This window comes from Rattus norvegicus, chromosome 8, assembly GCF_036323735.1.
Source record: "Rattus norvegicus strain BN/NHsdMcwi chromosome 8, GRCr8, whole genome shotgun sequence".
NCBI lineage: Eukaryota > Metazoa > Chordata > Mammalia > Rodentia > Muridae > Rattus > Rattus norvegicus.
The window spans coordinates 46,651,868-46,723,956 of record NC_086026.1 but is presented as its reverse complement, the minus strand read 5'-3'; the positions used below and the strand labels follow the sequence as shown (position 1 = coordinate 46,723,956).

Genomic DNA, 72,089 nt, shown 5'->3' with positions numbered 1-72,089 from the left:
TTTGGAGGTTGAATTTATCATCTGACTTCTGAAAATACAGCAGTGAGGGTCCTGAAAGAAAGTTGTACCCTGTTAAGTTGATAACAATCCCGTAGAAGCCATCTCTGTGGTACATGGAGCATGGGTCAGCAGGCATAGGGAACACCCGGCATCTGACATCTCTTGGTCTCTATAGAGGGCTGGGAGACTTGACTTCCACTGAGGAGGTCTCTTAGGCAACAACAAACTCTTTGTGGTGACACTGTGGTCTACACATGCTCTCCTCCTGTTTGGGGCTTGCCATGGTCTATGCACACTCATCAGTTTCCCCAAAAATGTTCACTTGTGTTCTTCTACCTACAGATGATGGGAGACTGACATCATCCCCTGGCCCTGTGGTAATCAACAAGGAGGCCAACACGGAGAACACAGAAGAGCAGAGACTGATTAGACAGCTGCAGTCAGCTACTGAGGAGAGAAATGAGCTAAGAGATCTCCTGACTTACGTGACAGAGAGATACAGGAACAACAGGTATGCATTGCTCCAAACTGCCTTGTGTCACTCATGGACCTGCAATGTCACCTCCATCGTATTCTATTAAGGTGTTGGGGTCTAGAAAGCTGTGCCTCCCAAAATACTCGTCCTAAACCTCATTTCTGATATAGAGGAGATCAGAACCTGACCCTTGGTCAGGAGTGAGATGGGAAATGGTCTCATCTGCTGCCTCCAGCTGAAAATCTGAACTTGTGGCCTTAGTGAGGATTCAGGGATAACGTTACTGGAGCATGAGTTCCCAGTGTGCATTTGGAAAGCCCTTGACAGGTGGTAGCTTTGCAAGGTTCTAGGTGCCGTGAGTCTGGGTGTGTGCTAGGAAGGTGACTGAGTGCTGGACTCTTGTTGCAGTAGCCTGAGGTGACAGATCCCAAATTGTTCATCTCAATGTTTGACTAGACGGCCAGAGACACAGGGCTTTTCCTTCTTTTTTGTTTACCTCTGAACCAATAATGTGGCATGCATTTTTTCTGATTCTGATTGTGTTCTCCGTTTGCATATTTCGCTCCCTTTTTCATTCTCTTACTGTTTACTTTTCTTTTCCTGTGTGTGTGTCCCAGTTTCTGTGTCTCTGTGTGTACACACCTACATGCATATGCGCAATTTTTATGTTTATTTCCCCCCACAGTTGGAATCTAGGGGTCTATGTTTTTTCCTGAGTATATTCATGTATAACAATTTCATGGTGATGTGAGTGCATTTTTTTGGGAGCCCCTCTTTCAACTGCATACTTCTTTGCCAATGTGGTCACATTTGTCTGCATATTTGTGCCATTTGGTCAGATTATAATTTTGTGGCGATTTATGGTCTCAACTCCATAATTGTGTGAATTGTGTGTCTCTACAATATTAATTATTCAGGATGTAGAATTCCTGTTGTCAAAACAGGAAAATTGAAATCACAGTTTTCTAGGTCTTGGATGTGGGAGAGCTGTGGCCTAGGCCCTTGTTAGCATAACTAGCTTGACTGCAGATCCAGCCCTTCTGAGTGAAGAAAGGGAACTTGGGAACCCTTTATCTGGATGCAGAGCTTATGGGGTCCTGGGACCAGAATAACAAGTCTCTGAAGCTGAAGAAGCTCCCAATATGTAGAACTCAGAAATTGTACTCCCATGGCTGGGGTACTAGAAGACCCAGCCTGAGTTCATATATTCCTAAACACAGATGTTCATTGGGTTTTACTCTCCTAGGGCCAGCCGCTATGTCAGGTCAAATCCATTTTATGAAAAATTGAAGATAAAGGAGAGGGAGGTCATGTCATTACTGCACAACTTAGAGATGAGGAACATCGAGCATTGTGAGAAATTTCAGGAGCTCCAGAAGGAAATTAACTTCTATCGGTGAGCACTGGTCAGAGAGGCCATTAACTCTGCTTTGCCCACAGGTGCCATCCTTTGTTCTGATTGGAGGTCTAGCAGCTCTGGCTCCATGTCTTGTGCTCTTTAAACATCACTGTGTCCTGGGCCTTTTGGACTCAGTTTTTAGGTCCACAGGAGACTGTTACTCATACCCAGAGTGTCTAGGCATCTTCAGAAGGCTCTAGGTAGACCAGTACTTATTCAGCTCATCAAATGGCTAATAGGCTGAACTGGGCCTCTGCGGTCACACCAGGTTTAAAAAAACTCAGTGTGTGGACCACATGGATAACATGAACTTCCCTTAATTCTACTGACCTCCTTTGAGGGTATTTGCCCACTATTTATTAATGTTGCCCCCATGCCTTTTGCTTCTATGGATAGATGTATATCCCCTGTTGTTTTGGAGAGAAATGAACGCTTTTTGGTACTTGGGTCACAGAAACAATTTAGTCTTCCCTGTATTGGCTGTTTGATGTTTGTGCAGCAGCCTTGTGTGTATCAAGATGTATTCTATGAAGTTTTCACTGGTATCTGGGTCCAGAACGAGTATGTGGTACTTGGGAGTAGGAATGGGAGGAAGAGGGTGCAGGATCTAACTATGCAGTGTGTGTTTCCAGCAACCTGCCCAGCCGGATCCATATGGACAAGATATGTATGCAGAAGAAGTTGTTCCCATTCAGAAAGGAGAGCAAAGCAGAACAGCTTGATTCTGCACCGCTGCTACAGAAATTTTTGTTTGATTTGAACAAGAAAGATAAAGACGAACAGGAGAAAACCAGCAACCTCCAGACCAAGCAACATCTGGTAGGGCAAGCAGCTGTGTCAGCCTAAAATTATCTGATTCCATTTGCCAATTTGATACATGTTTGCTTTCCCTACCACCTTAATAATGTACACTCCAACAATACAACCACCTCATGCAATGGAATGTTCATTCCTCTGTGCACGAGTATTCTGGGAAGACAACCACTTTTCAGGAACTGACTTATTAACAACTATGCTTTGGTGATCTTTTTGAAGCTGCAGTCTGGAAATGGTGACAAATGAATAACCTATCATATTACTGCATGTCCCTGTGATAGAATGGATGCTATGTAGCGCTTTGAACAAGTTTTGTTCCTGTGATAAATGATATTCTGTGGTCATGTGACCTCCAAGTTGGGAAGCACCTTTCAGGGATAAGAACCGAGTGCAAATGGCAAATTATTCTTTGTCATTGGCTTTAATCTTGGTGACAGGTTGATTTCTCCTTTCATCCTGCAACCCAATGAGGTCTCTTCCCATTGCCCTGTTCTTGGTTTGCACTGCTTAAAGTCTGAGGCCCAGATGGGCAGCCCACATTACTGTCATGGTTACTGTAGACTTTGCCCTGCCCACAGACACACCACCAATGTTATCAGTTAACACATCAATGGTGACCTAAAATAGAGCTGAGTGGGTAGAAGGCAGCAACCTGACAGCTGGCATGCAAGTCCCCAACACATCAGTTTCTGAATAACTGCCTTCCTCTCCCTGGTCTCAGGAATTGCAAAAGAGCTGGAATGGGACACACAGCAGGAAGAGAGCCTCCTGAAGAATAGGTTGCTTTCTCAGGATTCCCCTGCTGACCGCCATCCTGAATAATACCAACCTTTTTTGGATGAATACTCTCCCTCATAGTTTAATTCATTTTTTGCTAAGAAACACTAAATTTATCTTTCACTAAGCCAGTCTGACTGATTGATATCTTATTCTCTTTCTGTTTAGGATAACACCACTTGAGAGACCACTTGGGAACTGCATTGCCATTTTGCCTGCTAGAGGAGAAACAGCAATATAACTGTGCTTCTAAATGTTCACTAAGAATATGCTGTTTAGAAATATTTTTGTTATGATCTTAAATGAAGTTTTTGTTTTGTTATTTCATAGTTATATGTTCGTGTTAATATTTTTCACATCTGAAAATACTTTTAGATATTTATATTAATATTCATTTTAATCATTTTTGTTTTAAATTGTATTCCTTATGAATAAAACTTGATTTGTAACTCTTGACTCTTGAGACCATCTTGCTTATTCAAGTGTTCTGTCCCCTCTTGTGCTCTTAGAACTGACAGCTAACGATGGATTCTGCATGGTCCAGAGTTCCTAGGCTAAATAGTAAATTCAAAGCCACCAATGGTTACCTAGAGTGATAGTGTGTTTTGTGTGGATAATGTGTTCTTTTCTTGGATGCACATTTTATGATGTGATCACTGCCATACTTTATCCATGCGGTCATGTTTTCTGCTAATCTTAATAAAGCAGTCTACAATACACGTTCATTATTGATCCTGTGTAGCACCTTTGACTAATATACACTCTTATTTGTAGAGCTGTAGAAAAATTGACATTTCCAAAGGTATATGGAAGTAATCCTAATGGAGAACCATATGCTTCAGTCTTTCTTGCAATACACTGTCAATATACCCCCACAGATAATGACCTCCAAAGTCATGTTGGGAAAAAGGTTTTGATAAATGCTGTTGTCCTAGACCATACATATGCTGTGTTTTTATTGTTGTGGATTAGGCGTAGAATGATCATTTATGTCAATGGGTCTTTTTCTCTACTGTATGTCTGTGGCCTGTCCTGGGTGAATTTCCCTCATAGTCCAAAAGAAGGAATCACATTCCCTGTTGTAGATGATTGTTGGGAACCATGTGCTTCTTCTGAGAGAGCAGCAGAGGTTCTAACCTGTGAGTCATCACCACAGATCCTGCAGGTTCTAACCTGTGAGGCATCACCACAGATCCTGCAGGTTCTAACCTGTGAGGCATCACCACAGATCCTGCAGGTGGCTTTTGTCTTTCCAGGGCATGTGCTCCTTTAGGTGGACAGGGTACCTCAAATTAAACAGAGAGATCTCAGGAAATGTGTATTCTTACTGAGCTGTGCAGGCTCAATGTGTTAGGCTACCAGGCATCCATACAGGGCTCAGGTGGCCCCACTGCTCATTGAGGATTCAGGATGTTCCTCCAGCATCACTTAGTTTCCATATTAGAGCAGATACTTCACCTAGTATCAATGATGACCATATCTACTATGCACATTTATAAAATACAGAATGGAAACTATCTTCCTGTAGGCCTGCTGCACATAATGAATTCTTTTGATAGATATTAAGAATATTATCTTAATCTAAGCCGTTTAGGGAGGAACCTCAAGAGCAACCATAGTGAATGCAGCCTACAGCTGGGAACACATATTTCTTTTGGATAGCAAGCCTGTGCAAACCCAGAACCTAGGTGGGCCAGTTCAAGCTGCCCTTTTTCCGTGGCAAATCTGGGTTCCTGTTGTAAAAGTATTTTTTTCCAGTTGACTGATTTCCAATTTATGGAATTGAACTGACTTACTCAGAGTCTGAGTTACTCAGAAAGTTAAAGTTCAGAAGGAATGATCCAGAATGTCCACAAACAGTTGCTGTGACACCAAGGCTATTAAGAGCTCAGCATCTAGAGAAGCAATGTATTGTTTGTTTATTCTCAAGCATAGGTCCTCTAGTCATTCATTAGAAGCTGACCATGCCACAGAAAGGGTCGTCTGAAAACTGAAGCTAGTGGTAACTAGATATCCACCACACTTTCACATTGCCACTGTATTTGAGGTTCTCCGTTACTATGAAAGGACCTGGAAGAGCTTGTGTCTTCCTATACATATTGCTAATTTATTAGCCTTCAAGACAAGGTGTGCTTTGTCTTGCTAATACTATCACTGGCATACAATACCTTGCATAATTTCTACTGACATCTGTGACAGGAGACAATAGTTCAAGTTATCCCTTACTTGAATAAACTGTTCTTAGAGTAAATTGTAGTCTGAGGGGCCTTCCATTCTCTCTGACATTGTAAACATTTCCAGTCTTCAGAAAAGTCTGTCACTGTCCAGTACAAATCTTAAGATGTCCACACTGTCAGCTCGGTGTCTTCATCCAGCTTGCCCTGTAATTTTGGGTAACATTAATAGTTTTCCAGCCTTAGGATTTAATTCAATGTTACAGTACTTGCCAAACATGCTGAAAACCCTGGTTTCCACCCTAGTCCTATGTGCTATGCAAAAAGAAAATAGGGAACCCCAATTGCATTTGAAGTTTAGCCTCCAGCAAAAGAAAAGCCTTCAAAGGACCTTTTAAGTAACTCTAAGCCCCAGCTTCACCACAGCTTCCTCCATTGATTTAATAATTAGTGTATTTTCATTAAAGCTCACCATATTTGTGGTGTGCAAAAAAATATGCACCATGTCAGTAAAGTATGGGCATGTGTGTGTGTGTGTGTGTGTGTGTGTGTGTGTACGTGGGTGTCTGTGATTGTTCATGTCTATGTTTGAGCCTGTTCTTCCATGAACTCACTATAAAATTTTATAAAATGAATTAGAAGTCTACAGTGAAAACTGTCGAGGTGCATGCAGACTTGGGTTACTACTCTCCCATGGTACCTTGCAGATAACACTGAAATTGTTGCCTACATTAATACAGCCTAAATCCAGGCTATACATGATTCTCAGTGAGATTTTGACATCGGCTCCACTACAGAGAGCGGCAAAACTTCATTTATTACATGCTCTTGTTACCAAGGTGAGGGAATACTTCACCCCATAGAGAGTCTGGTAGGTTGTGATGGCAGCAAATGAACTCGCTTTTCCCTGTCCTGCCTGACTTTGCCAGCAGAGTGGGCTTTCCTGCAGGAAAAACTTTCACATGCTTCTTTAAAAGCACCTGTTCCTCACATCTAGATAAACTTGAAAATAGGCTTCTCCAAGTCAGTCTGAGTGCTCCTACTCCCAGCTCAGAGCTCTAACACCATAGGATCATCCAGCCACACTGAAGGGTAGGTCCCATGGAGGAGTTAGAACAAAGTGTCTCTTCTGAGAAGTGACTTAAAACAGAAGGTTGAGAAGTGATACTCAACCCCCAAGTGCTTCTTCCTGGAGAAAGCAACCAGATCTCCCTGTTAAACAGTGTAAGCTCCCACATGACCCAGGTCTTTGCCTGGGGAAATTTTCTGGAGCTTATTTGCCCAGTCAGAATGGGGTTGCATTCTTGATCCATGTTCACTCCTACAACAAAAGTTCCTCCCCTAGAAGCCCATGAGTTGACCCAGGTCCTTCTAGCACCAACAGACAAGAGAGAACAGAGTGCATCCAAGGGGAGAGAAGAGGACAGAATTATTATAACCTGGAGAAATCCCCCAAATCGGCCACATAACAACTCTAGGGTTTGTGCATATAGTGGATTTCAGAATCTTAAGGACAGACTTTTCTATAACACCTGCTAGGTGAAGCTGAAGTCTACTGTGGGTGGGATTATCCCGGCAGGGAGGGGATCTGGGTCTCCAGGCCTGGCCAGCTTCTTCATTCTCCTGGAAGTAATTGTTGGTCAGCTCTAAATCTGAAGTGGGAGTTGGTTTTTGTCAACTCAAACAGGTGATATTTCAATTCTCATCCACTATGTGAGAGACACACATTTACCCACGGGGGATTTGAACTTACTGCTATACAAGTGACTGTGGGCCGAAAGAAGGAAACCATTCCTGCCTTTAGCACTCTGCCTTTATCAGAGACTACAGAGACTAGCTTCCTGGACAAACATGTCCAAGCAGACAGACGTAACGGAGAAAATTGAGGTAAGAAAAGTAATGGGGACCGTGATTTCACATTGTGCCTTTAGCCAGAAATCTCTGATGTCGATAATGCAAGCAGCCTTAAGCCTGCTAAAACTTGTCACTACTTCATGGTGTCTCTGCACTTAGGACTGCCTCAGGTCCTCCTCATAGGAAGGCCTTTCTTTGAAAAATAAATTGTATAAAGCACTGTTTATCAACCTGTGAGGCACAACCTCTCACACAGATTGCATATCAGATACCTTGATAACAGATACCTTGCATATTATGACTTATAAGAACAGAAATATTTATTATGAAGTAGCAATGAAACAATTTTATGGTTGGGGTCACCACAGCAAGAAGATCTGTATTAAAGAGTTGCAGCACTAGGAGTGTTGAGACCCACTGCCATAGAAGCTGACACATGGTAACAGACTGCTCAGATGAGGAGAGGCACATGGCAAGGGATACTGTGTCCCACCCTAGGACCCAGAGGCAGGATCTATCCCAGGAGTCTGTGTGCTCATCTTGTCTTCAGTTCTCCTAGGTTCAAGAATAGCATTGATCATCTCAGGAGAGTCAGCTTGCACAGCCAACATCAGGCCCAATGCTTCCCTTCACAGAGAAGGATGTGGGTCTAACTGACAGCCAGTGAGACTGAGTGTCTCTGATGACCATTGGCTCTGAGCTGTGGTTTCTTCACCTGAAAAATGGAGGTGTTTCTCCTGAATTGGGTTGTTGTGGATATGGACAGAGCATACACACTGATCATCGACTCCCTGGCATGGTTAATTGGAAATTTTCTCTGGTGATGCATTTAAAAGTAGAATCTCCAGCCACGTGGGGTTAGATGCTGGGCACATTAAAGATGGTATAAACATACTGTGACTGTAATGCTACCTCGAATTTACACCCTAGGCTCTTGTTTTAAATTTAAAAAGACGAATCAAGTATAAACTGCCAATGTGAAATAATCATGGTCAGAATTGAGCTAATTCCTGTGAAGTCATTTAGTTTTGCTTTTTCTGCATCTTTACTGAAGACATCTAGAGTAGCACTATTGAGATCCTAAAGCCCTCTATTATGGTGCTACCCATCCATTCCTCTCTCCTTGAGGACCTCTCAGGTGACTAAAGGAAACCTGATTTCTTTTCAGATTGTTCCCAGCTGGTGTGATCTCTCTGTCCATGAACCTTGCCAAAAGCTGCAGAGCCAATGTGCTGTTTCACAACACAAAATCTAGACATTAATTTTACCAATGAAATTCCCGGACTCAGATGCTGACGTCAAGTAAAGCTCCCAACTGTCCTTCCTAATTCACTGACCTCCCAGAAGAAGGGTATTCTTGTTCCTCTGAACACTTTCCTAAAAATCCTTCAACTCAAAGACTTTCCATTGCCTTAGCTACCTTCATTTGTTTTCAAGTCCTGCCTTGATCTGCTCTGGACCTAAGTGCACTGTTTACCTTTGCAAGAAAGGGTGTGATAGGTGATCCATACAGTAATAAAGTCCATGTTTACAGGAAACTAATGGCTCTTGCATAAATGTCTGTGCCCTGGCGATGCTATAACACAAAATAGTTTTTCATTAAATAATACATTCTTTGAGATCACAGTGTGATCAGATATTTTGTAACCTAACTTTCAAATGTTGTCTCTATTATATAAATCAAGTTCCCTCACGTGTATTCTGGTCTTTCTCTGTTATGTCTGATTGCATCATCGTAGGAATCCCAGGGAACACAAATCATGGGCTTTTGAAACTGTTGTATATGGCCAACCAGGAAGGAAACCTATCCAGGAGACTACTGATACTTGACACACAAATTCACCTCCCTATTTTCATATAGTTTATGGTAAGAGATCATCATTTCTGACCATGTCTCATTATCCAGCGGGATAATAAATGGAAGAATTGGGATCAAGGAGGTCACCACACAAAGCAAAAGAATCCATCTCAGATGAAAATGTATGGTGTATTGAATCCAAAATATCCATGAATTTCAGGACACAATTTAAGGCCAAATCTAAGGATAATAGATATAGAAGCGAATTGCAATGACCAAAAAAATACAAAAAGCCTACAGAACGCCAAATTAATTGTACCAGAAAAATTCCTCCCTTCACATAAAAATTAAAACACTAAATTCACAGATCCAAGAAAGAACATTAAAGGGGGTAGTACAAATATCCAGTACCAAATGAATTCAGACCTATTTGAATTACACCAGAGTTCTCAATAGAGACTCTAATAGCCAGAAAATCTTGGGCAGATGTAATGCAGACCCAAGCTCCTATACACTGTGTAATTCACAATCACCATAAATGAAGAAACCAAGATATTACATGACAAAACCAAATTTAAACAATATTTTTTCTCTAAGAAAGCACAACATAGGATAATAGGAGGTAAACTACAAGACAACGAACTAAATTTTACCCAAGAAAATCCAAGAAATTAATCATCTCACAATAATTTCAAGAAAGAGAAGCACACAAACATAATTTCCTCTATAACCAGAAAAAGAAGAGAAAGCAGCAATCATTGGTCTTTAATATCTAACCAGACCCTCTGTGACCAAACCCACAGCTCCTAGGGATTTAACTGCCAGCCAACATGTATACAAGTATGGGTCTATTGTCCTAGGTATTGTGTATGAGAGGATTGATTTATTTTGTACCAATGTGGTTGTAGGACCTTGACTCTGCTAGGCCTGTTGCCCCACCAAATGGAGATCCTAGAGGTGTGAGGTGGGAATGGATATGTGTGAGTTGGGGAGCACTGTTATATAGGGAAAGCTGAGAAGAAATGTGATGATAGGCTTCATTAGGGGATTTTGGAGAGAGGAACAATATTGGAAATGTAAATAAATAAAATAAACAATTAATAAGAGATAGCCAAAAATCAAATAAAAAGTAAAAAGGTAAAAGAAAAATTAAACCAACCAAAAAAAAAAAAAAAAAAAAGAAAAGAAATCCCTGTAGGGGACTGACCTAATTCCGCTTGTATTTTAAAGCTAATTGGTAAAATGTAAGACTGGTTAAAACTCCCAAAAAAGTGACTCTGCTCCCAGTTAATTGTGATTATGAAGAAGCACAGCAGAGAGATGGTGGAGGTGAGTTTTTGAGGGCTTTGCTAGAGAGGATCACTTGGAGGGAAGAAGGAAGAAGAAGCTGCCAAAGAAGAAAGGAAGAATGAATGTGATGCTGAGGAGGGAGGAAGCAGGACAGCAGCCATGAGTTAAGACAGAGGAAAGCCTGGTCCTGAGTGCTGTCCATGTGGCACAAAGAGCAGCCAAGATGCTGCATTGTAAGAAAGAGTTCAGAGTCATTATTTGGAAATTAGACATAATTCAATGCAAAACAGGCAGCTGCCCAGCTACTGTGCTGATTATGTGATATTATAAATAAATTAAAAACTACGTATAACCAGTAGCCAGCTCTATAGAGGATCCTAATAGGAATACTTTATTTGCAGGGAAGGATAAAAAACCAGAGGACACAGGAAAAAAATTTACACCACTAGGAGAGTCAATCAAAAGTAGCCTACAAAATCTTAAAAATTAACAAATTGACAATAGTTAACACAGAAGTTTAAATAATATTTACATATAAATAACCTCAATTCCCTAGTAAACAATCATATATTTCGCCTGAAACAGGATTGCCATCATGAGAGATATAGAGGGAATACTAGGGAAACAGAACAAAGAACCATGTCCCTTTAGCAATCCTATGCAGTTTCTCTATCTAGTTGACAGAATAGATTTCAAACTCATCCTGTCCAGAAGACATAAGGATATTCACTTCATACTTTTCAATTACTAAAACATACTACAATTCTAAATATATACATATTAACAAAGGCTTCCCAAATTTAAAAATATATATTATCAGATAGCTACAGATAGTTATGATAGTGAAACTACAGATTAGTTATAATAGTGGTTGTGATTTGTTTATTACTTCTCCATTCTGACAACTTAAGAGATCATATGCAAATAAACAAAATAGGAGAAGCAGAATTAAGTGACATGATCAGGCAAATGGAACTAAAATACTACAGTGAACTATACATATATTTTCTATCAGCCTGTGGACATTACTCTAAAATTGACCACAGATTAGGAAAAAAATAAGCCTCAGAAAATATAAGAAAGTTGAAGGAATGTTGTGCATTCTATCTGAGCCCAAAGGAATCAAACTGGTATCACACAATTAAAAGTACAGAAAATACACACACTCATGGAAAGTAAGTAACATATACACTACACTACTGAAGGATCAGGTGAGAAAAAAATAAGGAAATATTAAACTTCCTAGAAATGAGTGACATTGAAAACACAACCACCATCCACAGATCTATATGATACAATAAAAGTTTATGAATTATGTTACAATCACCAAAGTCAAAGGAGTGAACCCATATAATCTCTTCGTCTTCTGTCAGAGGTAGAGAATGTGGAGTGTGCGCTATTGGGATTATGCCTTGCATTGGCTTGCCACCTTCCCAATTTCCCTTTGCAATGATAACATATATGATTTGGCATTACACATTGGATGTGTGTAATTGGCCATTTGATTTCATAGAGGGAATAATTAAGGGACTGCCTACAATTTTATGAAGCTCTTTGTATAAACTGTGTAGACTGTGAAAGACTATAGGGCTTTTGGAAAGCGAGCTAAGTGCATTTTTCATTACGATATGTTTAAGATCCTATGGACAATTGGGAGTAGAATGTGGTCTTTTGAAGGATAGTGGCTCCCATAAACTCACATGTATGAATGTTTGTTGCTGATTAGAGGAAATGTGCGGGAAGAAGTAGGAGATATGTTTTTTTTTTTTTTGTAAGATTGTTATGGGATTGGGCTTTGAGGTTCCCAAATTCCATACCATTTATACTTAACTCTCACTTTCTCTGTGTCCACCTTGCAGATAAGATGTAAGATCTCATCTAGTTCTCTAGAAACATGGTGGCCTACCTGCTGCCATGTATCCCCACATACTGATCACAGACTCATGATCCTTGAAACAATAAGCCCCAATAAACTCTTTCTTCGAAAATTTCCCTTGCTCATGGTGTCTCTTCGAAGCCTAGAAAACAAAGATTGGAAGGAACACTTAAGTGAAAAATTTCTCAATAAAATCCTGCCAAATAAAATTCAGACATATCAGGTAGCATGATCAAGTTGGCTTGCCTCCAGAGAGCAAGAATGTTTCAACAAATACAAATGAATAAACAATACTCAACATGAAATCAAGAACAGGAAACACATGATCATTGCACTAGAGGCAGACAATTTCTTTGGCAAATTCTCATAGTGATACACGAAATAGTCCTGGAGAATCTGGGATATGGAGAAGATATACCTTAACATTATAAAGACAATATACACGGCCAACAGCATCCTAACTGGAGAAAATCTTAATGCATTTCCCTAAGATAAGGAATATGTCACAGATGTTCAATCTTTTTATCTAATCCAAGTAGTATGTGAAGTCTTCTCCAAACAATATGAAAACAGAAATATGTAAAGGCATGTCCATATGACGGAAAGCAGTCAGAGCATTCTCATTTGCAAGTGATATGATCCATATGTAAAGAACACTACGGTTCCACTAGAAATTTCTTATAGCTCATGGACCCACTCACTGAAATCACATTAAAATCAATAAAATTCCTGTATACCAACAATAAATATCAACAAACATACCAAGAAAACAAACACATTCAGAATAGCTTTAAAAATCTTGTAATAAATCTAAGAAAGTGAAGACATGTTACAGTGAAAACATTAAGAAAAATAACAAAAAATTGAACAAACCAGAAAATGAAAATACTTCTCATTTTCATGCGTCAGTAGGATTAATATTGTTATATCAAATCCTACCAGAATCATCTACATGCTTAAATCCATCCTGTCCTAATTCTGATGTAGGGCTTCAGGGAATGAAAAAAAGATCTCGGGGCTGGGGATTTAGCTCAGTGGTAGAGCGCTTACCTAGGAAGTGCAAGGCCCTGGGTTCGGTCCCCAGCTCCGAAAAAAAGAACCAAAAAAAAAAAAAAAAAAAGATCTCAACCAATGAAAGCACAAATGAGCAGGGCAGTGAGATACTACTACATAGTATACAGTACATCACTGCAGAACGCATCACTTTTAATAATTTCAAGTTCATTTTGGGGAATAGTAAAGAAGAAACCAAGCCTGTTGATATCATGAGAACAGACACAAAGTCTATAGGAATTATATAAAAGACCCAGATATTGGTGTATGTACTTATCAGCCTCTGGGTTTTGAAAAAGAGGCCAAACTAAGAAACAAAACAAAACAAAAAACCAACCACCACCACCACCACCTCCACACACAAAGTGCAATTTTCAACCCGTTGGGTCCAACTACTTCCTGGGGCAATCACATAGAGACATACTTTATACAGGATATTTACATCACCATTCAAAAGAGTAGTAACCTAAATTTATGACTTAGCAACGATATAATTTTGTAGTTGGGGGTTGGTTACCATAAGGTGAAAAACTGTATTCCTTGAGATGCTTTTGGTCATAGTATTTTTTTGCAGTAACAGAAATGTGACTGATATATAAACTGGTACCAGCACTAGTGGACTTGTTCTTGTGAGGAATCTCTCTCCCTTTTTTTTTTTTTTTTTTTGGAGGACGGTGTAAGACTTTGGATAGGGAAAATTCTGAAATATTTAAGCAGATCATAACACTCTCTATTAGTTTGCCACATGGGTGACATAAGTATTGTGAGTAGTGTGCAAAATAGAGCCTCTCTGATGAGACTTGAAAGGATGGAGGAATTCTATTGGTGACTGGCTTAGAGGCAATTAGCAATATTTTGGCAAACAATCTATATCCTTTCGGCCTGTATACTAACAAGATACCTGAATCTAAATAAAAAAGTAACGGACCAATAGTTTTGTGCAAATTCAAAGGTAGATAATGTGTGACCTTCCTCAAAAGGTGTGAATGTGTGTTCATATTTTCAATTGTTAATGTAGCCAGGACTTTAGTTAATCCCTCCACATTCAGTACCTGGAAGCACTTGAAAGTGCAAGATCTCACAGGATTTGGAAAATATCCCAATTATTGTAAGGTCCCCAAACTTGTTGTCACCCCACAAACATATGGATACAACTTTAATGAACATGACACCCAAACTCTCAAAGGAAGGATGGGTGGCTGCTTATTTGTCAGCAGTGGGTTATAGATGTTCATTGTCATTCAGGGGGTTGGTTGCAATTTTTACTGGTCATGGTCAGTGAGGAAACAGTAAAGGAGATTAGAATCAGGGATATCTTTCTTACTTGCTCTTTCTCTCCTCAAACCTTTTTCTCTGCTATCTATGGTTTTGGAAGCAGGAGAAAGGGGCTAACATGACAAAAAGCATAGATTATTCAATCTTTTTTTATACTAAGAAGCAACACCAAGTGCCAAATACTTTAGGATGACATGGAATTTGAATGATGATAGAATTTCATATTATACTTGAATAAATGATTAAACTCTTGTTTAAGATATAAGTATATGCATCTTATTCACAATACGGTGTAAAATTCTAATTGTATATAATTACTACTGTACACTGCCATGGATAATTAAGGAATGCAAATAGTACTATCCAACTATAAATAATAAGTGTTCTAGCGATGTTAGGTACTTGTTTAGTTAGGTACAGAAATAAGCTTTATTTAGCTTCTTGTATATGTATTCAAATTGAACAGTAAATCCTTTGAAAAAATTCCACATTTGTGCACTGAGATAGACTTTACATAAAAAGATGGTTCTCTAATTCTTTAGAGATCTGAAGAATCTGCCATTTCACATGTCCTAGTAGTCAAAGGCTTTTCACAGTGGGACAGACCTCAAGTCCGGGCAGTGTCCTCATGCTATTCTGAAGAAAATGATGGGCACTAATGAACCCTAACTGGCGTGTCCTTCAAATGTGGCAAAGTGGCCATGGGGTGAAATACTACCCACTTACCTCCACTGCTGCCAGAAAGCTGTCCAGACTGTAGAGAAGGGGATCATGGGGAAGTCTATTGTCCCAGGCTTTGGAGAGAAAGTGAGGATAGTCCTTCAAATGACCTACTTCAAAGGATTGTTGTCAGAGCCCCTGGCCCATTCAATTGACACTGGATGCCACAATGACACAAGAATATTTGCTGACTGTCTGTCATGGTAGCCAACAATTTCTGTCATTTCTTTAGAATTGGAAGCTATTTGCTCTGAATTTCCTGTTTCTTCAGGCAACATTTCTCCTTCTCAGGTCTCAAATGGAGTTGAAGACTAGATAGTTTACTGTTAAATTTTCTTGTCATGAGACACAGAAAAGAAAACGAGGTCACCATCACACAGGAATGTGACAACTAGGTACCTGACAGGACCAGGGGGGACATGGGAGGTCCAGAATGAGGGGCTCAACAGGCAACCCACTGCAGCATCAAAATGCCCGCCACAACCGCTCTGGCACCATAAATCCTGAACCCCTACGGGTTTGACACCAGAGTGTGCATGGCCTGACTGGTGCCCCGGACTTTTCAAAGCTTGTATCACCCCTGAGCACTTAGAAGAGCTTGAGCAGAGAGGGAGATGCCCAGAAGCTGCCGCTGTAGTAGGAGGCAGTTTCAGCTGTTGGAGGTGGAGATAGAGGCAGAGGTGGGATGGGAGGAGTTTCCCTGGAAGGACCAGAACAGACACTGTTCTTACCATGCCAGAACCCCACCCAAATACACTCCACCCCCACAAATACCCAGTCCACTGCCAAACCTCTCCATGCTAAGCTTTCACTTCTTTATCCCCAATGTGCACATTTTAATTTTTTTATACTTCTCATTTGTTCTTTGTGAATTTCGCATCATGCAGTTCAACTCCATTGATATCCACCACCCCCTCATATCTGAAGTCCACCCTTGCATCCTTCTCCATATCAAAGAAAAAATAATCTACCTGTGGAAGATGAAAAAAGAAAAGGATAAAAAATGTCAATATGTCCACAAAAGAGGTATAAAATTAAAAAGATGAAGGACATAGACCCTTAAATTGTTTACAATGAAAAAAAGTACTTTTTGATTCAGGGAAGTTATTATGGTTAATAAATGAAAGTTATGATTGACAAAGGATAAAAATGTTTAAGAACTGAGAGAAAGTGATTCAGGTATAAAATTTTACACTAATATAATTGAGTTAATGAAGTACCTTCTACAATTTTGCGAAATAGAAAGGGACTGAATATTGTGCCTGTCATTCTTATGTGATGCATCTCAAAATTTATCTTACTTTATCTAGCTTATCAATGTAAAGATAAAGGTATTTCCTGTTGTAAAAGAGGAAATGCTGAGGTGACGTCTCTTTGTACCATCGTGTGTTAACTTCAATTGTTAGTTCTTTACTGGCAGAGAGCTAAGTGATAGCAGGATTTCTTTCTAATCATTTTATGATCCATCATCAGGTTTGCTACTTTGTACATGTTTGTCCTTCTCACCAGCTCAACACAAGCTGAGAGTTCTATCAGGTCTTGTCTCACTGCCAATTGTACGTAATGAAGATCTTATGGCCAAGAGCTACCTCAGAAAGTATGTGGGCAGAACTCCAGGCAAACAGAGGAACATAGCGTGAGGCAAGCTGAAGCTGGAGATTCAGAATAGACATGGTAGGGAAGCGATATGGACCAAAACAGTACGTACTTGTAAAGAGATAATCACCAGTTTGGTCTTAAAACTAGAAGAATGGGGTTAAATTTACAGAAGGTGAGGGCATGCCAAGTGAAAGTCCTAAGATAAAAACTGGCAGATAGAATCTCATGGTAGAGCTTACAGAGGCCTGTGAGCAATGGTTCTTTGGTGAAATTGGTGCAAGGAGGAGAATCCAACAAGCAGCATGAGGGTGCCTTTATTGGTGGCTCCAACATTTCAGTTTTCCTTTGTCAATTGGACTCCACACTGTTCCTAGCACAATAATGATTTCAACTCTTTCTCCTAATGGATTTTATGGCAACTGTGGAATGCTAAGTACAAGGCTTCATGAGAGTTCCCATAAGACACACCCATGTCGCAACCTACCCTGCAGGCTATTTCTTGATGTGATCTCAAGCACATGTATATAACGAGACAAGAGAATCTTTTGACTGCATATTCAAACTGGTGTTATTTTTCAGGAATTTTTAATGGCTAATATTGCTGAATGAGGATAATTTGAGTTGAGACATTTTTGGGCAGGAATAGCAGGGAAATATTCATTAAAATGCATAGGAATTACTAAGCTTTTCATAATCAAGCCTTGAGGAATACTTGGCCTTGGAATCAGGAGTTGCTCAGTGTCTATGCCCTAGGAAAGTCTCCTGGAAAGGGCACCTCAGCTTATGCACTATACAGGGAGGTTAGTAGCAGGGAGGCAAATTCTGTTCACTATGATATCAGATGTCCCTTCTTGGAAATTCTATTGTGTCCTAGAGAGTTTTTGGCATCCTCTGTGATGTCACCAGGGTTGTAGTAACAACCAATGCCCTACTTTTTCTCAGTCCCTGCCTGGCAGATACATAGGAAGACATGTTTTCCCATCTTCCCAAGAATTTTGGGAGAGTGAATGGCGATTTTTGACAGAGTAGTGTGAGGCAATCTGGCCTTTCATCAACAAAAAATGGACAAAAGAAACAAGTCTGGGGAATGTGGAGTTAAGTTCTGTGAATTGTATTCTGAGCTTTCTGTCAGATGGAGTATGGGCTTAGGGTGTCCCTTCTGGCAATGGGCCACAACAACTGGAGATTCTGCAACAGAATTGAATTTCTATGAAATCACAATTCCTGAGAGTCAATGATTTCAGAACATTAGTTTTCCCATCCCCAAAGGGAGGATATGGTAAGGCTAATGCTATTATTCTGTGAACTTCTGGCCTTTACTTTTAAAGAGCATATGTTACATATGTTATGTTACATTGATATAATAACACCATCAGGAGACATTCAGGCTCCAACATTTCTGAATTTAGACATGGCATCAATCTACCTCGCTCTCATTGCTTCTTTAAATACAGTAGATATCTGACTTTAGCTTGCCCTGTAATTTTGTAGAACATTAATAGTGTTCCAGCCTTAGGATTTCATTCAGTGTTACAGTACTTGCAAACCTGCTGAAAACCCTACTTTCCACCCTAGTCCGGTGTGCTATGGAGAAAGAAAATATCGAACCCCAATTGCACTTGAAGTTTACCCACCAACAAAAGGAGAGCCTGCAAAGGACCTTTTGAGTAACTATAAGCCACAGTCTCTACACAGCTTCCTCCATTTATTCAATTATTAGTATATTTTAATTAATGCTCACCTTATTTTTGGTGTACAAAGAACATGCACCATGTCAGTAAATTAAATGTGTGTGTGTGTGTGTGTGTTTGTGTGTATGTTCCTGTCTATGTTTGAGCCTATTCTTCCATGAACTCACTATAAAATTTTATAAAATGTCTTAGAAGACTGTAGTGAAAACTGTCCAGGCTCATGCAAACATGCGTTACTACTGTCCCATGGTACCTTGCTGATAGCACTGATACTGTGGCCTACTTTAATACAGCCTAACTCTGGGCTCTGCATGGTGCTCATTGACATTTTGACATCGGAACCACGACAGAAATCAGCAAAAGGTTCATTTATTACATGCTGTTGTTACTAAGGTGAGGCAAAGCCTTTTCCCATAAGAGACTGGTAGGATGTGATGGCAGTACATAAACTCGCTTTTCCCTGTCCTGTGTATCTTTGCCTGCAGAGGTCTCTCCTGCAGGAAATACTTTCACATGCTTCTTTAAAAGCACCTGTTCCTCACATCTAGATCAGCTGTGAAAGGAGGCTTCTCCAAGTCAGTCTGAGTGTTCCCACTCCCACCTCAGAGCTGCAACACCATAGGATCCTCCAGCCACACTGAAGGGTAGGTCCCATTGAGGAGTTAGACGAAAGTGCCCCTTCTCAGAAGTGACTTAGAACAGAAGGTTGAGAAGTGAGAGTCAACACCCAAGTGCTTCTTCCTGGAGAAAGCAACCAGATCTCCCTGTTAAACAGTGTAGTCTATCACAGGACCCAGTTCTTTGCCTGCAGAAGATTTTTCTGGAGATTAGTTGCCCAGGCAGAATGGGGTTACATTCTTGATCCATGCTCACTCCCACAACAAAAGCTCCTCCCCTAGAAGTCCTTGAGTTGACCCAAGTCCTTTTAGAACCAACAGACAAGAGAACAGAGTGCATCCAAGGGAAGAGAAGAGGCCAGAATGATTATAACCTGGAGAGATCCCCCAAATCGGCCACCTAACAACTCTAGGGTTTGTGCATATTGTGCATTTCAGAATCCTAAGGTCAGATTTTTCTGATAACACCTGCTAGGTGAAGCTGAAGTCTACTGGAGGTGGGATTATCCCAGGCAGGGAGGGGATCTGGGTCTTCAGGCCTGGCCAGCTTCTTCATTCTCCTGAAAGTAATTGTTGGTCAGCTCTAAATCTGAAGTGGGAGTTGGTTTTTCTCAACTCAAAGAGATATTTCAATTCTCATACACTATGTGAGAGACACACAGTTACCCACGGGGGATTTGAACTTACTTCTATACAAGTGTCTGTGGGCCAAAAGAGGGAACCCATTCCTGCCTTTAGCATTCTGTCTTTTTCAGAGACTACAGGGACTAGCTTCCTGGACAGACATGTCCAAGCAGACAGACATTGTAAGGGGGAAAATTGAGGTAAGAAATGTCATCGGGCCAGTGATTTCAGATTGTACCTTTAGCCAGAAAATCTCTGTTGGCATTAAGGCAAGCAGCCTTAGGCCTGCAAAAACTTGTCACTACTTCACGGTGTCTCTGCCTTTATGTCTGCTGCGGGTCCTCCTTATATGAAGGCCTTTCTTTTAAAAAAATTATATAAAGCAATGTTTCTCAGACTGTGAGGCACAACTTCACACACAGATTGCATATCAGATACCTTGCATATTATGACTTATAAGTACTGCAAACTTCATTAGGAAGTAGCAATGAAACAATTTTATACTTGGGGTCACCACAGCATGAAGAGCTGTATTACAGAGTTGCAGCACTAGGAGTGTTCAGACCCACTGCCATAGAAGCTGACACATGGGAACAGACTCCTCAGATGAGGAGAGGCACATGGCAAGGGATACTCTGTCCCACCCTAGGACCCATAGGCAGGATCTATCCCAGGAGTCGGTGTGCTAATCTTGTCTTCAGTTCTCCCAGGTTCAAGAAGAGCATTGATCATCTCAGGAGAGTCAGCTTGCACAGCCCACATCAGGCCCAATGCTTCCCTTCACAGAGAAGGATGTGGGTGTAAGTGACAGCCAGTGAGACTGATGGATCTAATGATAATTGGTTCTGAGCTGTGATTTCTTCACCTGTAAACTGGAGGTGTTTCTGCTGAATTGGGTTGTCGTGGCGATGGACAAAGCATTCAAACTGATCAGGGCCTCCCTAGCATGGTTGATTGTAGATTTTCTCTGGTCATCCTGTTAAAAGTAGAATCTCTAGCCACGGAGTGTTAGATGCTGGGCACCTTAAAGGTGGTTTAAACACACTGTGATTCTAATGCTACCTCGAATTTACACCCTAGGCTCTTGTTTTAAATTTAAAAAGACGAATCAAGTATAAACTGCCAATGTGAAATAATCATGGTCAGAATTGATCTAATTCCTGTGAAGTTATTTAGTTTTTCTTTTTCTGCATCTATATTGAAGGCATCTAGAGTAGCACTCTATGAGATCCTAAAGCCCTCTATTATGGTGCTACCCATCCATTCCTCTCTCCTTGAGGACTTCACAGGTAACTGAATAAAACCTGATTTCTTTTCAGATAGTTCCCAGCTGGTATGATCTTTCTGTCCATGGGCCTTGCCAAAAGCTGCAGAGCCAATGTGTTGTTTTACAACACAAAATTCCAGACATTAATTTTACCAATGACGTTTCCAGACTCAGATGCTGACGTCAAGTAAAGCTCCCAACTGTCCTTCCTAAATCACTGACCTCCCAGACAAAGGGCATTCTCGTTCCCTCTGAAAACTTTCTTAATAATCCTTCAAGTCAAAGATTTTCAATTGCCTTAGTTAACTTCATTTCCTTTCAAGTCAGCCTCAATCTGCTCTGGACCTAAGTGCACTTTTTACCTTTGCAGAAAGGTGTGTGGTAAATGAACCATATAGTAATAAAGTCCATGTTTACAGGAAACAAACAGATCTTGCGTAAATGTCCTTGCCCTTGCAATGCTATACCAAACCATAGTTTTTCGTTAAATAATACATTCTTGGAGATCACAGTGTGATCAGATATTCTGTATCCTAACTTAATAAGTTAGAACATTAATAATGTTCTCTCTATTATGCAAATCACATTCTCTCATGTGTATTCTGGTCTTTTTCTGTCATGTCTGATTGCATCGTCATGGGAATCCCAAGGAACATCAATCCTGTGCTTTTGAAACAGTTGCATATGTCCAACCAGGATCCAAAACCACCCAGGAGACTACTGATACTTGACACACCTAAATTGACCTCACTATTTTCATATAGTTTATGGCAAGAGGTCACCATTCCTGACCATGTCTCATTATCCAACAAGATAATAAATGGAAGCGTAGGGGTCAAGCAGGTCACCCCACAAAGCACAAAAAATCCATCTCAGATAAACATGTACGGTTTATTGAATCCAAAATATCCATGTATTTCAGGACTCAATGTAAGTCCAAACCTAAGGATAATAGATATTGAAGAGAATTAAGAGTTCCAGTTCATAGGTTCAGTAAATATCTTCAAATCATCGCAGAATACTTCCGTAAGCTGATGAAAGAAAAGGCCAAAACATACAACAAGCCAACAGAACGCCAAATTAATTATACCAGAAAAATTCCTCCCTTCACATAAAAATTAAACACTAAATGCACAGATACAAGAAAGTACATTATAAGGGATAAGGTACAAATATCCAGTACCAAATTAATTCAGACCAATTTGAATTACACCAGACTTCTCAAGAGAGACTCAAAAAGCTAGAAAATCTTGGGCCGATGTAATGCAGACCCAAGCTCCTATACACTGAGTAATTCCCAATCACCATAAATGGAGAAACCAAGATATTACATGACAAAATCAAATTTAAACTATATTTTTCTCTATAAAGCACACCGGAGGATAATAGGAAGAAAACTCCAAGACAATGAACTAAATATTATTCAAGAAAATCCAAGAAATTAATCATCTCACAATAATTACAAAAAAGAGAAGTATACAAACATAATTTTACCTATAACCAAAAAAAGAAGAGAAAGTAGCAATCATTGGTTTTAAATATCTAACCAGACCCTCTCTCACCAATCTTCCTTGGTCCTAGCGAGTAAATAACTAGGCAATGTGTATACAACTATGGGTCTATTGTCCTAGGTGCTGGGTAGAAGAGGATTGACTTATCTGGTATCATTGTGGTGGCAGCACCTTGACACTGGTAGGAATGTGGCCCCACCAAATGGAGATCCTAGATGTGTGAGGTGGGAATGGATATGTGTAGTTTGGGGAAGGCTGTTATATAGAAAATGCTGAGAAGAAATATGATGATGAGGCTTGATGAGGGGAGTCTGGAAAGCGGGATAACATGTGAAGTGTAAATTAATAAAATAACCAATTAATAAAAGATAGCCAAAATTAAAATAAAAAGTAGAAAGTTAAAAGAAAAATTAAACCAAAACAAAACGAAAGAAAACCCTGTGGTGTATTGATAAAATTCAGCTTGTATTTTAATGCTAATTTGTAGAATGTAAGACTGTTTAACCCGCAGAAAAGTGACCCTGCTCCCAATAATTGTGATTATAAAGAAGCACAGCAGACAGATGGTGGAGGTGAGTTTTTGAGGGCTTTGCTAGAGAGGATCATGAGGGGGGAAGAAGGAAGAAGCTGCCAAGAAGAAAGGAAGAAAGGATGTGATGGAGAGGAGAGAGGAAGGAGGTCAGCAGCCATGGGTTAAGACAGAGGAAAGCCTGGTCCTGAGGCTGTCCAAGTGGAACAAAGAGCAGCCAAGATGGTGCATAGTAAGTAGGAGTGAAGAGACATTGTTTGGAAATTAGACCTAATTCCATGCACGACAGGCAGCTGCCCAGCTACTGTGCTGATTAAGGGATATTATAAATAAATTAAAAACTATGTATAACCAGTAAGCCAGCTCTATAGAGGATCCTAATAGGAATACTATAGTTTGCAGGGAAGGATAAAATACCAGAGGTCACAGGAAATAAATTAACACCACTAGGACAGTCAATCAAATGAAATCAATGAAAAAGTCAAATTTTAAAAAAAATGACAAAATTAACACAGAGGTTTGAAAAATATTTACATATCATTAAACTCAATTCCCCAGTAAACAGGCATATATTAAGCCAGAAACAGATTACCATCCTGAGAGATATAGAAGGTTTACTAGTGAAACCGAACTAGAAGCATGTCCCTGTAGTAATTCTATTCAGTTTGTCTATGTAGCTGACAGAATAGATTTCAAACTCATCCTGTCCAGAAGATGTAAGGAAATTCATTTCATACTTTGCAATGACAAAAAGATACTACAGTTCTAAATATACACATATTAAACACAAGCTTCTCAAATTTAAAAATATACATTATCAGATAGATATGAAACAACAGATTAGTTATAATAGTGCTTGTGATTTGTTTAAATTGTCTATTCAGACCACCTAACAGATCACATGCAAATAAACAAAACAGGAGGAGCAGAATTAAGGTACATCGTCAGGCAAATGAACCTAACAAACTACATTGAACTATACATATACTTTCTATCAGCCTGTGGACCTTTCTCCAAAATTGACCACATATAAGGATACAAAACAACCCTCAGGAAATATAATAAAGTTGAAGTAATGTCATGCATTCTAGCTGAGCACAAAGGAATCAAAGTGGTATCAAACAATTAAAAGTACAGAAAATACACACACTCATGGAAAGTAAGTAACATAAACAATACAACAACTGAAAGGGTCAGGGGAGAAATAAATAAGGAAAATTTAAAATAGTTTTAATCTCTTTGTCTACTATCAGAAGGAGAGAATTTGGAGTGTGCGCTCTTGGGATTATGCCTTGAATTGGCTCACCACATTCCCAATTTCCCTTGGCAATGATAAGATATATGATTCGGCATTACACATTGGAAGTGTGTAATTTGCCTTTTGATTTCATATGGGGGAAATAATTACGGGACTGCGTGGAGTTTTATGAAGCTCTTTGGATGAACTGTGTAGACTGTGAAAGACTACAAGGATTTTTGAAGGTGTGGGAAATGCATTTTTATTTTGATATGTTTTAAGATCCTATGGAAAATTGTGAGTAGGATATGGTGAATTGAATGATAATGGCCCACATAAACTCACATGTATGCATGTTTGGTTTCTTGTTAGAGGAAATGTGTGGGAAGTATTATAAGATATGTATTGGTTGGAGGAGTATTTTGGGATTGGGCTTTGAGGTTTCCAAATCCAATACCATTTATACTTAACCTTCACTTTCTCTGTCTCCAACTTGCAGATAAGATGTAAGCTCTCAGCTAGTTCTCTAGAAACATGGTGACCTACCTGCTGCCATGTACCTCAGCATAATAGTCATAACTCAGAATCCTTGAAACTGTAAGCAACAATATACTCTTTCTTCTATAAGTTCCCTTGGACATGGTGTCTCTTCACAGCCTATAAAACAAAGATTGGAAGGAATACTTAACTGAAAAATTTCTCAATAAAATACAGGCAAATAAAATTCAGACATATACCAAACATATCAGGTACCATGATCAAGATGGCTTGACTACAGAGGGGCAAGAATATTTCAACAAATACAAATGAATAAACAATACACCACATGAAACCAAGAACAAGAAACACATGATCATTGACTAGAGGCAGACAATTTCTTTGGCAAAATCTCACAGTGATACATGAAACAGTCCTGGTGAATCTGGGATATGGAGAAGATATACCTTAACAATATAATGGCAATATACAAGGCCAACAGCATCCTGACTGGAGAATATCTTAATGCATTTCCCTAAGATAAGTAATAAGTCACAGGTGTTCAAACTTTTCATCTAATCCAAGTAGTATGTGAAGTCTTATCCAAAACAGAATATAGAAAGATGGAAAGGCCATGTCCATATGAAGGAAAGCAGTCAGAATTTTCTGATTTGCAGGTGATATGATCCATATATAAAAAGCATGATGTTTCCACTAGAAAACTCCTACAGCTCATAGACCCACTCACTAAAATCACATTAAAGTCAATAAAATTCCTGTATACCAACAATAAATATCAACAAACATACCAAGAAAAGAAACCCATTCAGAATAGCCTTAAAAATTTTATAATAAATCTAAGGAACTGAAGACTTGCTACAAAGAACACATTAAGAAAAAGAAGAAAAAACTGAAGAAAGCAGAAAATGAAGACACCTCTCGTTTTCATGAATCAATGTGACTGATATTTTTTATCGAATTCCTACCAGAATCGTCTGCAAGTTTAAATCCATCCTGTCCTAATTGTGATGCAGGGCTTCATGGGAATGAAAAAAAGATCTCAACCAATGAAAGCATAAATGAAGGGCTGTCAGACACTGGCAAATAGTAAGACAGTAAAACACCGCAGGACGCATCATCTTTAATAAATTCTAGTTCATTTTGGGGAATAGTAAAAAAGAAACCCAGCCTATTGATACAATGAGAACAAACACAATGTCTAAAGGAAGATAATAAAGGACACAGATATTGGTGTATGTTCTCATCAGCATCTCGGTTTTGACAAAGAGGCCAAAGTAAAAACAAAAGAAAACAAAAAACCCACAACCACCACCTCCACACATAAGGTGCAGTTTTCAACCAGTTGGTTGCAACTACTTCCTGGGCAATCACATAGGAGACATACTTTATACAGGATATTTACATTACCATTCAAAAGAGTAGTAACCTTACATTTATGACTTAACAATGAAATAATTTTGTAGTTGGGGGTTGGCTACCACAACGTGAAACACTGTATTCCTTGACATGCTTTTGGTCATGGTATTTTTTTGAAGTAACAGAAATGTGACTGATATATAAACTGGTACCAGAGGGAGTGGACTTGTTTTTGTGAGGAATCTCTTGTTTTTTGGAGGAGGGTGGAATACTTTGGTTTGGGAAAACTTTTGAAATATGTAAGCAGATCATAACAGTCCATTTTAGTTTGCTACACGGGAGACATAAGAATTGTGAGTAGTGTGCAAAATAGAGCCTCTCTAATGAGACTTCAAAGGATTGCAGGAACTCTATTCGTGACTGGCTTAGAAGCTATTAACATTATTTCAGCAATCTGTCTCGTTTCTGCCTGTAACTAAGAAGATACCTGAAGCTAAATAAAAAAGTCACTGAACAATTGTTTTGAGCAAACGTCAAGAGGTAGATATTGTGTGACCTTCCTCAAATTGTATGAATGTGTGTTTGTATTTTCAATTGTTAATGTAGTCAGGACTTCAGTTAATCCCTCCACATTCAGGACTTGGAAGCATATGAAACTGCAGGATCTCACAGGATTTGGAAAATATCCAAATTATTGTAAGGTCCCCAAAACTTGTTGTAACCCCACACTCATAGGGATACAACTTTAGAGAACATGGCACCCTCATTCTCAAAAGAAGGATGGGTAGCTGATTATTTGTCTGCAGTGGGTCATAAATTTTTATTGTCATTTAGTGGGTTGGTTGCCAGTTTTTACTGGTCATGGTCAGTGAGGAAAGAGTAAAGGAGATTAGAATCAGGGATGTCTTACTTATTTTCTCTTTCCCTCCTCAACTCTTTTCTCTCCTATCTAGAAGTTTTGGGAAGGAGGAGAATGGGGCTAAAATGATAAAAAAAAAAAGCATAGATTATTCAATCTCTTTTTGTACTAGAAAGCAACACCAAGTCTCAAATATTTCAGGATATCATGGATTTCGAATTTAAAATTGTATTTGCATAAATGATTGAAATCTTGTTTCAGATATAAGTATATGCATCTTATTCACAATGTGGTGTATAATTCTAATTGTATAAAATTACTACTGTACACTGCCATGGATAATTAAGGAATGCAAATAGTACTATCCAACTATAAATAATCAGTGTTCTAGTGATGTTAGGTACTAGTTCATTTGGTACAGAAATGAGCTTTATTTAGCTTCTTTTATATGTATTCAAAGGTATAGAGAAAATAAATCCCTTGAAAAAAAGCCACGTTTGTCCACTGAGATAGACTTTACATAAAAAGGTGGTTCTCAAATCCTTTAGAGATCTGAAGAATCTGCCATTTCTGATGTCCAAATAGTTAAAGGCTTTTCACAGTGGGAGTGACCTCAACTCTTGGCAGTGTCCCCAGTCTCTCTGTAGAAGATGATGGGAACTACAGAACCCTAACTGGAGTTCCCTTCAAATGTGGCAAAGTGGCCATGGGGTGAAATACCACCCACTTACCTCTACTGCTGCCAGAAAGTTGTGCAGACTGTGGAGAAGTGGATGATGGGGAAGTCTATTGTCCCAGGCTTTGGAGAACAAAAAGAGGATAGTCTTTCAAGTGACCTACTTCAAAGGATTGATGTCAGAGACCCTGACCCGTTCATCTGAGGGTGGATGACAAAATGACATGAAAAATTTGCTGACTGTCTGTCTGGTAGCCAACAATTTCTGTCATTTCTTTAAAATTGGAAGTTATTTTCTCTGAATTTCCTGTTTCTTCAGGCAACATTTCTCCTTCTCAGGTCTCAGATGGAGATGATTAGATAGTTTACTCTTAACCTTTTCTTGTCATGAGACTCAAAAAAGAAAACGAGTTCACCATCACACAGGAATGTGACAACTAGGAACCTGACAGGACCAGGGGGGACATGGGAGGTCCAGAATGAGGGGCTCGACAGACAACCCACTGCAGCATCAAAATGCCCGCCACAACCGCTCTGGCACCATAAATCCTGAGCCCCTACGGGTTTGACAACAGAGTGTGCATGGCCTGACTGCTCCCCTGGACTTTTCAAAGATTGTATCACCCCCGAGCACTTCTGCTTGAGCAGAAAGGCAGATGCCCAGAAGCTGCTGCTGTAGTAGGAGGCAGTTATGGAAGTTGGAGGTTGAGGTGGAGGCAGAGGAAGGATGAGAGAAGAGGGAGGAGTTTCCCTGGAAGGACCAGAACAGACAACATTCTGACTACTCCAGAACCCCACCCAAACCCAGCCCACGCCACAAATGCAGAGTCTACTGACAAACCTCTCCATGCTAAGCATTCACTTCTTCGTCCTCACTGTGCTCATTTTAGTTTTTTTAAACGCCTTTTTTGTTCTCTGTGAATTTCGCATCATGCAGCTCAACTCCGTTGATATCCACCATCACCTCATATCTGAAGTCCACCCTTGCATCCTTCTCCATATCAGAGAAAAAATAATCTACTTGTGGAAGTTGAAAAAAGAAAAAAAAATGGCAATATGTCCACAAAAGAGGTGTAAAATTATAAAGATGAAGGACATTAACCCTTAAATTATTTAAAATTAAGAAAATTGTTTTTCATTTCAGGAGAGTTGTTATGGCTAATAAGTGCAAGCTGCGATAAATAGAGAATAAAAAAGCTTAAAAAGTGAGAGAAAATGATTCCGTTACAAAATTTTACACTAAAATAATTTAGTTAATGAAGTACCTTCTCCAATTTTGCCAATTACAAATGGACTGAATATTGTGACAGTCATTCTTATCTGATGCATCCCATTAATTTTCTAATTTTATCTAGCTGATCAGTGGTAAAGATAGAGGTATTTTTTGGTGTAAAAGGGGAAATGCTGAGGTGACCTCCCTTTGTACTAAGGTGTGTCAACTTTCAATTTTTAGTTCTTTACTGGCAGAAAGCTAAGTGCTGGCAGGATTACTGTCTTGTCATTTCTACGGTCCATCATCAAGTTTGCTATTTTGTAGATGTTTGTCCTTCTCACCAGCTCAACACAAGCTGAGAGATCTCTTAGGTGTTGTCTAACTGCCGATTGGATATAATAAAGATCTGAAGGCCAAGATATGCTGCAGAAAGTATGTGGCAGAACTCCAGGCTTACAGAGGAATATAGGTTGAGGAAAGCTGAAGCTGGAGCTTCAGAATAGACATGGGAGGGAAGTGATATGGACGAAAACAGGGCATAGGGGCTAAGAGATAATCACCGGTTGGGTCCCAAAACTAGAAGAATGGGGTTAAATTTAGAGAAGATATGCATGCCCTGTGAAAGGCCTAAGACACAAACTGTCAGACAGAATCTCATGGTAGAGCTTACAGAGGCCTGTGAGGAATGCTCCTTTGGTGACATTAGTAAAAAGAGGAGAACCCCCAAGCAGCATGAGGGTGCCTCCATTGGTGGCTCCTACATTTCACTTTCCTTTGGCAATTGGACTCCACACTGTTCCTAACAAGATAATGATTTCAACTCTTTCTCCTAAGGAATTTTGTGGCAACTGTCGAATGCTAAGCTAACGACAAGGCTTCATGAGTGTTCCCATAACACACACCCATGTCGCAACCTAACCTACAGGCTATTTCTTGATGTGATTTCAAGCACGTGTACATAAGGAGACAGGAGAACCTTCTGACTGCTTATTCAAACTGATATTCTTTCTCAGGAATTTTTAATGGCTGATATTGATGAGTAAGGATAATTTGACTTAAGATGAGATATTTTTGGGCAGGATTTAGAGGGAAAAATTCATTAAAATGCATAGGAATTACTCAGGTTTTTATAATCAAGCCTTGACGAAAATTTGGTCTTGCGAGCAGGAGTTGCTCAGTGGCTATGCCTTGGGAAGGTCTCCAGGAAAGGGCACCTCAGCTTATGCACTGTACAGGGAGATTATTAGCAGGGAGGCAATATCTGTTCACCATGACATCAGCGGTCCCTTCTTGGACATTCTATTGTGTCCTAGAGAGATCTTAGCATCCTCTGTGATGTCACCAGTGTTGTAGTAACCACCAGTGCCCTACTTTTTCTCAGTCCCTGCCTGGCAGATACACAGGAAGACATGTTTTCCCGGCTTCGCAAGAATTTTGGGAGAGTGAACATCGATTTTGGACAGACTGGAATGAGGGAATCTCACCTTTCATCAAAAATAAATGATAGACAACGAAAGCTGGCCTGGGGAATGCTGAGTAAGTTCTGTGAATTGTATGCTGAGCTTTTTATCAGAGGGAGAATAGGCTTATGCTGACCTGTCTAGCAATAGGCCAGAACAACTGGAGTATCTGCAAAGGAATTGAATTTCCATGAAGATCACAATTCCTAAAAGTCAAGGATTTCAGAATATTAGTTTGCCCATCCACAAAGGGAGGATATGGGAAGGCCAATGCTATTATTCTGTGAACTTCTGGCCTTCACTTTTAACGTGCATATGATACGATACATTGATATAATAACACGATCAGGAGACACTGAGTGTCCAACTTTACTGAATTTAGACAGGGTATCAATCTACTTCACTCTCATTGCTTCTTTAAGTAAAGTAGATCTCTCTCTTTAGTATCAGGGAGTGAATTATGCTTCTGGCCTTATGTTCTTAGAACTCCTCTGACTTTTTCTAATTGGCAGAGATGGGACATCCTTAGCATTATAAATTAGAGTTTGTGTGTTACAAACATTTTCTTACAGTACTAAAAGTATTTGTAGCAGGTAGACCAAGATTCAGCCTGTAACCAATTGGCAATTCTGTGGCATTTGGTGTTTCAGTTAGGGGAATTGATAAGTCTGTTGACCATGACATCCCCCGCAATGCTTTTTAAATCCAAATGGTGTGGCCTAGAGTATCAGTGCAGGACATCTGAGTATCTCCAATCACTCAAATCTTTTGGAGGTTGAATTTATCATCTGACTTCTGAAAGTACAGCGGTGAGGGTCCTGAAAGAAAGTTGTACCCTGTTAACTTGATAAGAATCCCGTAGAAGCCATCTCTGTGGTACATGGAGCATGGGTCAGCAGGCATAGGGAACACCCGGCATCTGACATCTCTTGGTCTCTATAGAGTGCTGGGAGAGTTGACTTCCACTGAGGAGGTCTCTTAGGCAACAACAAACTCTTTGTGGTGACACTGTGGTCTGCACATGCTCTCCTCCTGTTTGGGGCTTGCCATGGTCTATGCACACTCATCAGTTTCCCCAAAAATGTTCACTTGTGTTCTCCTACCTACAGAGGATGGGAGACTGACATCATCCCCTGGCCCTGTGGTAATCAACAAGGAGGCCAACACGGAGAACACAGAAGAGCAGAGACTGATTAGACAGCTGCAGTCAGCTACTGAGGAGAGAAATGAGCTAAGAGATCTCCTGACTTACGTGACAGAGAGATACAGGAACAACAGGTATGCATTGCTCCAAACTGCCTTGTGTCACTCATGGACCTGCAATGTCACCTCCATCGTATTCTATTAAGGTGTTGGGGTCTAGAAAGCTGTGCCTCCCAAAATACTCGTCCTAAACCTCATTTCTGATATAGAGGAGATCAGAACCTGACCCTTGGTCAGGAGTGAGATGGGAAATGGTCTCATCTGCTGCCTCCAGCTGAAAATCTGAACTTGTGGCCTTAGTGAGGATTCAGGGATAACGTTCCTGGAGCATGAGTTCCCAGTGTGCATTTGGAAAGCCCTTGACAGGTGGTAGCTTTGCAAGGTTCTAGGTGCTGTGAGTCTGGGTGTGTGCTAGGAAGGTGACTGAGTGCTGGACTCTTGTTGCAGTAGCCTGAGGTGACAGATCCCCAATTGTTCATCTCAATGTTTGACTAGATGGCCAGAGACACAGGGCTTTTCCTTCTTTTTTGTTTACCTCTGAGCCAATAATGTGGCATGCATTTTTTCTGATTCTGATTGTGTTATCCGTTTGCATATTTCGCTCCCTTTTTCATTCTCTTACTGTTTACTTTTCTTTTCCTGTGTGTGTGTCCCAGTTTCTGTGTCTCTGTGTGTACACACCTACATGCATATGCACAATTTTTATATGTTTATATTTCCCCCCACACTTGGAATCTAGGGGTCTACGTATTTTCCTGAGTATATTCATGTATAACAATTTCATGGTGATGTGAGTGCTTTGTTTTGGGAGCCCCTCTTTCAACTGCACACTTCTTTGCCAATGTGGTCACATTTGTCTGTATATTTGTGCCATTTGGGCAGATTATACTTTTGTGGCGATTTATGGTCTCAACTCCATAATTGTGTGAATTGTGTGTCTCTACAATATTAATTATTCAGGATGTAGAATTCCTGTTGTCAAAACAGGAAATTGAAATCACGGTTTTCTAGGTCTTGGATGTGGGAGAGCTGTGGCCTAGGCCCTTTTTAGCATAACTAACTTGACTGCAGATCCAGCCCTTCTGAGTGAAGAAAGGGAACCTGGGAACCCTTTATCTCGATGCCGAGCTTATGGGGTCCTCGGTCCAGAATAACAAGTTTCTGAAGCTGAAGAAGCTCCCAATATGTAGAACTCAGAAATTGTCCTCCCAGGGCTGGGGTACTAGAAGACCCAGCCTGAGTTCATATATTCCTAAACGCCGATGTTCATTGGGTTTTACTGTCCTAGGGCCAGCCGCTACATCAGGTCAAATCCGTTTTATGAAATATTGAAGATAAAGGAGAGGGAGGTCATGTCATTACTGCACAACTTAGAGATGAGGAACATCGAGCATTTTGAGAAATTTCTAGAGCTCCAGAAGGAAATTAACTTCTATCGGTGAGCACTGGTCAGAGAGGCCATTAACTGTACTTTGCCCACAGGTGCCATCTTTTGTTCTGATTGGAGGTCTAGCAGCTCTGGCTCCGTTTCTTGTGCTCTTTAAACATCAGTGTGCCCTGGGCCTTTTGGACTCAGTTTTTAGGTCCACAGGAGACTGTTACTCATACCCAGAGTGTCTACGCATTTTTAGAAGGCTCTAGGTAGACCAGTACTTATTCAGCTCACCAAATGGCTAATAGCTGAACTGGGCCTCTGCGGTCACACCAGGTTTAACAAAACTCAGTGTGTGGACCACATGGGTAACATGAACTTCCCTTAATTCTACTGACCTGCTTTGAGGGTATTTGCCCACTATTTATTAATGTTGCCCCCATGCCTTTTGCTTCCATGGATAGATGTATATCCCCTGTTGTTTTGGAGACAAATGAACGCTTTTTGGTACTTGGGTCACAGAAACAATTTATTCTTCCCTGAATTGGCTGTTTGATGTTTGTGCAGCAACCTTGTGTGTATCAAGATGTATTCTATGAAGTTTTCACTGGTATCTGGGTCCAGAGCGAGTTTGTGAGACGTGGGAGTAGGAATGGGAGGAAGAGGGTGCAGGATCTAACTATGCAGTGTGTGTTTCCAGCAACCTGCCCAGCCGGATCCATATGGACAAGATATGTATGCAGAAGAAGTTGTTCCCATTCAGAAAGGAAAGCAAAGCAGAACAGCTTGATTCTGCACCGCTGCTACAGAAATTTTTGTTTGATTTGAACAAGAAAGATAAAGACGAACAGGAGAAAACCAGCAACCTCCAGACCAAGCAACATCTGGTAGGGACAAGCAGCTGTGTCAGCCTAAAAATATCTGATTCCATTTGCCAATTTGATACATGTTTGCTTTCCCTACCACCTTAATAATGTACACTCCAACAATACAACCACCTCATGCAATGGAATGTTCATTCCTCTGTCTGTGCACGAGTATTCTGGGAAGACAACCACTTTTCAGGAACTGACTTATTAACAACTATGCTTTGGTGCTCTTTTTGAAGCTGCAGTCTGGAAATGGTGACAATTGAATAACCTATCATATTACCGCATGTCCCTGTGATAGAATGGATGCTATGTAGCACTTTGAACAAGTTTTGTTCCTGTGATAAATGATATTCTGTGGTCATGTGACCTCCAAGTTGGGAAACACCTTTCAGGGATAAGAACCGAGTGCAAATGGCAAATTATTCTTTGTCATTGGCTTTCATCTTGGTGACAGGTTGACTTCTCCTTTCATCCTGCAACCCAATGAGGTCTCTTCCCATTGCCCTGTTCTTGGTTTGCACTGGTTAAAGTCTGAGGCCTAGATGGGCAACCCACATTACTGTCCGGGTTGCTCTAGACTTTGCCCTGCCCACAGACACACCACCAATGTTATCAGTTAACACATCAATGGTGACCTAAAATAGAGCTGAGTGGGTAGAAGGCAGCAACCTGACAGCTGGCATGCAAGTCCCCAACACATCAGTTTCTGAATAACTGCCTTCCTCTCCCTGGTCTCAGAAATTGCAAAAGAGCTGGAATGCGACACACAGCAGGAGGAGAGCCTCCTGAAGAATAGGTTGCTTTCTCAGGATTCCCCTGCTGACCGCCATCCTGAATAATAACAACCTTTTTTGGATGAATACTCTCCCTCATAGTTGAATTCATATTTTGCTAAGAAACACTAAATTTATCTTTCACTAAGCCAGTCTGAATGATTGATATCTTATTCTTTTTCTGTTTTGGATAACACCACTTGAGAGACCACTTGGGGACTGCATTGCCATTTTGCCTGCTAGAGGAGAAACAGCAATATAACTGTGCTTCTAAATGTTCACTAAGAATATGCTGTTTAGAAATATTTTTGTTATGATCTTAAATGAAGTTTTTGTTTTGTTATTTCATAGTTATATGTTCTTGTTAATATTTTTCACATCTGAAAATACTTTTAGATATTTATATTAATATTCATTTTAATCATTTTTTGTTTTGAATTGTATTCCGTATGAATAAAACTTGATTTTTAACTCTTGACTCTTGAGACCATCTTGCTTATTCAAGTGTCCTGTCCCCTCTTGTGCTCTTAGAACTGACAGCTAAAGATGGATTCTGCATGGTCCAGAGTTCCTGGGCTAAATAGTAAATTCAAAGCCACCAATGGTTACCTAGAGTGATAGTGTGTTTTGTGTGGATAATGTGTTCTTTTCTTGGATGTACATTTTATGATGTGATCACTGCCATACTTTATCCATGCGGTCATGTTTTCTGCTAATCTTATATAAAACCGTCTACAACACACGTTCATTATTGATCCTGTGTAGCACATTTTGACTAATATACACTCATATTTGTAGAGCTGTAGAAAAATTGACATTTCCAAAGGTATATGTAAGTAATCCTAATGGAGAACCATATGCTTCAGTCTTTCTTGCAATACACTGTCAATATACCCCCACAGATAATGACCTCCAAAGTCATGTTGGGAAAAAGGTTTTGATAAATGCTGTTGTCCTAGACCATACATATGCTGTGTTTTTATTGTTGTGGATTAGGCGTAGAATGATAATTTATGTCAGTGGGTCTTTTTCTCTACTGTATGTCTGTGGCCTGTCCTGGGTGAATTTCCCTCATAGTCCAAAAGAAGGAATCACATTCCCTGTTGTAGATTATTGTTGGGAACCATGTGCTTCTTCTGAGAGAGCAGCAGAGGTTCTAACCTGTGAGGCATCACCACAGATCCTGCAGGTTCTAACCTCTGAGTCATCACCACAGATCCTGCAGGTGGCTTTTGTCTTTCCAGGGCATGTGCTCCCTTAGGTGGACAGGGTACCTCTAATTAAACAGAGAGATCTCAGGAAATGTGTATTCTTACTGAGCTGTGCAGGCTCAATGTGTTAGGCTACCAGGCATCCATGCAGGGCTCAGGTCGCCCCACTGCTCATTGAGGATTCAGGATGTTCCTCCAGCATCACTTAGTTTCCATATTAGAGCAGATCCTTCACCTAGTATCAATGATGACCATATCTACTATGCACATTTATAAAATACAGAATGGAAACTATCTTCCTGTAGGCCTGCTGCACATAATGAATTCTTTTGATAGATATTAAGAAAATTATCTTAATCTAAGCAGTTTAGGACAGAACCTCAAGAGCAACCATAGTGAATGCAGCCTACAGCTGGGAACACATATTTCTTTTGGATAGCAAGCCTGTGCAAACCCAGAACCTAGGTGGGCCAGTTCAAGCTGCCCTTTTTCCGTGGCAAATCTGGGTTCCTGTTGTAAAAGTATTTTTTTCCAGTTGACTGATATCCAATTTATGGAATTGAACTGACTTACTCAGAGTCTGAGTTACTCAGAAAGTTAAAGTTCAGAAGGAATGATCCAGAATGTCCACAAACAGTTGCTGTGACACCAAGGCTTTTAAGAGCTCAGCATCTAGAGAAGCAATGTATTGTTCGTTTATTCTCAAGCATAGGTCCTCTAGTCATTCATTAGAAGCTGACCATGCCACAGAAATGGTCGTCTGTATCAAAACAGAAGCTAGTGGTAACTAGATATCCACCACACTTTCACATTGCCACTGTATTTGAGGTTCTCAGTTACTATGAAAGGACCTGGAAGAGCTTGTGTCTTGCTATACATATTGCTAATTTATTAGCCTTCAAGACAAGGTGTGCTTTGTTTTGCTAATGCTACCACTGGCATACAATACCTTGCATAATTTCTACTGACATCTGTGACATGAGACAATAGTTCAATTTATCCCTTACTTGAATAAACTGTTCTTAGAGTGAATTGAAGTCTGAGGGGCCTTCCATTCTCTCTGACATTGTAAACATTTCCAGTCTTCAGAAAAGTCTGTCACTGTCCAGTACAAATCTTAAGATGTCCACACTGTCAGCTCGGTGTCTTCATCCAGCTTGCCCTGTAATTTTGTGTAACATCAATACTGTTCCAGCCTAAGGATTTAATTCAATGTTACAGTACTTGCCAAACATGCTGAAAACCCTGGTTTCCACCCTAGTCCTATGTGCTATGCAAAAAGAAAATAGGGAACCCCAATTGCATTGAAGTTTAGCCTCCAGCAAAAGAAGAGCCTTCATAGGACCTTTTAAGTAACTCTAAGCCCCAGCTTCACCACAGCTTCCTCCATTGATTTAATAATTAGTGTATTTTCATTAATGCTCACCATATTTGTGGTGTGCAAAAATTATGCACCATGTCAGTAAAGTAAGGGCGTGTGTGTGTGTGTGTGTGTGTGTGTGTGTCTGTGATTGTTCATGTCTATGTTTGAGCCCGTTCTTCCATGAACTCACTATAAAATTTTATAAAGTGAATTAGAAGACTACAGTGAAAACTGTCGAGGTGCATGCAGACTTGGGTTACTACTCTCCCATGGTACCTTGCAGATAACACTGAAATTGTTGCCTACATTAATACAGCCTAAATCCAGGCTATGCATGATTCTCAGTGAGATTTTGACATCGGCTCCACTACAGAGAGCTGCAAAACTTCATTTATTACATGCTCTTGTTACCAAGGTGAGGGAATACTTCACCCCATAGAGAGTCTGGTAGGTTGTGATGGCAGCAAATGAACTCGCTTTTCCCTGTCCTGCCTGACTTTGCCAGCAGAGTGGGCATTCCTGCAGGAAAAACTTTCACATGCTTCTTTAAAAGCACCTGTTCCTCACATCTAGATAAACTTGAAAATAGGCTTCTCCAAGTCAGTCTCAGTGCTCCTACTCCCAGCTCAGAGCTGTAACACCATAGGTTCCAGCCACACTGAAGGGTAGGTCCCATGGAGGAGTTAGAACAACGTGTCTCTTCTGAGAAGTGACTTAAAACAGAAGGTTGAGAAGTGATACTCAACCCCCAAGTGCTTCCTCCTGGAGAAAGCAACCAGATCTCATTGTTAAACAGTGTAGCTCCCACATGACCCAAGTCTTTGCCTGGGGAAATTTTCTGGAGCTTATTTGCCCAGTCAGAATGGGATTGCACTCTTGATCCATGTTCACTCCTACAACAAAAGTTCCTCCCCTAGAAGCCCATGAGTTGACCCAGGTCCTTCTAGCACCAACAGACAAGAGAGAACAGAGTGCATCCAAGGGGAGAGAAGAGGGCAGAATGATTATAACCTGGAGAAATCCCCCAAATCGGCCACCTAACAACTATAGGGTTTGTGCATATTGTGGTTTCAGAATCTTAAGGACAGACTTTTCTATAACACCTGCTAGGTGAAGCTGAAGTCTACTGTGGGTGGGATTATCCCAGGCAGGGAGGGGATCTGAGTCTCCAGGCCTGGCCAGCTTCTTCATTCTCCTGGAAGTAATTGTTGGTCAGCTCTAAATCTGAAGTGGGAGTTGGTTTTTGTCAACTCAAACACGTGATATTTCAATTCTCATCCACTATGTGAGAGACACACAGTTACCCACGGGGGATTTGAACTTACTTCTATACAAGTGACTGTGGCCCGAAAGAGGGAAACCATTCCTGCCTTTAGCATTCTGCCTTTATCAGAGACTACAGAGACTAGCTTCCTGGACAAACATGTCCAAGCAGACAGACGTAACGGAGAAAATTGAGGTAAGAAAAGTAATGGGGACCGTGATTTCACATTGTGCCTTTAGCCAGAAATCTCTGATGTCGATAATGCAAGCAGCCTTGAGCCTGCTAAAACTTGTCACTACTTCATGGTGTCTCTGCACTTAGGACTGCCTCAGGTCCTCCTCATAGGAAGGCCTTTCTTTGAAAAATAAATTGTATAAAGCAATGTTTATCAACCTGTGAGGCACAACCTCCCACACAGATTGCATATCAGATACCTTGATAACAGATACCTTGCATATTATGACTTATAAGAACAGAAATATTTATTATGAAGTAGCAATGAAACAATTTTATGGCTGGGGTCACCACAGCAAGAAGAACTGTATTAAAGAGTGGCAGCACGAAAAAGTGAAAAAAAAATAGAAAAAGAGTTGCAGCACTAGGAGTGTTGAGACCCATTGCCATAGAAGCTGACACATGGGAACAGACTGCTCAGATGAGGAGAGGCACATGGCAAGGGATACTGTGTCCCATCCTAGGACCCAGAGGCAGAATCTATCCCAGGAGTCTGTGTGTTCATCTTGTCTTCAGTTCTCCCAGGTTCAAGAATAGCATCGATCATCTCAGGAGAGTCAGCTTGCACAGCCCACATCAGGCCCAATGCTTCCCTTTACAGAGAAGGATGTGGGTGTAAGTGACAGCCAGTGAGACTGAGGGATCTAATGATCATTGGCTCTGAGCTGTGATTTCTTCACCTGTAAAAAGGAGGTGTTTCTGCTGAATTGGGTTGTTGTGGAGATGGACAGAACATACACACTGATCAGGGCCTCCCTGGCATGGATAATTGGAAATTTTCTCTGGTGATGCATTTAAAAGTAGAATCTCCAGCCACATGGGTTAGATGCTGGGCACCTTACAGGTGGTGTAAACATACTGTGACTGTAATGCTACCTCGAATTTAAACCAAAGGCTCTTGTTTTGAATTTAAAAAGACAAATCAAGTATAAACTGCCAATGTGAAATTGTCATGATCAAAATTAAGCTAATTCCTCTGAAGTCATTTAGTTTTTCTTTTTCTGCATCTATATTGAAGGCATCTAGAGTAGCACTATTGAGATCCTAAAGCCTTCTATTAAAGTACTACCCATCCATTCCTCTCTCCTTGAGGACCTCTCAGGTGACTAAAGGAAACCTGATTTCTTGTCAGATTGTTCCCAGCTGGTGTGATCTCTCTGTCCATGGACCTTGCCAAAAGCTGCAGAGCCAATGTGCTGTTTCACAACACAAAATTACAGACATTAATTTTACCAATGAAGTTCCTGGTTCAGATGCTGACGTCAAGTAAAGCTGCCAAGTGTCCGTCCTAAATCACTGACCTCCCAGACGAAGGGCATTCTTGGTCCCTCTGAACACTTTCTTAATTATCCTTCAAATCAAAGACTTTCCATTGCCTTAGTTATCTTCATTTGCTTTCAAATCCTGCCTTGATCTGCTCTGGACCTAAGTGCACTTTTTACCTTTGCTAGAAAGGTGTGTGGTAGGTGAGCCACACAGTAATAAAGTCCATGTTTACAGCAAACAAACGGCTCTTGCATAAATGTCTGTGCCCTGGCAATGCTATAACACAAAATAGTTTTTCATTAAATAATACATTCTTTGAGATCACAGTCTGATCAGATATTTTGTAACCTAACTTACAAATGTTCTCTCTATTATATAAATCAAGTTCCCTCATGTGTATTCTGGTCTTTCTCTGTCATGTCTAATTGCATCATCGTAGGAATCCCAGGGAACATAAATCCTGGGCTTTAGAAACTGTTGTATTTGGCCAACCAGGAAAGAAACCCATCTAGAAGACTACTGATACTTGACACACAAGTTCACCATCTTATTTTTATATACTTTATGGCAAGAGGTCACCATTCCTGACCATGTCTCATTATCCAACAGGATAATAAATTGAAGAGTTGGGGTCAAGGAGGTCACCCAAAAAAGCACAAAAATCCATCTCACATTAACATTTACAATATATTGAATCCAAAATATCCATGAATTTCAGGACACAACTTAAGTCTAAACCTAAGGATAACAGATATAGAAGAGAATTGAAAAGGCCAAAAAAAAATAAATAAAAAGAAAAAGAAAAAAAAAAAAGAAAAAAAAACCAACAAGCATACAAAACATCAAATTAATTGTAGGAGAAAAATTCCTTCCTTCACATAAAAATTAAAACATTAAAAGCCCAGATCCAAGAAAGAACATGAAAAAGGGGTAAGGTATAAATATCCAGTACCAAATGAAGTCAGACCTATATGAATTACACCACATTTCTCAACAGAGACTCTAATAGCCAGAAAATCTTAGGCAGATGTAATGCAGACCCAAGCTCCTATACACTGTGTAATTCCCAATCACCATAAATGGAGAAACCAAGATATTACATGACAAAACCAAATTTAAACAATATTTTTTCTCTAAGAAAGCACAAAAGAGGATGATAGGAGGTAAAATCCAAGACAATGAATTAAATTTTACCCAAGAAAAGCCAAGAAATTAATCATCTCACAAAAATTTCAAGAAAGAAAGGACACAAAAATAATTTCGATTATAACCAGAAAAAGAAGAGAAAGCAGCAATCATTGGTCTTTAATATCTAACCAGACCCTCTGTGACCGAACCCACAGCTCCCAGGGATTTAACTGCCAGCCAACTTGTATACAAGTATGGGTCTATGGTCCTAGGTACTGTGTATGAGAGGATTGATTTATTTTGTATCAATGTGGTTGTAGGACCTTGACTCTGCTAGGCCTGTTGCGCCACCAAATGGAGATCCTAGAGGTGTGAGGTCGGAATGGATATGTGTGAGTTGGGGAGCACTGTTATATAGGGAAAGCTGAGCAGAAATGTGATGATAGGCTTCATTAGGGGATTTTGGATAGAGGAACAACATTGGAAATGTAAATAAATAAAATAAACAATTAATAAGAGATAGCCAAAAATCAAATAAAACGTAAAAAGAAAGGTAAAGGAAAAATTAAACCAACCAAAAAATAAAAAATAAAAGAAAAGAAAACCCTGTAGGGGATTGACCTAATTATGCTTGTATTTTAATGCTGATTGGTAGAATGTAAGACTGGTTAAACCCCCCCAAAAAGTGATTCTGCTCCCAGTTAATTGTGATTATAAAGAAGCACAGCAGAGAGATTGTGGAGGTGAGTTTTTGAGGGCTTTGCTAGAGAGGATCACTAGGATCAATAAGGAAGAAGTAGCTGCCAAAGAAGAAAGGACTAATGGATGCGATAGTGAGGAAGGAGGAAGCAGGACAGCAGCCACAGTTTAAGGCAGAGGAAAGCCTGATCCTGAGGGCTGTCCAGGTGGAACACAGAGCAGCCAAGATGCTGCATAGTAAGTAAGAGTTCAGAGTCATTGTTTGGAAATGAGACCTATTTCCATGCAGGACAGGCAGCTGCCCAGCTACTGTGCTGATTAAGGGATATTATAAATACTTTAAAAACTATGTATAACCAGTAAGCTACCTCTACAGAGGATCCTCATAGGAATACTTTATTTGCAGGGAAGGATAAAATACCAGAGGACACAGGAAATAAATTTACACCACTAGGACAGTCAATCAAAAGTAGCCTACAAAAATCTCATAAATTAACCAAATGACAACAGTTAACAGAGGTTTAAATAATATTTTCATGTCACTAAACTCAATTCCCTAGTAAACAATTATATATTTAGCCTGAAACAGGATTACCATCATGAGAGATATACAGGTTATACTAGAGAAACAGAACTAAGAAACAAGTCCCTATCGCAATCCTATGCAGTTTCTCTATCTAGCTGACAGAATAGATTTCAAACTCATCCTGTCCAGAGATGTAAGGAAATTCACTTCATACTTTGCAATTACTAAAACATACTACAATTCTAAATATATACATATTAACACAGGCTTCCCAAATTTAAAAATATATGTTATCAGATAGCTATGAAACTACAGATTCGTTCTAATAGTGTTTGTGATTTCTTTTGCTTCTCCATTCTGAACACTTAACAGATCATATGCAAATAAACAAAACAGGAGGGGCAGAATTAAGTGACATCATCAGGCCAATGGAACTAACAAACTACAGTGTACTATACATATATTTTCTATCAGCCTGTGGATATTTCTCCAAAATTGACCAGAAAATAGGTGAAAAAAAAAGCCTCAGAAAATATAAGAGCGTTGAAATAATGTCGTGCGTTCTATCTGAGCCCAAAGAAATCAAACTGGTATCACACAATTAAAAGTACAGAAAATACAGACACTCATGGAAAGTAAGTAACATAAACAATATACTACTGAAAGGGTAAGGGGATAAGGAAAAATGAAAAATTCCTAGAAATGAGTGACATTGAAAACACAACCACCATCCACAGATCTATATGATACAACAAAAGTTTATGAATTATGTTTCAATCAGCAAAGCCAGAGGAGTGAACCCATCTAATCTCCTTCTCTTCTGTCAGAAGGAGAGAATGTGGAGTGTGGGCTATTGCGATTATGCCTTGAATTGGCTCGCCATCCTTCCCAACTTCACTTTGCAATGATAACATATGTGATTTGGCATTACACATTGGATGTGTGTAATTGGCCATTTGATTTCATAGGGGGAATGATTAAGGGACTGCCTGCAGTTTTTGGAAGCTCTTTGGATAAACTGTGTAGATGGTAAAGACTATAGGGATTTTGCAAAGCGAGCTAAGTGCATTTTTCATTATGATATGTTTAAGATCCTATGGACAATTGGGAGTAGAATGTGGTCTTTTGAATGATAATGGTCTCCATAAACTCACAAGTATGAATGTTTGTTGCTGGTTAGAGGAAATGTTCGGGAAGAAGTAGAAGATATAGTTTTGTTTTGTTTTGTTTTGTTTTTTGTAGGATTGTTCTGGGATTGGCCTTTGAGGTTTCCAAATTCAATACCATTTACACTTAAGTCTCATTTTCTCAGTGTCCAACTTGCAGATAAGATGTAAGATCTCAGCTAGTTCTCTAGAAACACGGTGACCTACCTGCTGCCATGTACCCCTGATATCAGACTCATGATCCTTGAAACTGTAAGCCCCAATAAACTCTTTCTTCGAAAAGTTCCCTTGCTCATGGTATCTCTTTGCAGCCTATAAAAAAACAAAGATTGGAAGGAACACATAAGTGAAAAATTTCTCAATAGAATCCTGGCAAATAAAATTCAGACATATACCAAACATATCAGGTACCATGATCAAGCTGGCTTGACTCCAGAGAGCGAGAATGTTTCAACAAATACAGATGAATAAACAATACACCACATGAAACCAAGAACAGGAAACACATGATCATTGCACTAGAGGCAGACAATTTCTTTGGCAAAGTCTCACAGTGATACACAAAATAGTCCTGGAGAATCTGGGATATGGAGAAGATGTACCTTAACAATATAAAGGCAATATACAAGGCCAACAGCATCCTAACTGGAGAATATCTTAATGCATTTCACTAAAATAAGTAATAAGTCACAGGTGTACAATCTTTTCATCTAATCCAAGTAGTATGTGAAGTCTTATCCAAAACAGAAAATAGAAAGATGGAAAGGCATGTCCATATGAAGGAAAGCAGTCAGAGTATTCTCATTTGCAGGTGATATGATCTATATGTAAAGAACACTACGGTTCCACTAGAAAACTCCTACAGCTCATGGACCCACTAACTGAAATCACATTAAAATCAATAAAATTCCTGTATAGCAACAATAAATATCAACAAACATACCAAAAAAACAAAAACATTCAGAATAGCTTTAAAAGTCTTGTAATAAATCTAAGAAAGTGAAGACTTGTTACAATGAAAACATTACAAAAATTAAGAAAAAAATTGAAGAAACCAGAAAATGAAAAGACCTTTCATTTTCATGCATCAGTATGATTAATATTGTTATATCAAATCCTACCAGAATCATTTACTAATTAACATCCATCCTGTCCTAATTAGGATGCAGGGCTTTATGGGAATGAAAAAAAGATCTCAAAATCCATGAAAGCACAAATGAGCAGGGCAGTCAGACACTGATAAATAGTAAGACAGTTCATCACTGCAGGATGCATCACCTTTAATAATTTCAAGTTCATTTTGGAGAATAGTAAAAAAGAAACCCAGCCTGTTGATGTCATGAGAACAGACACAAAGGCTATAGGAATTATATAAAAGACCCAGTTATTGGTGTATGTTCTCATCAGCCTCTGGTTTTTGAAAAAGAGGCCAAACTAACAAACAAAACAAAACAAAAAACCCACCACCACCACCACCTCCACACACAAGATGCAGTTTTCAATCTGTTTCTTGCAACCCCTTCTCAGGGCAATCACTCATGAGACATACTTTATAGGGGATAATTACATTACAATTCCAAAGAGAAGTAATCTTACATTTATGACTTAGGAATGACATAATTTTGTAATTGGGGGTTGGTTACCACAATGTGAAAAACTGGATTCCTTGAGATGTTTTCGGTCATGGTAGTTTTTTGCAGTAATAGATATGTGACGGATATATAAACTGGAACCAGCACTAGTGGACTTTTTTTTGCGAGGAATCTCTTGTTTTTTGGAGGAGGGTGTAAGACTTTGGAGTGGGAAAACTTTTGAAATATGTAAGCAGATCATAACAGTCCATTTTAGTTTGCCACATGGGAGACATAAGTATTGTGAATATTGTGCAAAATAGAGCTTCTCTGAAAGACTTCAAAGGATTGCAGGAATTCTATTGGTGAATGGCATTGAAGTAATTAACATTATTTTGGCAAACAATCTGTCTCTTTTCTGCCCGTATACTAAGAAGATAAATGAAGCTACATAAAATAGTAATTGACCAATTATTTTGAGCAAACATCAAGATGTAGATAGTGTGTGACCTTCCTCAAATTGTATGAATGTGTGTTTGTATTTTCAATTGTTAATGTAGCAAAGACTTCAGTTATTCCCTCCACATTCAGGGCCTGAAAGCATAGGAAACTGTAAGAAATCACAGGATTTGGAAAATATCCCAATTATTGCAAGGTCCCCAAAACTTGTTGTCACCCCACACTCATAGGTATACAACTTTAGAGAACATGACACCCTCATTCTCAAAAGAAGGATGGGTGGCTGCTTATTTGTCTTCAGTGGGTTAGAGATGTTTATTGTCATTTAGTGGGTTGGATGAAAGTTTTTACTAGTCATGGAATGTGAGGAAACAGTAAAGGAGAATAGAATCAGGGACATCTTACTTACTTTCTCTTTCTCTCCTCAACCATTTATCTCTCCTATCTAGGGTTTGGGGAAGCAGGAGAAAGGGGCTAACATGACAAAAAGCATAGATTATTCAATCTTTTTTTATACTAGGAAGCAACACCAAGTGTCAAATATTTTAGGATGACATGGAATTTGAATGATGATAGAATTTCATATTATACTTGAATAAATGATTAAACTCTTGTTTAAGATATAAGTATATGCATCTTATTCACAATACGGTGTAAAATTCTAATTGTATAAAATTACTACTGTACACTGCCATGGATAATTAAGGAATGCAAATAGTACTATCCAACTATAAATACTCAGTGTTCTAGTGATGTTAAGTACTTGTTTAGTTAGGTACAGAAATAAGCTTTATTTAGCTTCTTGTATATGTATTCAAATTAAACAGTAAAACCTTTGAAAAAATTCCACATTTGTGCACTGAGATAGACTTTACATAAAAAGATGGTTCTCTAATTCTTTAGAGATCTGAAGAATCTGCCATTTCACATGTCCTAGTAGTCAAAGGCTTTTCACAGTGGGAGAGACCGTAAGTCGGGGCAGTGTCCTCATGCTATTCTGAAGAAAATGATGGGCACTAAAGAACCCTAACTGGAGTGTCCTTCAAATGTGGCAAAGTGGCCATGGGGTGAAATACTACCCACTTACCTCCACTGCTGCCAGAAAGCTGTCCAGACTGTGGAGAAGGGGATCATGGGGAAGTCTATTGTCCCAGGCTTTGGAGAGAAAGTGAGGATAGTCCTTCAAGTGATCTACTTCAAAGGATTGTTATCAGAGCCCCTGACCCGTTCAATTGACACTGGATGCCACAATGACACAAGAATATTTGCTGACTGTCTGTCACTGTAGCCAACAATTTCTGTCATTTCTTTAGAATTAGAAGCTATTAGCTCTGAATTTCCTGTTTCTTCAGGCAATTCTCCTTCTCAGGTCTCAAATGGAGTTGAAGACTAGATAGTTTACTGTTAAATTTTCTTGTCATGAGACTCAGAAAAGAAAACGAGTTCACCATCACACAGGAATGTGACAACTAGGAACCTGACAGGACCAGGGGGGACATGGGAGGTGCAGAATGAGGGGCTCGACAGACAACCCACTGCAGCATCAAAATGCCTGCCACAACCGCTCTGGCACCATAAATCCTGAGCCCCTACGGGGATGACAACAGAGTGTGCATGGCCTGACTGCTGCCCCAGGCTTTTCAATGCTTGTATCACCCCCGAGCACTTAGAAGAGCTTGAGCAGAGAGGGAGATGCCCAGAAGCTGCTGCTGTAGTAGGAGGCAGTTTCAGCTGTTGGAGGAGGAGATAGAGGCAGAGGTGAGATGGGAGAAGGTGTTTCCCTGGAAGGACCAGAACAGACAGTGTTCTTACCATGCCAGAACCCCACCCAAATACACCCCACCCCCACAAATACCCAGTCCACTGCCAAACCTCTGCACGCTAAGCATTCACTTCTTTATCCCCAATGTGCACATTTTAATTTTTTTAAACTTCTCATTTGTTCTCTGTTAATTTCGCAACATGCAGCTCAACTCCGTTGATATCCACCACCCCCTCATATCTGAAGTCCACCCTTGCACCCTTCTCCATATCAGAGAAAAAATGATCTACTTGTGGAAGATGAAAAAATAAAAAATAAAAAATGGCAATATGTCCACAAAAGAGGTATAAAATTAAAAAGATGAAGGACATAGACCCTTAAATTGTTTACAATGAAAAATAGTACTTTTTGATTCAGGGAAGTTATTATGGTTAATAAATGAAAGTTATGATAGACAGAGGATAAAAAAGTTTAAGAACTGAGAGAAAGTGATTCAGGTACAAAATTTTACACTAATATAATTTAGTTAATGAAGTACCTTCTCCAATTTTGCCAAATAGAAATGGACTGAATATTGGGACTGTCATTCTTATGTGATGCATCTCAAAATTTATCTTACTTTATCTAGCTTATCAATGTAAAGATAAGGGTATTACTTGGTGTAAAAGAGGAAATGCTGAGGTGAGGTCTCTTTGTACTAAGGTGTGTCAACTTCAATTCTTAGTTCTTTACTGGCAGAGAGCTAAGTGATAGCAGGATTTCTTTCTAATCATTTTATGATCCATCATCAGGTTTGCTACTTTGTAGATGTTTGTCCTCCTCACCAGCTCAACACAAGCCGAGAGTTCTATCAGGTCTTGTCTCTCTGCCGATTGTACGTAATGAAGATCTTATGGCCAAGAGCTACCTCAGAATGTATGTGGGCAGAACTCCAGGCAAACAGAGGAACATAGGGTGAGGCAAGCTGAAGCTGGAGATTCAGAATAGACATGGTAGGGAAGCGATATGGACCAAAACAGTACGTACTTGTAAAGAGATAATCACCATTTGGTCTTAAAACTAGAAGAATGGGGTTAAATTTACAGAAGGTGAGGGCATGCCCAGTGAAAGGCCCAAGGTTAAAACTGTCAGATAGGATCATGGTATAGCTTACAGAGGCCTGTGAGCAATGGTCCTTTGGTGAAATTGGTGCAAGGAGGAGAACCCCACAAGCAGTATGAAGGTGCCTTCATTGGTGGCTCCAACATTTCACTTTTCCTCTGTCAATTGGACTCCAAACTGTTCCTAGCACAATAATGATTTCAATAATGATTTCTTTCTCCTAAGGGATTTTGTGGCAACTGTGGAATGCTAAGTACAAGGCTTCATGAGAGTTCCCATAACACACACCCATGTCGCAACCTACCATGCAGGCTATTTCTTGATGTGATCTCAAGCACATGTACATAACGAGACAAGAGAATCTTTTGACTACATATTCAAACTGGTGTTTTTTTTCAGGAATTTTTAATGGCTAATATTGCTGAATGAGGATAATTTGAGTTAAGATGAGACATTTTTGGGCAGGAATAGCAGGGAAATATTCATTAAAATGCATAGGATTTACTAAGGTTTTCATAATCAAGCCTTGAGGTATACTTGGCCTTAGAATCAGGAGGTGCTCAATGTCTATGCCCTAGGAAAGTCTCCTGGAAAGGGCACCTCAGCTTATGCACTATACAGGGAGGTTATTAGCAGGGAGGCAAATTCTGTTCACTATGATATCAGATGTCCCTTCTTGGAAATTCTATTGTGTCCTAGAGAGTTCTTGGCATCCTCTGTGATGTCACCAGTGTTGTAGTAAAAACCAGTGCCCTACTTTTTCTCAGTCCCTGCCTGGCAGATACATAGGAAGACACGTTTTCCCATCTTCCCAAGAATTTTGGGAGAATGAATGGCGATTTTCGACAGAGTAGTGTGAGGCAATCTGGCCTTTCATCAAAAAAAAAAATAATGGACAAAAGAAACAAGTCTGGGGAATGTGGAGTAGGTTCTGTGAATTGTATTCTGAGCTTTCTGTCAGATGGAGTATAGGTTTAGGCTGATATTTCTAACAATGGGCCACAACAACTGGACCATCTGCAACGGAATTAAATTTCCATGAAGATCACAATTCCTGAGAGTCAAAGATATCAGAACATTAGTTTTCCCATCCCCAAGGGAGGATATGGTAAGGCTAATGCTATTATTCTGTGAACTTCTGGCCTTTATTTTAAAGAGCATATGTTACATACGTTACGTTACATTGATAAAATAACACCATCAGGAGACATTCGGGCTCCAACATTTCTGAATTTAGACAGGGCATCAATCTACCTCGCTCTCATTGCTTCTTTAAATACAGTAGATATCTGACTTTAGCTTGCCCTGTAATTTTTTAGAACATTAATAGTGTTCCAGCCTTAGGATTTCATTCAATGTTACAATACTTACCAAATATTCTGAAAACCCTAGCTTCCACCCTAGTCCTGCGTGCTATGGAGAAAGAAAATAACGAACCACAGTTGCACTTGAAGTTTACCCACCAACAAGGAGAGAGCCTGGTGAGGACCTTTTAAGTAACTATAAGCCACAGTCTCTACACAGCTTCCTCCACTTATTCAATTATTAGAATATTTTCATTAATGCTCACCTTATTTTTGGTGTACAAAGAATATGCACCATGTCAGTAAAGTATATGTATATGTATGTATGTATGTGTGTGTGTGTGTGTGTGTGTGTGTGTGTGTGTGTGTGTATGTTCCTGTCTATGTTTGAGCCTGTTCTTCCATGAACTCACTATAAAATTTTATAAAATGACTTAGAAGACTGTAGTGAAAACTGTCCAGGTTCATGCAAACATGCAATACTACTGTCCCATGTTACCTTGCAGATAACACTGATACTGTGGACTACTTTAATACAGCCTAAGTCCGGGCTCTGCATGGTGCTCATTGACATTTTGACGTCGGAACCACGACAGAAATCAGCAAAAGGTTCATTTATTACATGCTGTTGTTACTAAGGTGAGGCAAAGCCTTGCCCCATATAGAGACAGGTAGGATGTGATGGCAGTACATAAACTCGCTTTTCCCTGTCCTGTGTGTCTTTGCCTGCAGAGGTCTCTCCTGCAGGAAATACTTTCACATGCTTCTTTAAAAGCACCTGTTCCTCACATCTAGATCAGCTGTGAAAAGAGGCTTCTCCAAGTCAGTCTGAGTGCTCCCACTACCAACTCAGAGCTGCAACACCATAGGATCCTCCAGCCACAATGAAGGGTAGGTCCCTTTGAGGAGTTAGACGAAAGTGCCCGTTCTCAGAAGTGATTTAGAACAGAAGGTTGAGAAGTGAGAGTCAACACCCAAGTGCTTCTTCCTGGAGAAAGCAACCAGATCTCCCTGTTAAACAGTGTAGTCTATCACAGGACCCAGTTCTTTGCCTGCAGAAGATTTTTCTGGAGATTAGTTGCCCAGTCAGAATGGGGTTACATTCTTGATCCATACTCACTCCCACAACAAAAGCTCCTCCCCTAGAAGTCCTTGAGTTGACCCAAGTCCTTTTAGGACCAACAGACAAGAGAGAACAGAGTGCATCCAAGGGAAGAGAAGAGGCCAGAATGATTATAACCTGGAGAAATCCCCCAAATCGGCCACCTAACAACTCTGTGCATATTGTGGATTTCAGAATCTTAAGGTCAGATTTTTCTGATAACACCTGCTAGGTGAAGCTGAAGTCTACTGTAGGTGGGATTATCCCAGGCAGGGAGGGGATCTGGATCTTCAGGCCTGGCCAGCTTCTTCATTCTCCTGAAAGTAATTGTTGGTCAGCTCTAAATCTGAAGTGGGAGTTGGTTTTTCTCAACTCAAACAGATATTTCAATTCTAATACACTATGTGAGAGACACACATTTACCCACGGGGGATTTGAACTTACTTCTATACAAGTGACTGTGGGCCAAAAGAGGGAAACCATACCTGCCTTTAGCATTCTGCCTTTATCAGAGACTACAGGGACTAGCTTCCTGGACAGATATGTCCAAGCAGACAGACATTGTAAGGGGGAAAATTGAGGTAAGAAATGTCATGGGGCCAGTGATTTCAGATTGTACCTTTAGCCAGAAAATCTCTGTTGGCATTAAGGCAAGCAGCCTTGGGCCTGCTGACACTTGTCACTACTTCACGGTGTCTCTGCCTTTATGTCTGCTCCGGGTCCTCCTCATAGGAAGGCCTTTCTTTTTAAAAAAAATTATATAAAGCAATGTTTCTCAGACTGTGAGGCACAACTTCACACACAGATTGCATATCAGATACCTTGCATATTATGACTTATAAGTACTGCAAACTTCATTAGGAAGTAGCAATGAAAAAATTTTATACTTGGGGTCACCACAGCATGAAGAGCTGTATTACAGAGTTGCAGCACTAGGAGTGTTGAGACCCACTGCCATAGAAGCTGACACATGGGAACAGATTCCTCAGATGAGGAGAGGCACATGGCAAGGGATACTGTGTCCCATCCTAGGACCCAGAGGCAGGATCTATCCCAGGAGTCTGTGTGCTCATCTTGTCTTCAGTTCTCCCAGGTTCAAGAAGAGCACTGATCATCTCAGGAGAGTCAGCTTGCACAGCCCACATCAGGCCCAAAGCTTCCCTTTACAGAGAAGGATGTGGGTGTAACTGACAGCCAGTGAGACTGAGGGATCTAATGATAATTGGATCTGAGCTGTGATTTCTTCACCTGTAAAATGGAGGCCTTTCTGCTGAAGTGGGTTGTTGTGGAGATGGACAAAGCATACAAACTGATCAGGGCCTCCCTAGCATGGTTGATTGTAGATTTTCTCTGGTGATCCAGTTAAAATTAGAATCTCTAGCCACGGAGTGTTAGATGCTGGGCACCTTAAAGGTGGTGTAAACATACTGTGATTCTAATGCTACCTCGAATTTACACCATAGGCTCTTGTTTTAAATTTAAAAAGACGAATCAAGTATAAACTGCCAATGTGAAATAATCATGTTCAGAATTGAGCTAATTCCTGTGAAGTCATTTAGTTTTTCTTTTTCTGCATCTATACTGAAGACATCTAGAGTAGCACTATTGAGATCCTAAAGGCTTCTATTAAAGTGCTACCCATCCATTCCTCTCTCCTTGAGGACCTCTCAGGTGACTAAAGGAAACCTGATTTCTTGTCAGATTGTTCCCAGCTGGTGTGATCTCTCTGTCCATGGACCTTGCCAAACGCTGCAGAGCCAATGTGCTGTTTCACAACACAAAATTCCAGACATTAATTTTACCAATGACATTTCCAGACTCAGATGCTGACGTCAAGTAAAGCTCCCTACTGTCCTTCCTAATTCACTGACCTCCCAGAGAAGGGCATTCTTGTTCCCTCTGAACACTTTCTTAATAATCCTTCAACTCTAACACTTTCCATTGCCTTAGTTATCTTCATTTTCTGTCAAGTCGTGCCTCGATCTGCTCTGGACCTAAGTGCACTTTTTACCTTTGCAATAAAGGTGTGTGGTAGGTGAACCATACAGTAATAAAGTCCATGTTTACAGGAAACAAACAGATCTTGCGTAAATGTCCTTGCCCTTGCAATGCTATACCAAACCATAGTTTTTCGTTAAATAATACATTCTTGGAGATCACAGTGTGATCAGATATTCTGTATCCTAACTTAATAAGTTAGAACATTAATAATGTTCTCTCTATTATGCAAATCACATTCTCTCATGTGTATTCTGGTCTTTTTCTGTCATGTCTGATTGCATCATCATGGGACCCCAAGGAATATCAATCCTGGTCTTTTGAAACAGTTGCATATGTCCAACCAGGATCCAAAACCACCCAGAAGACTACTGATACTTGACACACATAAATTGACCTCACTATTTTCATATAGTTTATGGCAAGAGGTCACCATTCCTGACCATGTCTCATTATCCAACAAGATAATAAATGGAAGCGTAGGGGTCAGGCAGGTCACCCCACAAAGCACAAAAAATCCATCTCAGATAAACATGTACGGTTTGTTGAATCCAAAATATCCATGAGTTTCAGGACTCAATGTAAGTCCAAAGCTAAGGATAATAGATATTGAAGAGAATTAAGAGTTCCAGCTCATAGGTTCAATAAATATCTTCATCATCACAGAATACTTCCGTAAGCTGAAGAAAGAAAAGGCCAAAACATTCAACAAGCCTACAGAACGCCAAATTAATTATACCAGAAAAATTCCTCCCTTCACATAAAAATTAAACACTAAATGCACAGATACAAGAAAGTACATTAAAAGGGGTAAGGTACAAATATCCAGTACCAAATTAATTCAGACCAATTTGAATTACACCAGACTTCTCAAGAGAGACTCTAAAAGCCAGAAAATCTTGGGCCGATGTAATGCAGACCCAAGCTCCTATACACTGAGTAATTCCCAATCGCCATAAATGGAGAAACCAGGATATTACATGACAAAATCAAATTTAAACTATATTTTTCTCTATAAAGCACACCAGAGGATAATAGGAAGAAAACTCCAAGACAATGAACTAAATATTATCCAAGAAAATCCAAGAAATTAATCATCTCACAATAATGACAAAAAAGAGAAGCATACAAACATAATTTTAAATATAACCAAAAAAAGAAGAGAAAGCAGCAATCATTGGTTTTAAATATCTAACCAGACCCCCTCTCACCAATCTTCCTTGGTCCTAGGGTGTAAATAACTAGGCAATGTGTATACAAGTATGTGTCTATTGTCCTAGGTACTGGGTAGAAGAGGATTGACTTATCTGGTATCAATTTGGTGGTAGCACCTTGACGCTGGTAGGAATGTGGCCCCACCAAATGGAGATCCTAGATGTGTGAGGTGGGAATGGATATGTGTAGTTCGGGGAAGGCTGTTATATAGAAAATGCTGAGAAGAAATATGATGATGAGGCTTGATGAGGGGAGTCTGGAAAGCGGGATAACATTTGAAATGTAAATTAATAAAATAACCAATTAATAAAAGATAGCCAAAAATGAAATAAAAAGTAAAAAGTTAAAAGAAAAATTAAACCAAAACAAAGAGAAAGAAAACCCTGTGGTGTATTGATAAAATTCAGCTTGTATTTTAATGCTAATTTGTAGAATGTAAGACTGTTTAACCCGCAGAAAAGTGACCCTGCTCCCATTAATTGTGATTATAAAGAAGCACAGCAGAAAGATGGTGGAGGTGAGTTTTTGAGGGCTTTGCTAGAGAGGATCATGAGGGGGGAAGAAGGAAGAAGCTGCCAAGAAGAAAGGAAGAATGGATGTGATGGAGAGGAGAGAGGAAGGAGGACAGCAGCCATGGGTTAAGACAGAGGAAAGCCTGATCCTGAGGGCTGTCCAGGTGGAACAAAGAGCAGCCAAGATGCTGCATAGTAAGTAGGAGTTCAGAGTCATTGTTTGGAAATGAGACCTAATTCCATGCACGACAGGCAGCTGCCCAGCTACTGTGCTGATTAAGGGATATTATAAATAAATTAAAAACTATGTATAACCAGTAAGCCAGCTCTATAGAGGATCCTAATAGGAATACTATAGTTTGCAGGGAAGGATAAAATACCAGAGGTCACAGGAAATAAATTAACACCACTAGGACAGTCAATCAAATGAAATCGATGAAAAAGTCAAAAATTTAAAAAAATGACAAAATTAACACAGAGGTTTGAAAAATATTTACATATCACTAAACTCAATTCCCCAGTAAACAGACATATATTAAGCCAAAAACAGGATTACCATCCTGAGAGATATAGAAGGTATACTAGTGAAACCGAACTAAGAACCATGTCCCTATTCAGTTTGTCTATGTAGCTGACAGAATAGTTTCAAACTCATCCTGTCCACAAGATGTAAGGAAATTCATTTCATACTTTGCAATGACAAAAAGATACTACAATTCTAAATATACACATATTAAACACAAGCTTCTCAAATTTAAAAATATACAGTATCAGATAGATATGAAACAACAGATTAGTTATAACAGTGGTTGTGATTTGTTTAAATTGTCTGTTCAGACCACCTAACAGATCACATGCAAATAAACAAAACAGGAGGAGCAGAATTAAGGTACATCGTCAGGCAAATGAACCTAACAAACTACATTGAACTATACCTATACTTTCTATAAGCCTGTGGACCTTTCTCCAAAATTGACCACATATTGGGATGCAAAACAACCCTCAGGAAATATAATAAAGTTGAAGTAATGTCATGGATTCTATCTGAGCACAAAGGAATCAAAGTGGTATCACACAATTAAAAGTACAGAAAATACACACACTCATGGAAAGTAAGTAACATAAACAATACAACAACTGAAAGGGTCAGGGGAGAAATAAATAAGGAAAATTTAAAATAGATCTAATCTCTTTGTCTACTATCAGAAGGAGAGAATTTGGAGTGTGTGCTCTTGGGATTATGCCTTGAATTGGCTCACCACATTCCCAATTTCCCTTGGCAATGATAAGATATATGATTCGGCATTACACATTGGAAGTGTGGAATTTGCCTTTTGATTTCATAGGAGGGAAATAATTATGGGACTGCCTGGAGTTTTATGAAGTTCTTTGGCTGAACTGTGTAGACTGTGAAACACTACAAGGATTTTTGAAGGATGTGGGAAATGCATTTTTATTTTGATATGTTTAAAATCCTATGGATAATTGTGAGTAGGATATGGTGAATTGAATGATAATGGCCCACATAAACTCACATGTATGAATGTTTGTTTCTGGTGAGAGGAAATGTGCAGGAAGAATTATAAGATATGTATTGGTTGGAGGAGTATTATGGGATTGGGCTTTGAGGTTTCCAAATTCAATACCATTTATACTTAACGCTCACTTTCTCTGTCTCCAACTTGCAGATAAGATGTAAGCTCTCAGCTAGTTCTCTAGAAACATGGTGACCTACCTGCTGCCATGTACCTCAGCATTGTAGTCATAACTCAGAATCCTTGAAACTGTAAGCAACAATATACTCTTTCTTCTATAAGTTCCCTTGGTCATGGTGTCTCTTCACAGCCTATAAAACAAAGATTGGAAGGAATACTTAAGTGACAAATTTCTCAATAAAATACAGGCAAATAAAATTCAGATGTATACCAAACATATCAGGTACCATGATCAAGATGGCTTGACTACAGAGGGGAAAGAATATTTCAACAAATACAAATGAATAAACAATACACCACATGAAAGCAAGAACAAGAAACACATGATCATTGACTAGAGGCAGACAATTTCTTTGGCAAAATCTCACAGTGATACATGAAATAGTCCTGGAGAATCTGGGATATGGAGAAGATATACATTAACATTATGAAGAAAATATACAAGGCCAACAGCATCCTAACTGGAGAATATCTTAATGCATTTCCCTAAGATCAGTAATAAGTCACAGGTGTTCACTCTTTTCATCTAATCCAAGTAGTATGTGAATTCTTTTTTTTTTTTTTTTTTTTTTTATTAACTTGAGTATTTCTTATATACATTTCGAGTGTTATTCCCTTTCCCGGTTTCCGGGCAAACATCCCCCTCCCCCCTCCCCTTCCTTATGGGTGTTCCCCTCCCAACCCTCCCCCCATTGCCGCCCTCCCCCCATAGACTAGTTCACTGTGGGTTCAGTCTTAGCAGGACCCAGGGCTTCCCCTTCCACTGGTGCTCTTACTAGGATATTCATTGCTACCTATGGGGTCAGAGTCCAGGGTCAGTCCATGTATGTGAATTCTTATCCAAAACAGAAAATAGAAAGATGGAAAGGCCATGTCCATATGAAGGAAAGCAGTCAGAATTTTCTGATTTGCAGGTGATATGATCCATATATAAACAGCACGATGTTTCCACTAGAAAACTCCTACAGCTCATAGACCCACTCACTAAAATCACATTAAAGTCAATAAAATTCCTGTATACCAACAATAAATATCAACAAACATACCAAGAAAAGAAACCCATTCAGACTAGCCTTAAAAATTTTGTAATAAATCTAAGGAACTGAAGACTTGCTACGAAGAACACATTAAGAAAAATAAGAAAAAACTGAAGAAAGCAGAAAATGAAGACACCTCTCGTTTTCATGTATCAATATGACTGATATTTTTTATCGAATTCCTACCAGAATCGTCTACAATCCATCCAGTCCTAATTGTTATGCAGGGCTTCATGGGAATGAAAAAAAGATCTCAACCAATGAAAGCAAAAATGAAGGGCAGTCAGACACTGCCAAATAGTAAGACAGTAAAACACTGCAGGACGCATCATCTTTAATAATTTCAAGTTCATTTTGGGGAATAGTAAAAAAAAAAAACCCAGCCTGTTGATACAATGAGAACAAACACAATGTCTAAAGGAAGATAATAAAGGATGCAGATATTGGTGTATGTTCTCATCAGCATCTCGGTTTTGACAAAGAGGCCAAAGTAACAAACAAAAGAAAACAAAAAACCCACAACCACCACCTCCACACATAAGGTGCAGTTTTCAACCAGTTGGTTGCAACTACTTCCTGGGGCAATCACATAGGAGACATACTTTATACAGGATATTTACATTACCATTCAAAAGAGTAGTAACCTTACATTTATGACTTAACAATGAAATAATTTTGTAGTTGGGGGTTGGCTACCACACCGTGAAACACTGTATTCCTTGACATGCTTTTGGTCACGGTATTTTTTTGAAGTAACAAAAATGTGACTGATATATAAACTGGTACCAGAGGGAGTGGACTTGTTTTTGTGAGGAATATCTTGTTTTTTGGAGGAGGGTGGAATACTTTGTGTTGGGAAAACTTTTGAAACATGTAAGCAGATCTTAACAGTCCATTTTAGTTTGCTACACAGGAGACATAAGAATTGTGAGTAGTGTGCAAAATAGAGCCTCTCTAATGAGACTTCAAAGGATTGCAGGAACTCTATTCGTGACTGGCTTAGAAGCTATTAACATTATTTCAGCAATCTGTCTCGTTTCTGCCTGTATACTAAGAAGATACCTGAAGCTAAATAAAAAAGTCACTGAACAATTGTTTTGAGCAAACTTCAAGAGGTAGATATTGTGTGACCTTCCTCAAATTGTATGAATGTGTGTTTGTATTTTCAATTGTTAATGTAGCCAGGAAATCAGTTAATCCCTCCACATTCAGGACTTGGAAGCATATGAAACTGCAGGATCTCACAGGATTTGGAAAATATCCCAAGTATTGTAAGGTCCCCAAAACTTGTTGTCACCCCACACTCATAGGGATACATCTTTAGAGAACATGACACCCTCATTCTCAAAAGAAGGATGGGTAGCTGATTATTTGTCTGCAGTGGGTCATAGATTTTTATTGTCCTTTAGTGGGTTGGTTGCAAGTTTTTACTGGTCATCGTCAGTGAGGAAAGTGTAAAGGAGATTGGAATCAGGGATGTCTTACTTATTTTCTCTTTCCCTCCTCAACCCTTTCCTCTCCTATCTAGAAGTTTTGGGAAGGAGGAGTAAGGGGCTAAAATGATAAAAAAAAAACATAGATTATTCAATCTCTTTTTGTACTAGAAAGCAACACCAAGTCTCAAATATTTCAGGATGTCATGGATTTTGAATTTAAAATTGTATTTACATAAATGATTGAAATCTTGTTTCAGATATAAGTATATGCATTTTATTCACAATGTGGTGTATAATTCTAATTGTATAAAATTACTACTGTACACTGCCATGGATAATTAAGGAATGCAAATAGTACTATCCAACTATAAATAATCAGTGTTCTAGTGATGTTAGGTAGTAGTTCAGTTGGTACAGAAATGAGCTTTATTTAGCTTCTTTTATATGTATTCAAAGGTACAGAGAAAGTGAATCCCTTGGAAAAAAGCCACTTTGGTCCACTGATATAGACTTTACATAAAAAGGTGGTGCTCAAATCCTTTAGAGATCTGAAGAATCTGCCATTTCTGATGTCCAAATAGTTAAAGGCTTTTCACAGTGGGAGAGACCTCAACTCCTGGCAGTGTCCCAGGTCTGTCTGAAGAAGATGATGGGAACTAAAGAACACTAACTGGAGTTCCCTTTAATGTGGCAAAGTGGCCATGGGGTGAAATACCACCCACTTACCTCCACTGCTGCCAGAAAGTTGTCCAGACTGTGGAGAAGTGGATGATGGGGAAGTCAATTGTCCCAGGCTTTGGAGAAAAAAAAGAGGATAGTCCTTCAAGTGACCTACTTCAAAGGATTGTTGTCAGAGCCGTTGACCCGTTCAACTGAGGGTGGATGCCACAATGACATGGAAAAATTTGCTGACTGTCTGTCTGGTAGCCAACAATTTCTGTCATTTCTTTAGAATTGGAAGCTATTTTCTCTGAATTTCCTGTTTCTTCAGGCAACATTTCTCCTTCTCAGGTCTCAGATGGAGATGATTAGATAGTTTACTCTTAAATTTTCTTGTTATGAGACTCAGAAAAGGAAACGAGTTCACAATCACACAGGAATGTGACAACTAGGAACCTGACAGGACCAGGGGGGACATGGGCGGTCCAGAATGAGGGGCTCGACAGACAACCCACTGCAGCATCAAAATGCCTGCCACAACCGCTCTGGCACCATAAATCCTGAGCCCTGACAGGGATGACAACAGAGTGTGCATGGCCTGACTGCTCCCCTGGACTTTTCAAATCTTGTATCACCCCTGAGCACTTCTGCTTGAGCAGAAAGGCAGATGCCCAGAAGCTGCTGCTGTAGTAGGAGGCAGTTATGGCAGTTGGAGGTGGAGGTGGAAGCAGAGGAGGGATGAGAGATGAGGGAGGAGTTTCCCTGGAAGGACCAGAACAGACAACATTCTGACTACTCCAGAACCCCACCCAAACCCAGCCCACGCCACAAATGCAGAGTCTACTGACGAACATTTCCATGCTAAGCATTCATTTCTTCATTCCCCACTGTGCTCATTTTAGTTTTTTTTAAACTCCTTTTTTGTTCTCTGTGAATTTCACATCATGCAGCTCAACTCCGTTGATATCCACCATCACCTCATATTTGAAGTCCACCCTTGCATCCTTCTCCATAATAGAGAAAAAATAATCTACATGTGGAAGTTGAAAAAAGAAAAAATGGCAATATGTCCACAAAAGAGGTGTAAAATTATAAAGATGAAGCACATAAACCCTTAAATTATTTAAAATTAACAAAATTGTTTTTCATTTCAGGAGAGTTGTTATGGTTAATAAGTGCAAACTATGATAAATAGAGAAGAAAAAAGCTTAAAAAGTGAGAGAAAATGATTCAGGTACAAAATTTTACACTAATATAATTTAGTTCATGAAGTACCTTCTCCAATTTTACCAAATACAAATGGACTAAATGTTGTGACCGTCATTCTTATCTGATGCATCCTATAAATTTTCTAATTTTATGTAGCTGATCAGTGTTAAAGACAGTTATTTTTTGTGGTGTAAAAGGGGAAATGATGAGGTGAGCTCCCTTTGTACTAAGGTATGTCAACTTTCAATTGTTAGTTCTTTACTGGCAGAGAGCTAAGTGCTGGCAGGATTACTGTCTTGTCATTTCTACGGTCCATCATCAAGTTTGCTATTTTGTAGATGTTTGTCCTTCTCACCAGCTCAACACAAACTGAGAGATCTCTTAGGTGTTGTCTAACTGCCGATTGGACATAATAAAGATCTGAAGGCCAAGATATGCTGCAGAAAGTATGTGGGCAGAACTCCAGGCTTACAGAGGAACATAGCGTGAGGAAAGCTGAAGCTGGAGCTTCAGAATAGACATGGTAGGGGAGTGATATGGACCAAAACAGGGCATAGGGTTTAAGAGATAATCACCGGTTGGGTCTCAAAACTAGAAGAATGGGGTTAAATTTAGAGAAGATAGTGCACGCCCTGTGAAAGGCCTAAGACACAAACTGTCAGTCAGAATCTCATGGTACAGCTTACAGAGGCCTGTGAGCAATGCTCCTTTGGTGACATTAGTAAAAAGAGGAGAACCCCCAAGCAGCATGTGGGTGCCTCCATTGGTGGCTCCTACATTTCACTTTCCTTTGGCACTTGGACTCCACACTGTTCCGAACAACATAATGATTTCAACTCTATCTCCTAAGGGATTTTGTGGCAACTGTCGAATGCTAAGCTAAGGACAAGGCTTCATGAGTGTTCCCATAACACACACCCATGTCGCAACCTAACCTACAGGGTATTTCTTGATGTGATTTCAAGCACGTGTACATAAGGAGACAGGAGAACCTTCTGACTGCTTATTCAAACTGGTATTATTTCTCAGGAATTTTTAATGGCTGATATTGATGAGTAAGGATAATTTGACTTAATGAGATATTTTTGAGCAGGATTTAGAGGGAAAAATTCATTAAAATGCATAGGAATTACTCAGGTTTTTATAATCAAGCCTTGATGAAAATTTGGACTTGCAAGCAGGAGTTGCTCAGTGGCTATGCCGTGGGAAGGTCTCCAGGAAAGGGCACCTCAGCTTATGCACTGTACAGGGAGATTATTAGCAGGGAGGCAATGTCTGTTCACCATGACATCAGCGGTCCCTTCTTGGACATTCTATTGTGTCCTAGAGAGTTCTTGGCATCCTCTGTGATGTCATCAGTGTTGTAGTAACCACAAGTGCCCTACATTTTCTCAGTCCCTGCCTGGCAGATACACAGGAAGACATGTTTTCCCGGCTTCGCAAGAATTTTGGGAGAGTGAACGCCGATTTTGGACAGACTGGAGTGAGGGAATCTCGCCTTTCATCAAAAATAAATGGTGGACAACGAAAGCTGGCCTGGGGAATGCTGAGTAAGTTCTGTGAATTGTATGCTGAGCTTTTTGTCAGAGGGAGAATAGGCTTATGCTGACCTGTCTAGCAATAGGCCAGAACAACTGGAGTATCTGCAAAGGAATTGAATTTCCATGAAGATCACAATTCCTAAAAGTCAAGGATTTCAGAACATTAGTTTGCCCATCCCCAAAGGGAGGATATGGTAAGGCCAATGCTATTATTCTGTGAACTTCTGGCCTTCACTTTTAACGTGCATATGATACGTTACATTGATATAATAACACGATCAGGAGACACTGAGTGTCCCACTTTATTGAACTTAGACAGGGCATCAATCTACTTCACTCTCATTGCTTCTTTAAATAAAGTAGATCTCTGTCTTTAGTATCAGGGAGAGAATTATGCTTCTGGCCTTATGTTCTTAGAACTCCTCTGACTTTTTCAAATTGGCAGAGATGGGACATCCTTAGCATTATAAATTAGAGTTTGTGTGTTACAAACATTTTTTTACAGTACTAAAACTATTTGTAGCAGGTAGACCAAGATTCAGCCTGTAACCAATTGGCACTTCTGTGGCATTTGGTGTTTCAGTTAGGGGAATTGATAAGTCCGTTGACCATGAGATCCCCCACAATGCTTTTAAATTCCAAATGGTGTGGCCTAGAGTATCAGTGCAGGACATCTGAGTATCTCCAATCACTCAAATCTTTTGGAGGTTGAATTTATCATCTGACTTCTGAAAGTACAGCGGTGAGGGTCCTGAAAGAAAGTTGTACCCTGTTAAGTTGATAACAATCCCGTAGAAGCCATCTCTGTGGTACATGTAGCATGGGTCAGCAGGCATAGGGAACACCCGGCATCTGACATGTCTTGGTCTGTATATAGTGCTGGGAGAGTTGACTTCCACTGAGGAGGTCTCTTAGGCAACAACAAACTCTTTGTGGTGACACTGTGGTCTGCACATGCTCTCCTCCTGTTTGGGGCTTGCCATGGTCTATGCACACTCATCAGTTTCCCCAAAAATGTTCACTTGTGTTCTTCTACCTACAGAGGATGGGAGACTGACATCATCCCCTGGCCCTGTGGTAATCAACAAGGAGGCCAACACGGAGAACACAGAAGAACAGAGACTGATTAGACAGCTGCAGTCAGCTACTGAGGAGAGAAATGAGCTAAGAGATCTCCTGACTTACGTGACAGAGAGATACAGGAACAACAGGTATGCATTGCTCCAAACTGCCTTGTGTCATTCATGGATCTGCAGTGTCACCTACATCTTATTCTATTAAGCTGTAGGGGTCTAGAAAGCTGTGCCTCCCAAAATACTTGTCCTAAACCTCATTTCTGATACAGAGGAGATTCAGAACCTGACCCTTGGTCAGGAGTGAGATGGGAAATGGTCTCATCTGCTGCCTCCAGCTGAAAATCTGAACTTGTGGCCTTAGTGAGGATTCAGGGATAACGTTACTGGAGCATGAGTTCCCAGTGTACATTTGGAAAGCCCTTGACAGGTGGTAGATTTGCAAGGTTCTAGGTGCTGAGAGTTTGGGTGTGTGCTAGGAAGGTGACTGAGTGAGGACTCTTGTTGCAGTAGCCTGAGGTGACAGATCTCAAATTGTTCATCTCAATGTTTGACTAGATGGCCAGAGACACAGGGCTTTTCCTTCTTTTTTGTTTACCTCTGAGCCAATAATGTGGCATGCATTTTTTCTGATTCTGATTGTGTTCTCCGTTTGCATATTTCGCTCCCTTTTTCATTCTCTTACTGTTTACTTTTCTTTTCCTGTGTGTGTGTCCCAGTTTCTGTGTCTCTGTGTGTACACACCTACATGCATATGCACAATTTTTATATGTTTATATTTCCCCCCACACTTGGAATCTAGGGGTCTATGTTTTTTCCTGAGTATATTCATGTATAACAATTTCATGGTGATGTGAGTGCTTTGTTTTGGGAGCCCCTCTTCAACTGCACACTTCTTTGCCAATGTGGTCACATTTGTCTGTATATTTGTGCCATTTGGGCAGATTATACTTTTGTGGCGATTTATGGTCTCAACTCCATAATTGTGTGAATTGTGTGTCTCTACAATATTAATTATTCAGGATGTAGAATTCCTGTTGTCAAAACAGGAAAAATGAAATCACAGTTTTCTAGGTCTTGGATGTGGGAGAGCTGTGGCCTAGGCCCTTGTTAGCATAAGTAGCTTGACTGCAGATCCAGCCCTTCTGAGTGAAGAAAGGGAACCTGGGAACCCTTTATCTCGATGCCGAGCTTATGGGGTCCTGGGCCCAGAATAACAAGTTTCTGAAGCTGAAGAAGCTTCCAATATGTAGAACTCAGAAATTGTCCTCCCAGGGCTGGGGTACTAGAAGACCCAGCCTGAGTTCATATATTCCTAAACGCAGATGTTCATTGGGTTTTACTCTCCTAGGGCCAGCCACTACATCAGGTCAAATCCATTTTATGAAAATTTGAAGATAAAGGAGAGGGAGGTCATGTCATTACTGCACAACTTAGAGATGAGGAACATCGAGCATTGTGAGAAATTTCAGGAGCTCCAGAAGGAAATTAACTTCTATCGGTGAGCACTGGTCAGAGAGGCCATTAACTCTGCTTTGCCCACAGGTGCCATCCTTTGTTCTGACTGGAGGTCTAGCAGCTCTGGCTCCATGTCTTGTGCTCTTTAAACATCACTGTGTCCTGGGCCTTTTGGACTCAGTTTTTAGGTCCACAGGAGACTGTTACTCATACCCAGAGTGTCTAGGCATCTTCAGAAGGCTCTAGGTAGACCAGTACTTATTCAGCTCACCAAATGTCTAATAGGCTGAGCTGGGCCTCTGCGGTCACACCAGGTTTAACAAAACTCAGTGTGTGGACCACATGGATAACATGACCTTCCCTTAATTCTACTGACCTCCTTTGAGGGTATTTGCCCACTATTTATTAATGTTGCCCCCATGCCTTTTGCTTCCATGGATAAATGTATATCCCCTGTTGTTGTGGAGAGAAATGAACGCTTTTTGGTACTTGGGTCACAGAAACAATTTAGTCTTCCCTGAATTGGCTGTTTGATGTTTGTGCAGCATCCTTGTGTGTATCAAGATGTATTCTATGAAGTTTTCACTGGTATCTGGGTCCAGAGCATGTTTGTGAGACTTGGGAGTAGGAATGGGAGGAAGAGGGTGCAGGATCTAACTATGCAGTGTGTGTTTCCAGGAACCTGCCCAGCCGGATCCATATGGACAAGATATGTATGCAGAAGAAGTTGTTCCCATTCAGAAAGGAGGGCAAAGCAGAACAGCTTGATTGTGCACCGCTGCTACAGAAATTTTTGTTTGATTTGAACAAGAAAGATAAAGACGAACAGGAGAAAACCAGCAACCTCCAGACCAAGCAACATCTGGTAGGGACAAGCAGCTGTGTCAGCCTAAAATTATCTGATTCCATTTGCCAATTTGATACATGTTTGCTTTCCCTACCACCTTAATAATGTACACTCCAATAATACAACCACCTCATGCTATGGAATGTTCATTCCTCTGTCTGTGCACGAGTATTCTGGGAAGACAACCACTTTTCAGGAACTGACTTATTAACAACTATGCTTTGGTGCTCTTTTTGAAGCTGCAGTCTGGAAATGGTGACAGATGAATAACCTATCATATTACTGCATGTCCCTGTGATAGAATGGATGCTATGTAGCGCTTTGAACAAGTTTTGTTCCTGTGATAAATGATATTCTGTGGTCACGTGACCTCCAAGTTGGGAAGCACCTTTCAGGGATAAGAACCGAGTGCATATGGCAAATTATTCTTTGTCATTGGCTTTCATCTTGGTGACAGGTTGACTTCTCCTTTCATCCTGCAACCCAATGAGGTCTCTTCCCATTGCCCTGTTCTTGGTTTGCACTGGTTAAAGTCTGAGGCCCAGATGGGCAGCCCACATTACTGTCAGGGTTGTTGTAGACTTTGCCCTGCCCACAGACACACCAGCAATGTTATCAGTTAACACATCAATGGTGACCTAAAATAGAGCTGAGTGGGTAGAAGGCAGCAAGCTGATAGCTAGCATGCAAGTCCCCAACACATCAGTTTCTGAATAACTGCCTTCCTCTCCCTGGTCTCAGGAATTGCAAAAGAGCTGGAATGGGACACACAGCAGGAAGAGAGCCTCCTGAAGAATAGGTTGCTTTTTCAGGATTCCCCTGCGGACCGCCATCCTGAATAATACCAACATTTTTTTGGATGAATACTCTCCCTCATAGTTTAATTTATTTTTTGCTAAGAAACACTAAATTTATCTTTCACTAAGCCAGTCTGACTGATTGATATCTTATTCTCTTTCTGTTTAGGATAACACCACTTGAGAGACCACTTGGGAACTGCATTGCCATTTTGCCTGCTAGAGGAGAAACAGCAATATAACTGTGCTTCTAAATGTTCACTAAGAATATGCTGTTTAGAAATATTTTTGTTATGATCTTAAATGAAGTTTTTGTTTTGTTATTTCATAGTTATATGTTCTTGTTAATATTTTTCACATCTGAAAATACTTTTATATATTTATATTAATATTCATTTTAATCATTTTTGTTTTAAATTGTATTCCTTATGAATAAAACTTGATTTGTAACTCTTGACTCTTTAGACCATCTTGCTTATTCAAGTGTTCTGTTCCCTCTTGTGTTCTTAGAACTGACAGCTAATGATGGATTCTGCATGGTCGAGAGTTCCTGGGCTAAATAGTAAATTCAAAGCCACCAATGCTTACCTAGAGTGATAGTGTGTTTTGTGTGGATAATGTGTTCTTTTCTTGGATGCACATTTTATGATGTGATCACTGCCATACTTTATCCATGCGGTCATGTTTTCTGCTAATCTTTTTTTTTTTGAAAAATTTTTTTAATTTATTTAATAATTAATAATAATTCTTTGGTTTCCGGGCAAACATCCCCCTCCCCCCTCCCCTTCCTTATGGGTGTTCCCTTCCCAAACCTTCCCCCATTGCCGTCCTCCCCCCAACAATCTAGTTCACTGGGGGTTCACTCTTAGCAGGACCCAGGGCTTCCCCTTCCACTGGTGCTCTTACTAGGATATTCATTGCTACCTATGAGGTCAGAGTCCAGGGTCAGTCCATGTATAGTCTTTAGGTAGTGGCTTAGTCCCTGGAAGCTCTGGTTGCTTGGCATTGTTGTACATATGGGGTCTCGAGCCCCTTCGAGCTCTTCCAGTTCTTTCTCTGATTCCTTCAATGGGGGTCCTATTCTCAGTTCAGTGGTTTGCTGCTGGCATTCGCCTCTGTATTTGCCCCATTCTGGCTGTGTCTCTCAGGAGCGATCTACTTCTGGCTCCTGTCGGTCTGCACTTCTTTGCTTCATCCATCTTGTCTAATTGGGTGGCTGTATATGTATGGGCCACATGTGGGGCAGGCTCTGAATGGGTGTTCCTTCAGTCTCTGTTTTAATCTTTGCCTCTCTCTTCCCTGCCAAGGGTATTCTTGTTCCCCTTTTAGAGAAGGAGTGAAGCATTCACATTTTGATCATCCATCTTGAGTTTCATTTGTTCTAGGCATCTAGGGTAATTCAAGCATTTGGGCTAAAAGCCACTTATCAGTGAGTGCATACCATGTATGTCTTTCTGTGATTGGGTTAGATCACTCAGGATGATATTTTCCAGTTCCAAACATTTGCCTACGAATTTCATAAAGCCGTTGTTTTTGATAGCTGAGTAATATCTCATTGTGTAGATGTACCACATTTTCTGTATCCATTCCTCTGTTGAAGGGTATCTGGGTTCTTTCCAGCTTCTGGCTATTATAAATAAGGCTGCTATGAACATAGTGGAGCACGTGTATTAGAATGGCTACTCCAGCTTGCTTCTTCTGACCATTTGCTTGGAAAGTTGTTTTCCAGCCTTTCACTCTGAGGTAGTGTCTGTCTTTGTCTCTGAGGTGTGTTTCCTGTAGGCAGCAGAATGCAGGGTCCTCGTTGCGTATCCAGTTTGTTAATCTATGTCTTTTTATTGGGGAGTTGAGGCCATTGGTGTTGAGAGATATCAAGAAATAGTGATTATTGCTTCCTGTTATATTCATATTTGGATGTGAGGTTACGTTTGTGTGCTTTTCTTCTCTTTGTTTTGTTGCCAAGACAATTAGTTTCTTGCTTCTTCTAGGGTATAGCTTGCCTCCTTATGTTGGGCTCTACCCTTTATTATCCTTTGTAGTGCTGGATTTGTAGAAAGATATTGTGTAAATTTGGTTTTGTCATGGAATATCTTGGTTTCTCCATCTATGTTAATTGAGAGTTTTGCAGGATACAGTAACCTGGGCTGGCACTTTTGTTATCTTAGGGTCTGTATGACATCTGTCCAGGATCTTCTGCCTTCATAGTTTCTGGCAAAAAGTCTGGTGTGATTCTGATAGGTCTGCCATTATATGTTACTTGACCTTTTTCCCTTACTGCTTTTAATATTCTTTCTTTATTTTGTGCGTTTGGTGTTTTGACTATTATGTGACGGGAGGTGTTTCTTTTCTGGTCCAATCTATTTGGAGTTCTGTAGGCTTCTTGTATGCCTATGGGAATCTCTTTTTTTAGGTTAGGGACGTTTTCTTCTATGATTTTGTTGAAGATATTTACTGGTCCTTTGAGCTGGGAGTCTTCACTCTCTTCTATACCTATTATCCTTAGGTTTGATCTTCTCATTGAGTCCTGGATTTCCTGTATGTTTTGGACCAGTAGCTTTTTCTGCTTTACATTATCTTTGACAGTTGAGTCAATGATTTCTAGGGAATCTTCTGCTCCCGAGATTCTCTCTTCCATCTCCTGTATTCTGTTGGTGAAGCTTCTATCTACAGCTCCTTGTCTCTTCTTTTGATTTTCTATATCCAGGGTTGTTTCCATGTGTTCTTTCTTGATTGCTTCTATTTCCATTTTTAATTCCTTCAACTGTTTGATTGTGTTTTCCTGGAATTCTTTCAGGGATTTTTGTGTCTCCTCTCTATGGGTTTCTACTTGTTTATTTATGTTTTCCTGGAATTCTTTCAGGCATTTTCGCGATTCCTCTCTGTAGGCTTCTACTTGTTCTCTAAGGGAGTTCTTCACGTCTTTCTTGAAGTCCTCCAGAATCATGATCAAATATGATTTTGAAACTAGATCTTGCTTTTCTGGTGTGTTTGGATATTCCATGATTTTTTTGGGGGGAGAATTGGGCTCCGATGATGCCATTTAGTCTTGGTTTCTGTTGCTTGGGTTCCTGCGCTTGCCTCTCGCCATCAGATTATCTCTAGTGTTGCTTTGTTCTGCTATTTCTGACAGTGGCTAGACTGTCCTATAAGCCTGTGCGTCAGGAGTGCTGTAGACCTGTTTTCCTGTTTTCTTTCAGCCAGTTATGGGGACAGAGTGTTCTGCTTTCGGGCATGTAGTTTTTCCTCTCTACAGGTCTTCAGCTGTTCCTGTGGGCCTGTGTCTTGAGTTCACCCGGCAGGTTTCTTGCAGGGGAAATGTTGGTCCTACCTGAGGTTCCGAGGCTCAAGTGTGCTCGTGGGGTACTGCCTAAGTCCTCTCCGCGGTGGCAGCAACAGAGAAGATCTGGGCCGCTCTTTCCGGGATCCTCCGTGCACCAGGGTTCCAGATGGCGTTTGGTGTTTTCCTCTGGCGTCTGGATGTGCGCAGAGTGCAGTCTTTTCTGGTTTCCCAGGCATGTCTGCCTCTCTGTAGGTTTAGCTCTCCCTCCCACGGGATTTGGGTGCAGAGAACTGTTTATTCGGTCTGTTTCCTTCAGGTCCGGCGGTGTCTCAGGCGCAGGGGTCCTGCAGCTCCTGGGCCCTCCCCTACGGGAACTCAGAGGCCTTATACAGTTTCCTCCTGGGCCAGGGATGTGGGCAGGGGTGGGCAGTGTTGGTGGTCTCCTCCGCTCTGCAGCCTCAGGATTGCCCACCTGACCAGGCGGTGAGGTCTCTCTCCCACTGGGTTTGGGAGCAGACAGCTGCTGCGGGCCGGGCGTTTTCTGCTAATCTTAATAAAACAGTCTACAACACACGTTCATTATTGATCCTGTGTAGCACATTTTGACTAATATACATTCATATTTGTAGAGCTGTAGAAAAATTGACATTTCCAAAGGTATATGGAAGTAATCCTAATGGAGAACCATATGCTTCAGTCTTTCTTGCAATACACTCTCAATATGCCCCCACAGATAATGACCTCCAAAGTCATGTTGGGAAAAAGGTTTTGATAAATGCTGTTGTCCTAGACCATACATATGCTGTGTTTTTATTGTTGTGGATTAGGTGTAGAATGATCATTTGTGTCAGTGGGTCTTTTTCTCTACTGTATGTCTGTGGCCTGTCCTGGGTGAATTTCCCTCATAGTCCAAAAAAAGGAATCACATTCCCTGTTGTAGATCATTGTTGGGAACCATGTGCTTCTTCTGAGAGAGCAGCAGAGGTTCTAACCTGTGAGTCATCACCACAGATCCTGCAGGTTCTAACCTGTGAGGCATCACCACAGATCCTGCAGGTGGCTTTTGTCTTTCCAGGGCATGTGCTCCCTTAGGTGGACATGGTACCTCAAATAAAACAGAGAGATCTCAGGAAATGTGTATTCTTACTGAGCTGTGCAGGCTCAATGTGTTAGGCACCCAGGCATCCATAGAGGGCTCAGGTGGCCCCACTGCTCATTGAGGATTCAGGATGTTCCTACAGCATCACTTAGTTTCCATATTAGAGCAGATCCTTCACCTAGTATCAATGATGACCATATCTACTATGCACATTTATAAAATACAGAATGGAAACTATCTTCCTGTAGGCCTGCTGCACATAATGAATTCTTTTGATAGATATTAAGAAATTGATCTTAATCTAAGCAGTTTAGGGAGGAACCTCAAGAGCAACCATATTGAATTCAGCCTACAGCTGTGAGCACATGTTTCTTTTGGATAGCAAGCCTGTGCAAACACAGAACCTAGGTGGGCCAGTTCAAGATGCCCTTTTTCCGTGGCAAATCTGGGTTCCTGTTGTAAATGTATTTTTTTCCAGGTGACTGATTTCCAATTTATGGAATTGAACTGACTTACTCAGAGTCTGAGTTACTCAGAAAGTTAAAATTCAGAAGGAATGATCCAGAATGTCCACAAACAGTTGCTGTGACACCAAGGCTTTTAAGAGCTCAGCATCTAGAGAAGCAATGTATTGTTTGTTTATTCTCAAGCATAGGTCCTCTAGTCATTCATTAGAAGCTGACCATGCCACACAAAGGGTCGTCTGTATCAAAACAGAAGCTAGTGGTACCTACATATCCACCACACTTTCACATTGCCACTGTATTTGAGGTTCTCAGTTAATATAAAAGGACATGGAAGAGCTTGTGTCTTGCTATACATATTCCTAATTTATTAGCCTTCAAGACAAGGTGTGCTTTGTCTTGCTAATGCTACCACTGGCATACAATACCTTGCATAATTTCTACTGACATCTGTGACAGGAGACAATAGTTCAAGTTATCCCTTACTTGAATAAACTGTTCTTAGAGTAAAATGTAGTCTAAGTGGCCTTCCATTCTCTCTGACATTGTAAACATTTCCAGTCTTCAGAAAAGTCTGTCACTGTCCAGTACAAATCTTAAGATGTCCACACTGTCAGCTAGGTGTCTTCATCCAGCTTGCCCTGTAATTTTGTGTAACATTAATTGTGTTCCAGCCTAAGGATTTAATTCAATGTTACAGTACTTGCCAAACATGCTGAAAACCCTGG

General features: G+C 40.1%; 3 protein-coding genes and 2 long non-coding RNA genes across 7 annotated transcripts in view; 4 read left to right on the top strand and 1 right to left on the bottom strand.

The window, feature by feature from the left end:
- LOC134480025 (disks large homolog 5-like) overlaps positions 1-3,927 on the top strand; it is a 4,913-nt gene extending 986 nt beyond the window's left edge. Inside the window, exons 2-5 of one of the 2 annotated variants that reach the window (XM_063266311.1) lie at positions 343-511; positions 1,722-1,871; positions 2,507-2,693; positions 3,636-3,927. In XM_063266311.1, the coding sequence (XP_063122381.1) occupies positions 343-511; positions 1,722-1,871; positions 2,507-2,693; positions 3,636-3,650 (521 nt within the window). In that variant the 3' untranslated portion in view covers positions 3,651-3,927. The remainder of the gene's footprint in view (positions 1-342; positions 512-1,721; positions 1,872-2,506; positions 2,694-3,635) is intronic. The other variant, XM_063266312.1, reaches the window with a different exon arrangement.
- A 20,515-nt stretch (positions 3,928-24,442) lies between these two features.
- LOC134480023 (uncharacterized) lies at positions 24,443-56,612 on the bottom strand. The gene is made up of 3 exons (XR_010054131.1): positions 56,481-56,612; positions 43,929-44,033; positions 24,443-25,239 (listed from the first exon to the last, which is right to left on the bottom strand). It is a non-coding gene; the product is annotated as an uncharacterized LOC134480023 (long non-coding RNA).
- On the top strand, positions 30,398-34,226 carry LOC134478883 (uncharacterized). Of its 2 annotated transcripts, XM_063266306.1 has the most exons (4): positions 30,398-30,720; positions 31,754-31,922; positions 33,136-33,285; positions 33,920-34,226. In XM_063266306.1, exons 1-4 carry the CDS (start codon positions 30,594-30,596, stop codon positions 34,188-34,190), a joined length of 717 nt encoding a protein of 238 aa, XP_063122376.1. In that variant the 5' UTR covers positions 30,398-30,593; the 3' UTR covers positions 34,191-34,226. The 2 variants fall into 2 exon arrangements, with proteins under 2 accessions (XP_063122376.1, XP_063122377.1); XM_063266307.1 differs by lacking the exon at positions 33,136-33,285.
- On the top strand, positions 49,360-50,961 carry LOC120094119 (uncharacterized). The gene is made up of 3 exons (XR_005488100.2): positions 49,360-49,722; positions 50,007-50,095; positions 50,425-50,961. It is a non-coding gene; the product is annotated as an uncharacterized LOC120094119 (long non-coding RNA).
- A 5,400-nt stretch (positions 56,613-62,012) lies between the features above and the next one.
- LOC134480021 (disks large homolog 5-like) lies at positions 62,013-66,972 on the top strand. Its single transcript, XM_063266304.1, has 5 exons — positions 62,013-62,352; positions 63,386-63,554; positions 64,768-64,917; positions 65,553-65,739; positions 66,688-66,972. Exons 1-5 carry the CDS (start codon positions 62,226-62,228, stop codon positions 66,700-66,702), a joined length of 648 nt encoding a protein of 215 aa, XP_063122374.1. The 5' UTR covers positions 62,013-62,225; the 3' UTR covers positions 66,703-66,972.
- Positions 66,973-72,089: the final 5,117 nt, after the last annotated feature.

Bases quoted from the DNA above. Each gene is read 5' to 3' on its own strand.
- LOC134478883 (XM_063266306.1), top strand. From the start codon at position 30,594: ATGTTTTCCCGGCTTCGCAAGAATTTTGGGAGAGTGAACATCGATTTT. The intron at 30,721-31,753 runs GTAAGTTCTGTG...TCCTACCTACAG, and splicing joins GCTGGCCTGGGGAATGCTGA to AGGATGGGAGACTGACATCA. The intron at 33,286-33,919 runs GTGAGCACTGGT...GTGTGTTTCCAG, and splicing joins AAGGAAATTAACTTCTATCG to CAACCTGCCCAGCCGGATCC.
- LOC134480021 (XM_063266304.1), top strand. From the start codon at position 62,226: ATGTTTTCCCGGCTTCGCAAGAATTTTGGGAGAGTGAACGCCGATTTT. The intron at 62,353-63,385 runs GTAAGTTCTGTG...TTCTACCTACAG, and splicing joins GCTGGCCTGGGGAATGCTGA to AGGATGGGAGACTGACATCA. The intron at 64,918-65,552 runs GTGAGCACTGGT...GTGTGTTTCCAG, and splicing joins AAGGAAATTAACTTCTATCG to GAACCTGCCCAGCCGGATCC.